Below are 71,430 nucleotides of genomic sequence, written 5' to 3'. Positions count from 1 at the left end.
ACAAGGCCATCCTCTCAGACCTAGCGCCCGCGCGGGATGGCCTCCGTCCTCAAGCTCGCTGTCGTAGTGCATGCGGAGGACGACGACCACGAGCGAAGCCACTTCCCGCCGACCCTCAGGTATGCTACCTTTTTTCGAACCATACCCTTGTTCTATTGCCCCCATCTGCCATGTCGCTGCATGTGGATCTTTTTCCACTCCACCATCTTCCCAATTTGCTATCCTCTGCTCTGCTGGTCACGCAGACGAAAACCTTAATTTGCACTATTAAAGGAAACCCTACTTCATGCAGACTAATCCATGTCTAGGTTGAATAAGGAAAGGAGGGAGACTGTATTGTCCGAGAGAGTAGGCATCGAACCCGCATCTAGGTTGAAAAGGGGAAAATCAGTAGCTAAGGAACGAGTCTCGTGTCTCTTGGTTGAAGAAGGGTAGAAAGGCATGACAACACAATAGAGAATGACCAGGTCGATCGGTTTGTTGTCCTCACATAGGAAAAAGGCGGCTAAACATAAAAAAAATGGGACGTAATCCACATATGCTGCCTGGATATTTGTTGCTCGGGGCAACCATACCTCCCTCACCACTCATGCGTCCGTGGAGGTACATCGTACTGGTGCGCCCACTGTCCGAATGGGCCTCTTATGCTCTTAGTGTCACTTTTTTACTGTTAGTATAATGCCAGCAGTCAAGTCAAGCAATGCTACTGCTAAAGTGATGCCACATTTAACTAATGCCGCACTCAGTCTAGTGCCACCAATAAATTTAAGCAATGCCATTTAATGTCACTGGATTATTTTAGGGTTAGCTATTGATTGTGGATGTATTAAAGATTTTTCAGCTAAGGCATTCTAATGCTGTTGCACAGCCAGTATACCAACTTGAAACTTGTTACTACCTTCAGATTTTTGCACTGTTAATGCTTATAGCTTACATACCTCACTTTCATGAGATAAGGTAATTTTTTTGTATAGTGTCACCAAAATGCCAAGGCGCTGACGTCATTTTATTTTGGTTAAACTGCACAAAAAATTATGAAGACAAGAGGAAAGGTCAAGAGTGGGCACCTCCTCCTCCGGCTGTTCTCTTGATTCGTTCGATCAAGTTTTTATTCGATTATCAAGATTGGGATATCAATTTTTAAGGTCCCCCCGAGTTCGAAATGATATTTACCTTGGAGGTACATGGTTTGCAATTTTTTATACTGTCATTAGTTAATAATGCTAGTTACCTTTGAAGGAAATATGCCCTAGAGGCAATAATAAAGTTATTATTTATTTCCTTATATCATGATAAATGTTTATTATTCATGCTAGAATTGTATTAACCGGAAACATAATACATGTGTGAATACATAGACAAACAGAGTGTCACTAGTATGCCTCTACTTGACTAGCTCGTTGATCAAAGATGGTTATGTTTCCTAGCCATAGACATGAGTTGTCATTTGATTAACGGGATCACATCATTAGGAGAATGATGTGATTGACTTGACCCATTCCGTTAGCTTAGCACTCGATCGTTTAGTATGTTGCTATTGCTTTCTTCATGACTTATACATGTTCCTATGACTATGAGATTATGCAACTCCCGTTTACCGGAGGAACACTTTGTGTGCTACCAAACGTCACAATGTAACTGGGTGATTATAAAGGTGCTCTACAGGTGTCTCCAAAGGTACTTGTTGGGTTGGCGTATTTCGAGATTAGGATTTGTCACTCCGATTGTCGGAGAGGTATCTCTGGGCCCACTCAGTAATACCCATCACTATAAGCCTTGCAAGCATTGTGACTAATGAGTTAGTTGCGGGATGATGTATTACAGAACGAGTAAAGAGACTTGCCGGTAACAAGATTGAACTAGGTATCGAGATACCGATGATCGAATCTCGGGCAAGTAACATACCGATGACAAAGGGAACAACGTATGTTGTTATGCGGTCTGACCGATAAAGATCTTCGTAGAATATGTGGGAACCAATATGAGCATCCAGGTTCCGTTATTGGTTATTGACCGGAGAGGTGTCTCGGTCATGTCTACATAGTTCTCGAACCCGTAGGGTCCGCACGCTTAACGTTACGATGACAGTTATATTATGAGTTTATATGTTTTGATGTACCGAAGGTTGTTCGGAGTCCCGGATGTGATCACGGACATGACGAGGAGTCTCGAAATGGTCGAGACATAAAGATTGATATATTGGAAACCTATGTTTGGACATCGGAAGTGTTCCGGGTGAAATCGGGATTTTTTCGGAGTATCGGGAGGTTACCGGAACCCCCCGGTAACTTAATGGGCCTTAGTGGGCCTAGGTGGAAGAGAGGAGAGGAGGCCAGGGCAGGGCCGCACGCCCCTTCCCCCCCCCCCCAATCCGAATAGGACAAGGAGAGGGGGGTGACGCCCCCCTTTCCTTCCTCCCCTCCACCTCTTCCCCCTCTCTCTCCTAGTCCAACATGGAAAAGGGGGGAGTCCTACTCCCGGTAGGAGTAGGACTCCTCCTGGCGCGCCTCTCCCCTTGGCCGGCCGAACCCCCCCTTGCTCCTTTATATACGGGGGTAGGGGGCACCTCTAGACACACAATTGATCATTGATCTCTTAGCCGTGTGTGGTGCCCCCCTCCACCATATTACACCTCAATAATATCGTAGCGGTGCTTAGGCGAAGCCCTGCGTCGGTAGAACATCAACATTGTCACCACGCCGTCGTGCTGGCGAAACTCTCCCTCAACACTCGGCTGGATCGGAGTTCGAGGGACGTCATCGAGCTGAACGTGTGCTGAACTCGGAGGTGTCGTGCGTTCGGTACTTGATCGGTCGGATCGTGAAGACGTACGACTACATCAACCGCGTTGTGTTAACACTTCCGCTTTCGGTCTACGAGGGTACGTGGACAACACTCTCCCCTCTCGTTGCTATGCATCACCATGATCTTGCGTGTGCGTAGAATTTTTTTTGAAATTACTACGTTCCCCAACAACCTTCAAACTTTTGTATTTGGTTTAATGCTCATGCATAGCTAGTATACCAATGTTGAAACGTGTTACCTTTACATTTTGTATTGTTAATTCTTATAGAAATCTTCCAGTGCCAGAGTTTATTGAAATATGTTTAGTAAAACCATTGCACTGTACCCTGTAATAAAATAACTACTCTACTGTTGCACTAGCCACTGGATTAGTGTATATTTGTAGTATTCGAAATTTCGAATGGTGTTGCATTAGCGTATGGACATACATAAAGTGTGGCAAGCTTTCCCAGATATGTGCTCAAGAAAACTACTACCTGTTTTTCTTAATACTAGTAGACGTTTGGGTACTTTAAACTGAACCGCGAAAACGTCTTATATTAAGGAACAGAGGGTGTAGAGTTCACTCAAATTATCCCGGTAAAGCTAGTCACACCTTTGTTAAAATTAATGTTCATTATGTTATCGGAGGAGGTCTGTAAGTTTGTCTCTAATGCCTGTCGACTACATACCTGACATCATGATGTAATGTTAAGTCATTTCCTTTTGTACAGTGTCACTGAATTGTCAAGGCGGTGATGGCATTTTATTTTAGTTGAACTGCACAAAATATGCTTAAAAGAAGAGGAAAGGTCAGGAATCGATCATTCTTTCAGAAAGAACTATATATGCCTTTCTGACATCAGCCTCTGTTGCCTTATTTATTCCTTCAAACAGGTGGTTAGAAACAGTCTTGCTACCTTTTCCCATTAAGAAATTGGAATGCTTATATTTGTGAGTCTATGCTTCAACTAGTGCCACTTTTACAGTAATCACACTTTCAATATCTATGCAAACAGGGATGCTCGATTTTAGTGGAACTGCAAAAAAAGTCCAGCTGGTTCAACATGAGGAGCATGTTTTCTTCCAAACCTTTATATCCAATTGGTGGCACTATGAGTTGTTCATTAAGAAGGTACATGGTTTGCTACTATCTTGCTACTCTTTTCGTACTGTCATTAGATAGTAATACTAGTGGTTTGCATGTGAATTTATTGGCAGGGTGGACCTACATTGGAGGTGCAGGACATGATTCAATGATTGGATGCTCAATTTCGGTTGTATCGATTTCACCTCTTCCATCACTGCGAACATGGATATCCTTGGTCTGATGAAGAATAGGCGCTATATTTCTGCTCTGAACAAGCAAATCGATTCAGTATGAAATTGTCCAGGGCAAAACATGATTGTATCAAATTGTCCAGTGCAAAACATGACAGATGCTAAGCGGAAGATACATGTTTAAACCAAAAATACAAGGTGGGGTATATGTTTACTAGCTTCTTGATATTTGTGCAGACAGAGATGTCTACCCGTTGCTATTTGGCAAACACACAAATTGACCGCAATTTTGGTTGAACTGCACAAGAGAATAGTATAGTCACTGCATGCAGCGCCATTTGAAAATAGACACAGAAAGATTGGATAGTCACTTCATGGACTGTAGAAAAGTAGTATTGTAGTATTTATTGGCCAACACTAGGTGCTTCATTGCTTTGGTCTGATTATATAATGGGCATCATTTTGCCTAAGTTAAAGTTTGTATTCCGGAAATAGTCTCGCCACGTGATCAAGAGAAGACCAAATCATATTGCAGTGGATGTTCCTCCATCATGTGTGGTTCATTCACATGGTTCCAGCTGTTGGTGAAACCACTTACGTTTGCAAGAGGAATTGTAGACTTCACAAACAAATTTGTCTTTCAGTCTGTACTGAATGTTGGCCAAGAGAAGCATCCATGTTAATAGGAAGAACATATGTTTTTTCTAGATCTTTGCTTTTGGAGCTACATATTTGTATATGATCTGTGAATCATTGAGATGCATTAACATGTTGATCTTATGTATGGGAATCGTACTAGTTGGTTTTAGTTATGGCTGATCTTTGCTTTTGGAGCTACATATTTGTATATGATCTGTGAATCATTGAGATGCATTAATAGTTCCTTATATCTGTTCGCTCTGTGTTTACAAGTTACTGATCGATCACTAGCTAGCCTACTAATGCGCTCCTGGCTGTTTTAGTTGCGACGCAAGATCTGAAGTGGCAGTTTTTTGAATAAAAATGCCTACCTCTGAAGAAACTGACAAGCTACTCTGAAGAAAATGCCATGCGAATCTGAAGAAACTGCCAGCAAAAACGTTCGCAAATGCCTTATCTCCCAGCTAAAGTTCATCAACTAATGCCCTCGACTGCGACTCGTTGCATGCTGCTTCGCGTACTGATTGCGAGCGATTTTGAGTGCCTGCATGCAACCGGCCGTAATTAAGGCAGCTAACTGATGCGAAAAAAGATGCGCTTTAATTGTTGCGGGCCTTTTAAATCCGTGGAATCATTATTGACAAGGAGGGAGATGATTCGAGTGCACTCGTTTGACCGTCATGCTGGCGTGCGACCCAGCACGGACGGGACGGGATGGCACAGTCAGAATTTCAGTTTCTCTAGTTTTCCACGGCAAGCTGGCGCGCTAAGCCATGCTTGCTTAATTATGCATTGAATTCCGATGACCGTCGCGCTACCTTCCGCCTATAAGTACTGTTTCCCGGCCTTCTATGGTGGCACCGTGACCCAACTCGCCCTATCCTCATAAGCCCCCACCATCCCGACGTCGCTCGCCACTTATCCTCGCTCTCGCCACGTCCGCCATGCCCCCGCCCATCCGCGATAGGCGAGGCCGGAGGCGGTCACCGCCGGAACTAGTGTTCGGTTTTTCACCGGAAAGCAGATGGAGGGAGGAGGCATTATATCGGTCTTTAGATGGAAATGCGGAGATCGAGGACTTGTTGGAGCGCGACCACCTGGTGGAGGAGCAGGAGTTGTTGGAGCGCGACCGCTTGGCGGAGGAGCACCGTATCGCCGATTTGCGCCGCCAGTGGGACATGGAGCAGTAGCGCACCGACGCTCTGAGTCGCGAGCAGAGCGCCCGCACCTGGGCCGACTACGTGGAGGCCGGCGCCCGGCAAATAGCCCTGGAGGCTGTCGGGCACGCACGTGTTCGCGACGCCGATTTTTACTACCAGCTCGTCAAGTGGGTTTCCCGCTTAGAAGCCGAAGCTTCGGTGGACCACGCCGGCATGGAAAGGGCCAACGCGCGCGAGCAACGCGCCCTATCACACCTCTGGCAAGTCTGAGGCGAGGCGGAGGACGCCGGTGCCGGCGTTTAGCGTGTACCGCAGATGGCGGCGGGCATCGTCTAGTTAGCTAAGAGTAAATTAGTGCTTGTACGCTACTAGAGTATTGGTGGGAGTAGATAGTTAACTTGGCTATGATGGTTGTCAACGTGGAAGTTCAGTACTCTATATGTGGATCAGACCTGTTACTTTGCTCTAAATGTTGAACTTTCCGTTTTAACGTATGGAATGGGTTGTTATGTTTTTAAATGGGTTGTATTTGTCCTCCACGGGTTTAGAGGCTGACTTGTGGGCCTACCAAGTTGACGCGTACACAATCAGGAGATGATTGTACGTGGAGAGGATGACAGCAGGGACCCGCCAAGGTCATGGCAGTACGCAAGCAAGTGCCTCCTTATTTCAATCCAATAAAAAAATGGATCCTCCTAATGGATTTCTGACATCTGGGTCCCATGCCATTGTCAACATAGTCAATAAACGAGAGAGTTGCACAACGAGCGGCTGACACCAGGGACCCAGCAACTCGCCCAGTTATTTTTGTTTTGGGTTAATTTGATAAATTCCACTCCAAATCTGGTGTTTCTGAGAAATGCCACTGCAATTTCCAAACTTAGAAAAATGCCATTTGCAGTGGCATTTTTTGAAGTCTGGAGTGGCGTTTTTCAAACTTTGCAAATTGCAGTGGCGTTTTCCAAAGTTTGCAAAAATTGCAGTGGCATTTTTCAAAGTTTGGAAATTGCAGTGGCATTTTTATGAATTGCCATATTTGTTGTGGCATTTATCTAATTTGTTTTTGAGACGGAAGCAGGGTGTCAACTGGGCTGTGCGGGGCACTCTGGCGTGTCTAGACAGCCTTCTCTTTTATGTTTACCACAGACTAGCCCAGTAGTTTTTTTTCTTTCTGAAAATGGCTAGCTCAGTTTTTTGTGATTTGCCAAGTAAGTCACTTTGTCAGGCCTGTTGGGCTGCAAATCTTTCAAGACGAGGAGATCTTCATTTGGCTGGACGAGAAAATGGCCTATCAGTAATGAGAAATGGGTTGTACATTTTTAACACACATCAAACCGGTAATTACTTTCAAATTTCTTTCTTTCATTTCAAGATTTTAAATTGCATTAATTTTTATGCATGGACAATTTGTTGGATTTTATATTGATATACATTTATTTTTAAAATCAGTTTGAATATGACTCGAAATTTCGGGATTAAAAACAGTTCAGACCGCACCGAAATATGCAACATTTCCTATAATTTTTTAACCATGGCCACAATATGGGCTGTAATGCTAACAAAAAGAATATGGGCTCCAAAAAAACCTTAAGAATTAGCAAATGGGTTGTAAATTATTAGAAATAATGGTAGATGGGTTGTATGTTGTTTTCCACAGATTTGAGGCTTTCCTAAAAAAAGGTTGACGCACAAGCAGTGACTGTTGGATGTCCATCCAACGGCCATCGTGCTTCTTCAATCTCTGCTCTTCCTGCTCCAACCACTCAAACAAGCGCCGGCGGGACTGCCTGCTCCCTCCTCCCTGCGGCCGGCTATGCTGCCGCGCAGGCCTCACCGCCACACCGTACTCCCATCGCTGGCCTAGCCATCCCTCTACTCACCCACACCTGCTGTTATTCTCCGGCGACGGTAGACGAACCAGTAAACCCTCGTACAGTCGTACTCCCCTCCGTGTGGGAAACAACTGCCGAGTCTTCCTTGCCTCCGTGTCGTTCCCTTCCTAGGCCTCGCCGTCGTCCACCGCCCTGGTGCTCTCGACGCGGCCTGGTCAACGTGGTCAACGACCGACATGCATCTGAAGTGGACTGTACATGGATGCTGACAGCTGGGTCCACGGCCGCACGCAAGGAAATGCCTCCTTATTACGCGCAAAATAATATTACTCCACCTGACATCTGGGACCCACCGAAAGGGCCTCTGTATTTTGCAAAAAAAACGTTACCGCCGCTAACAGCTCGGGCCCACCAGCTATATCTTCGCACGCAAGGAAGTGCGTCCTTATTACACATAAAAAAAATGGATACCCCCTGCTAGCTGGGACCTAGTATAGTGCAAGGCTGACTTGTGGGCCTACTAAGTTGACGGGGACGGAGGGCTTTGTCAACTTAGTCAATATGCACGATTCTAGCTCCAGTGACCGTACGATGTCCATCCAACGGTCGTAGTGCTTCTTCAACCTCTGGTCTTCTTGCTCCAGCCGCCCAATCCAGCGCCGGTCGTGCCTCGTGCTCCTGCCTCCCGTGGCCGGCTGCGATGCGGCGGAGGCCTCACCGCCCCCTACTACTCCCACCGCTGGCCAGGCCATCCCTGTACTCACCCACGCCCCCTGTTATTCTATGGCGACGGCAGCCTCACACCACAGTGAACCAGTGAACCCTCATACTCCTCTACGCGTGGGCATCCACTGCCGCATCTTCCCCGGCTCCGCGCCGTCCCCTTCCTAGGCCTCGCCGTCGTCCACCGCCCTGGTGCTCTCGGCGCGGCGTGGTCAACGTGGTCAAGGAACGACTTCTATCGGAAGAGTACTGTACGTGGAGAGGCTGACAGCTGGGTCCACGGCAGCCGCAAGGAAGTGCCTCCTTATTACGCGGAAAATAATTATTCCTCCACCTGACAGCAGGGACCCACCGGACGGACCACCGTATTTGGCGAAAAAATGTTTCCCCCTGACTGCTGGGACCCACCGGACGGGCCACCGTATTTCGCGAAAAAAACGTTCCCCCCGCTGTCAGCTCGGACCCACCGAAAGTGTCGCCTTATTACGCACAAAAAAAATGAATACTCCCCCTGCTAGTTGGGACCCACCTTGGTGGGTGGCTGACTTGTGGGCCTACTAAGTTGACAGGGAGGAGTGCTTTGTCAACTTAGTCAATATGAACGATTCTAGCTCCAGTGACCGTACGATGTCCATCCAACGGCCGTTGTGCTTCTTCAACCTCTGGTCTTCTTGCTCCAGCGCCCAAAGCAGCGCCGGTGGTGTCGCATGCTCCTGCCTCCCGTGGCCGGTTGTGCTGCCGAGGAGGCCTCACCGCCCCCTACTATTCCCACCGTTGGCCAGGCCCTGCGGCAACGGCAGCCTCACACCGTAGCCGAACCAGTGAACCCTCGTACTCCTCTCCGCGCGGGCTTCCACAGCCGCGTCCTCCCTGGCTCCGTGTCGTCCCCTTCCTAGGCCTCGCCGTCGTCCACCGCCTTGGTGCTCTCGGCGCGGCGTGGTCAATGTGGTCAACGGCCGACTTCCATCGGAAGAGTACTGTACGTGGAGAGGCTGACAGCTGGGTCCACGGCCACAGCAAGGAAGTGCCTCCTTATTACGTGCAAAATAAATATTCCTCCACCTGACAGCGGGGACCCACCGGACGGACCACCGTATTTCGCGAAAAAAACGTTTCCCCCTGACTGCTGGGACCTACCAGCTACATCTTCGCACGCAAGGAAGTGCGTCCGGGCAAAAAAAACGATTCGCCCCCCTGACTGCTGGGACCCACCAGCTACATCTTCGCAGGCAAGGAAGTGCCTGACAGTCCGGACCCACCTGGTCGAAGCGTACATAGCGTTGACATTCTGGTCGCGAACGTGCACGTACATACTGGTCGATGTAGAGGTGTGCACGTGTCGTAGTAGAGGCGTGCACGTAGCATGTACACGTACGTATAGCGGCCAATGAGCAAGAAAGAAAATACGGCCACGTACGTACATACGGGCAGGGTCTCGAACGCCTACTCGCGCATACGTACGGCCGGGGCTCGTATACATGGATGGGTCGGAACGGAGAAACAACGTCGTCGTCGTGTTCATGGGGAGCCAACCGGCTGGGTCAGAACGGAATGCGTCGTCGTGTTCATCGGGAGGGCTTGGACGGAATAGCCGATGGAAATGAGGCCCGGCGTACCGCAGAACGGAGGAAACGGCCTTGTGTTTGACCGGCCACGTTCAAAACGGGATCCTGTTCATCGGGAGGGGTCTGGCGTACCGCAAAACGGAGGAAATGGACCTCCTACGGTCGAAACAGGGGTCCTATTGATCGGGAGGGTGTGGCGTACCGCAAAACGGAGGAAACGGACTTGGGTTGGAGCGCTACGGTCGAAACGGGGGTCCTGTTCATCGGGAGGGGTGTGGCGTACCGCAAAACGGGACTCCACGGGATACTGTTCTTCTCCACCGTCGACCCCCTCCAGCCTCCACGGGCTACTGTTCATCCACCGTCGACCTCCTCCAGCCTCCACCTGCGACTGTTCATCCACGGGCTCCTGTTCATCCAGCCTCCACCGCGCGCTACTCCACCGGCTACTGTTCAACCAGCCCTCTCCACGGGCTCCTGTTCAACCACCCCTTGATGGGCTACTGTTCATCCAGCCCTCCACCATCTACTGTTCATCTTGCCCTCCACGGGGTGGTCCTGTTCATCCAACCCCAACCGGCTCGATCGATCGGGGTCCTGTTCATCCAGAGGCAACACCACGGGGTCCTGTTCATCCACCCCCACCGGGAACTGTTCATCCAACCCCCCCCCCCAGCAACGCTCACTGTTCATCCAGAGGCAGCATCAATCGGCTTCAGTTAGCAGCAGTAGCGAAGGAATCGCTCGATCGGGTTCAGTTAACAGCCATCGATCGATCGCTCGGGTTCAGTAACGCGTAGCCTGCAGTGCAATCGCTCGGGTTCAGTTAGAGCCCAACGCCTCGCACCCACGCGCGTGCGTGTACGAGAGAAACGTGCATCGCTCGGCACCGACCACCCACCGTAACCGGGAACACCCCGATATTTTCCTCGACCTTGCTTCTACCACAGTTTTTTCCGTCATGGACGGCCCAAAGAATGTCATGCAGCTGCATCTCCGGCCCGCCCAGGACGAAAAGCCCATTTTGTGTCATGATTTTTTGTCATAGAAGTAGGACCCCACCACATCTATGATGATACCGGTTTTTGTCACAATTATCGTCATAGAAGTGTCATAAGTATGACAGAAAAGATTTTCGCTCGGCCCAAAATGTCATGGATGTGTCTTTTTTTGTAGTGTATGTACCAGTAGCTATGTGTTTGATCTCTCTCTCTCGTGTTCTTGAGGTGGTACGATCTTGACGTATCGCGAGCTTTGCTATTATAGTTGGATCTTATGATGTTTCTCCCCCTCTACTCTCTTGTAATGGATTGAGTTTTCCCTTTGAAGTTATCTTATCGGATTGAGTCTTTAAGAATTTGAGAACACTTGATGTATGTCTTGTCGTGCTTATCTGTGGTGACAATGGGATATCACGTGATCCACTTGATGTATGTTTTGGTGATCAACTTGCGGGTTCCGCCCATGAACCTATGCATAGGGGTTGGCAGACGTTTTCATCTTGACTCTCCGGTAGAAACTTTGGGGCACTCTTTGAAGTACTTTGTGTTGGTTGAATAGATGAATCTGAGATTGTGTGATGCATATCGTATAATCATACTCACGGATACTTGAGGTGACATTGGAGTATCTAGGTGACATTAGGGTTTTGGTTGATTTGTGTCTTAAGGTGTTATTCTAGTACGAACTCTATGATAGATTGAACGGAAAGAATAGCTTCGTGTTATTTTACTACGGACTCTTGAATAGATCGATGAGAAAGGACAACTTTGAGGTGGTTTCGTACCCTACAATAATCTCTTCGTTTGTTCTCCGCTATTAGTGACTTTGGAGTGACTCTTTGTTGCATGTTGAGGGATATTTATATGATCCAATTAAGTTTATTATTGTTGAGAGAACTTGCACTAGTGAAAGTATGAACCTTAGGCCTTGTTTCAACGCATTGCAATACCGTTTGTGCTCACGTTTATTACTTGTTACCTTGCTGTTTTTATATTTTTAGATTACAAAAACCTATATCTACCATCCATATTGCACTTGTATCACCATCTCTTCGCCAAACTAGTGCACCTATACAATTTACCATTGTATTGGGTGTGTTGGGGACACAAGAGACTCTTTCTTATTTGGTTGCAGGGTTGTTTGAGAGAGACCATCTTCATCCTATGCCTCCCACGGATTGATAAACCTTAGGTCGTCCATTTGAGGGAAATTTGCTACTGTCCTACAAACCTCTGCACTTGGAGGCCCAACAACGTCTACAAGAAGAAGGTTGTGTAGTAGACATCAGCATATAACATCTACGCATAAACCTGGCTCTGATACCACTGTTGGGGAACGTAGTAATTTCAAAAAAAATTCCTACGGACACGCAAGATCAAGGTGATGCATAGCAACGAGAGGGGAGAGTATTGTCCACATACCCTCGTAGACCGTAAGCGGAAGCGTTATGACAACACGGTTGATGTAGTTGTACGTCTTCACGATCGACCGATCCTAGCACCGAAGGTACGACACCTCCGTGATCTGCACACGTTCGGCTCGGTGACGTCCCATGAACTCACGATCCAGTAGAGTGTTGGGGAAGAGCTTCATCAGCACGACGACGTGATGACGGTAATGATGAAGCTACCGGCGCAGGGCTTCGCCTAAGCACTACGACGATATGACCGAGGTGGATTATGGTGGAGGGGGGCATCACACATGGCTAAAAGATCAATGATCAACTTGTGTGTCTATGGGGTGCCCCTGTCGGCGTTCTGGGAACGGGGGTCCCTAGACTTGCCTGCCTGCGGCCCACTGCGTGGCTGTGCTAGCAGGCCCGTACGGCCCATCTTCATCAACAAGGCATTTGATACCCTCGTGAGGGGCCAAGCCTCGCGAGGGGGGTGACACAAGACCTCCTCAGGAGCGGCCTCACCAGGTTGGCTCGCGAGGAGCGGAGAGATCAAGGCAGGGCAAACCTCGCGAGGTTCTCGTGACGTGAGCCGTGATGATCGTGACCAGGCGAGCGCCAGCGCGCGCAGTGTCCTTGTTTTTTTTTTGGTGCTAAGGAAGCAAGCGCAGTCGCGGAGTACCGAGGCATCAAGGAAAGGTTTCCATATCAGTGCAACGAGACCAAGACCAGCATGACGGCAAGACGGAGGTCACCATGGAGCCCAAGGCAGCGTCACCACCAGAGCCTTTCGCAGGCGAAGACTGCTTTTGTCAGGATAAGCTGTACTAGCTGTCCCCTTTCAAATTGGCCGTTGTTGGCTCCCTTCCCGCTCAATATTTGGGGAGAGGACCAGGGCCTATATAAGTAGAACTAGCCACCACCGTAGAGGGGACACCTGACCTAGATCCGAACTGATAGGAGGCAGCTGATCCAGTGGCATCTCGCCTAATCCTTAGCCACACACCAAGCACAAGAACACCTCAACCTCAGGAGGCTGTTCTTCCCCTTGTACTGTTCATCATCAGCCCAAGAGGCAATCCACCACCACACTGGAGTAGGGTATTACACCACAAAGGTGGCCCGAACCAGTATAAATCTTGTGTCTTTTGTGTTGTGAGTTCGTCGAGTTCGTCCGCGAAATCTTAGCTGGTTAGGGCGCGGATCGGTAGGAGGGAAAGAACTTCGCACGCACCCCAGAGTTGGAACCTTAAGGGTTTTGTCGAAACCCGTGATCCGACATTTGGCGCGCCAGGTAGGGGTGCGCCGGAGCTTCCCTTTCGTCGCTCCGCATCGCCTAGCTCCGTCGTCTCCATGGCGGACGCTCGCCGTGCTCGTGCTGAGCGCCGGGCTGCCCTCGCCACCAGCGCCGCTCAGACGGCTCCCATCAGTGGGCCACCTCATCGTTCTCCGTCGCCTGCCGCCGGCCCGGTGGGGAACGAGCAGCAAGCGTCCTCGCTGCACCCCTCGGTGCGGCGGGATGGACGCACCGCCACTCCATCGCCGATTCCCGCTGGTTTGTCGTCCCACGCTCGTCACGCTCCCATGGACGCACGGGCCGCGCTCCTCATGGCGCACGAGCTCCTGCGCTACCGCCCGGTCGACGACCTCTACGAGGACTGGCTCGACCGCATCACCGAGCTTGTCCGCGCCAAAGGGGGCTCCCCTGCGTCGTCCCTCTCTCCGCCTCGCCCTCCGCCAGCTACAGGCGACGTAGCTCACGGAGCGCCTCCGCCACCTCTCCCCCAAGACGGCGCCCTGGAGCCAAGGCGTGTGGCTCCGCGGCGCGACCCACTGCGTCCGGCGCCCGCGCGTGAAGAAAGAAGCTGTCAAGAAGTCCCTCGACCGCAAGAGAACGCTCCGCCACTCCTCGCACCACCGCGCCAAGATCGTTTGCCGCGGCAAGGCCCTGCGCCGCTTGCCGTAGCGGCGCGCGGGCATCAAGACCAGGCTCCTCCTCCAAGACGGGCCCCGGTGACCATAGCCGGTTGTCGCGCCTTCACCCCGGAGCCGCGTAGCGTCGCCTGGCCGGGCAAGTTCAAGCGAGATCTGCCTTCTCGCTACGACGGCACCCCCGACCCCGCGGAGTTCCTGCAGCTCTACGAGCTGAGCATCAAGGCGGCCAACGGCGACGAGAAAGTCATGGCGAACTGGTTCCCCATGGCTCTCAAAGATGGCACCCGCTCCTGGCTCCTGAACCTGCCTCCGGGCTCAATCTCCTCCTGGGACGAGATGCGCAACCACTTCGTCGCCAACTTCCAGGGCACTCGCGACCGCCCGCCGACCGCGGGTAACCTGCGCCGCGTCAAGTAAAACCAGGAGAGACCCTCTAGAAGTACATCCAGCGCTTCAACAACGTTCGCCTCAAGATCCCCAAGGTGACAGACGAGGCCATCATCTCCGCTTTCTCTGATGGCCTCCATGATGTCAAGATGAAGGAGGAGCTCACTATCCACGAGGAGCTGTGCACATCCCTGGAGCTGTTCAACCTGGCGACCAAGTGCGCAAGAGCTGAGGAAGGGCGCCTCTCCCTCCTCGAGCTCCCGGCTGCGGACCCGGAGGAGAAGAAAGCCAAGGCCAAGGACGTGAAGCACAAGGGAGCAGCCGTGCTCGTAGTGGAACCAGACACCAAGCGCGGCAGAGACCAGCCCGAGTCATCCAAGAGCAGCCGACCGTTCTGCGCCTTCCATAACCTGCATACCCACAACACTAGCGACTGTCAATAGCTCAGAGCCATTCGAGAAGGACGCTTCGGTCGACGCCCCGAGCGCAACGACCGGGGCTACGGCCGAGGAGGAGGACGTGGTGGCGGACGCTGGGACGACCGTGGCCCGCGCCAGGAGTGGCGCGACAGGCCTCGTAAGGACCGCTGGCAGGATCAGCCTCGCGAGGGCGCCTGGAGGGACCAGCCTCGTGAGGATCGTCCTCAGGGCAACGCCGGTCTTCCCCCACTACCGCCACCGCCGAGAAGGAATGACGACCACCATCAAAACGAGGGGGCTGGGGGCTTCCAGGAGCCGCGTGCTATCGCCTGCATCTTGGGCGGAGCTCAGGCCCCAGCCTCGCAGCGTATCTTCAAACAGTTTGCTCGTGAAGTGAATGCAGTCCTCCCCAAGCTCGAGGCCACACGCCCGCTCGGGTGGTCCAAGTGCGCCATCACCTTCAGTTCGGCGGATCAGCTCAAGTGCGCAGCTACCGCTAGCACCCTCCCGATGCTCTGCTCCCCAGTCATCAGCAACGTGCAAGTCACCAAGACACTCATCGACGGCGGCGCAGGGCTCAACGTCCTTTCCGTCGACACGTTCAACAACCTCCAAGTGCCATATGACCAGCTTCAGCCTACCAAGCCTTTCTCAGGAGTAACCGATGGCTCCACCATACCGATAGGGCAGGTCCGCCTCCCTGTCACCTTCGGAGAACGCAAGAACTACCGCACCGAGCTCATCGACTTCGACGTCGCGCACATCCACCTGCCGTACAAATGCCATCCTTGGATATCCAGCCCTGGCCAAGTTCATGGCGGTGACCCATCACGGCTACAATGTCCTCAAGATGCCGGGAAGCGGCGGAATCATCACGGTCCCATGCGAAGAAAGAGATGCGGTGTGCTCCCTTGAACGTGCCTTTCAGGCTGCAGCAATCGATGACCCCGACACCAAGGGCGAGTGCCTTCCTGAGGCCACCCCCAAGAAGAAGAAGCAGCTGCGTCGTGCCGGACCTCAGGAGGGTGGCAGCGCAGCTGGAACCTCGTCAGGATCAGTGCCCGCGCCAGGGGCGCCTCCCTCCATCGCATAGGAAGGCGCGCCCGGCGCCCTCCTCGGGCATGGCTCGGGGGCTCTCTTCTGGAGGGCCTCCGACCTTGCCAACATCATGAAGGAGGCGGTCGGGCACCACTTAGAGGCGTGCTTCGCAGCACGTTTCCCTCAGGAGAACACAGGGCGAGGAGCGCCCACCGCTCAGGAGTTCCTCACCAGGACCACTCAGGAACTACAAGACGCGAAGGCCATGTGCGGCGGCCGCCACTCACCAGGCGCAGCTCCCCATCCAGGCGAGGATGCCGGGCTGCGCGTCTGCATCGACGTCCCAGGGCTCAACAGGGCCACATCTCAGGAGCTCTTCTGGCCTTCGCGCGTGGGCCGCTGCGAGGGTCCACCGCAAAGCTACGTTCGCATGCCTTTTGGCCTGCCGAGCATGTCGTCCGCCTATCAGCGCAACTTGCGGCGTGTCCTGGCAGCTCAAGAGGCCAGGCATCACGCCGTCCTGACGGAGATGGAGACAGTCCTCAGGGAACCACCTGGACCCCCAGAGCCTCCCAAGGCTCAGGGCCCCGGTGGCTCGTGAGGAGCAGTTCCTTCGCCGCGTACCCTCAGCTGCCCCAACTCTCCTTCGTCAACAGAACCAGGTGACATTTTCCAAGTTCATTTAGCTAGGAGCGCCCCTCGGGCTGCATCATTCCCAGGTCGCGTGGGTCCGTCCCCGTGGCATGTATCCCTTTTTATGTCTTTAGCTTACCTGGTTGGGGGCGCCCCTCGGGCTGCATCATCCCCAAGCCGCTCGGGCCTGGCCTGGTGGCATGTATCTTCCCTGCATTTACCTAAGCCAGTTTGCTTTCCATGCTTAATCTGCCTATGACTACTACTTCTCCGATCGTCACCTCCCACGGGGGCTACTCACGCCGTCACGGCGCTGGTGCATGGGTCCGTCCCTGCCACGTCGACAAACCTGAGCGGTCGAGCTCTGGCTCGCGGCACGCCCCGCGCACGTCACCTCACCAGGCCCTTAGCACCTTCGTCTCCTCGCGGAGCAGCTGGCGGCGGACTGGCAACCATAATGGCAAACTGTGTTTCTCCTTGTGCTGGCTCGCAGGAACCTCATGAGAATGACAGCAGGTGGCACCGCGAGATCCCTCTTCTCCCATGCAATCTGCTTGCGCGTTAAAAGGGGGGCTCCTGAGCATCGCGACTCAGGAGCTCCTACTGGCTCTCCAGCCCTCACCCCCTGGCCTTGACCACGGCACGCGACCTGGCATACCAGCGGCTGCTGAGCTCACTCGAGGGCTGGGACCTGAGGACGTAGAGCATAAAGGAGAGCGTGGAGAAGAGGGGGAGGCTCGCACGGGCCTGGCCTAGCTACGCATTAACGTGGCGCATCGCAAGGAATCGACCCCAAACCACCAAGATAAGTCTCGCGCTCAGATTGGCTAATCGTTGGAGCTCAAGGGTCACGCACGCTGCAGCCCTATTGCGGCAATGTCGCCTCCCTTTCTTACCTTACCACGGCTGCTTGAGTGCTAAAGGGGACCTCCTGAGCATCGCGCCTCAGGGGCTCTTACTGGACCTCGGGCCGCTCACCTCCTGGCCTTGACCACGGCACGCGACCTGGCATACCAGCAACGGCTGCAGCTTGCCTGGGGACCAGGACCTGTCAGCGTAGAGCAACAAGTCGTCGCGAGGTTGGAAAGGGGAGACCGAGCCTAAACAGAGCAGGCATTCACAAATTTTCATAGCAAGGATAGTATCAACAAAAGACATTACAGGCCCTTTACACACCCCCGCGTGGTACTTCTTGATTCCTTGCAGGGAACATGAGACGAGAACCTAGGAGAATCCTATCTACACCCTCCCGCGGCCGACGCCATCATCAACAGTGGGCCGCGCGAGGCCGGCGCCAACCCCATCCAGATCAGCGGCGGCGGCTGGACGCCGCAGCCCTGTTCCGGGCGCGGCCAGAGCTCGGGGGCACGTAGCTGTCGCCGCTAGTCTCCGGAGTCTCGTAGAGCTCGGGAGAACGCTGGACACCCAAGAGTCGCTGCTGCTGCAGGTGCCGCAGGCCGGGCGCGCGTCGTCCTGGTGCACCCTCCAAGGCAGCACTCCAGGCGGCGGCCCTCAGCATCGAAGATCTTGAAGAACAGCGTGGAAGCGTCGTCATAGTCAAAGTGGATCGCGAGGGTGCCCTCAGCACGGCAAACTCGCGCAACCTCACCCCAGCCGCGGGTCATGAAGATCTTGCCGGAGGAGACCACTTCAACCTCTGCTCCGGTCGCCGGGGTGTCGCAGTCAGCATGCTGCAACCAGAGCTCGAGGGGTCCCCTCGGCGGCATCACGTCGGAAAAGAACCGCGGGAATCGGATCCATGTGCTTGGGGGCATCGCCGCCCACAGCACGAGCTCGCGGGAGGAGTCCGCAGCATGGGTTCCAGGAGCGACGGCGCGTATAGCCATCGCACGGCGGCCGCAGTCGCGCCGCAGGCGGCGCCGCTCGTCGCTCCTTCCTCCTGAGCCCCCGGCCTGGGCGTACAGGGGTAGCGGATACCCAGGAGGAGGCCACTCGCACCAAGGCCTCGTCATCACCTGCATCGCCGCTGCGTCGCAGCGGTGAACCGACCTCTTCTTCGGCGGAAGCGGCCCCGGCTCATCGCGGGGGGCCTTTCCTTTCTCCTCGACGGAGAACCTTCGGATCGGTGCCATTGTTGCTAGCTGAGGAGCAAGGAGGAAGAAGCAAGCGGACTGGGAAGAGATGGGCGCGGAGGGCTCTGCCCCCCTCCCCATCTATAGCAGGAGAAGGCCAACCAGCGCCCCCCATGATCACAGGTAATGATGGTTTTCCCTTGCATGCCGCGGGGACTTGTCAAGTCGGGCAGTTGCCGAGGCAGCATGGGGAAGCGGAGACGCCCACGTCCAATCAACAGCCACGCGTCAACCAAGGACGCGGGCTTTTGGGGCCCGCGGCGATCCGTACTTGACCCTTGGCTTCGCCTCGAAGCCAAGCCCGAGCGCGCCTTGGGCCCGGGGGACTCTGTCGGCGTTCTGGGAACGGGGGTCCCCAAACTTGCCCGCCTGAGGCCCACGGCGTGGCTGTGCTAGCAGGCCCGTACGACCCATATTCATCAACAAGGCATTCGAGACCCTCGCGAGGGGTCTGGCGTACCGCAAAACGGAGGAAACGGACCTCCTACGGTCGAAACGGGGGTCCTATTGATCTGGAGGGGTGTGGCGTACCGCAAAACGGAGAAAACAGACTTGTGTTGGAGCGCTACGGTCGAAACGGGGGTCCTGTTCATCGGGAGGGGTGTGGCGTACCACAAAATGGGACTCCACGGGATACTGTTCTTCTCCACCGTCGACCCCCTCCAGCCTCCACGGGCTACTGTTCATCCACCGTCGACCTCCTCCAGCCTCCACCTGCGACTGTTCATCCACAGGCTCCTATTCATCCAGCCTCCACCGCGCGCTACTCCACCGGCTACTGTTCAACCAGCCCTCTCCACGGCCTCCTGTTCAACCACCCCTCCACGGGTTACTGTTCATCCAGCCCTCCATCGTCTACTGTTCATCCTGCCCTCCACGGGGTGGTCCTGTTCATCCTGCCCTCCACGGGGTCCTGTTCATCCAACCCCAACCGGCTTGATTGATCAGGGTCCTGTTCATCCAGAGGCAACACCACGGGATCCTGTTCATCCACCCCCACCGGGAACTGTTCATCCAACCCCCCCAGCAATGCTCACTGTTCATCCAGAGGCAGCATCGATCGGCTTCAGTTAGCAGCAGTAGCGAAGGAATCGCTCGATCAGGTTCAGTTAACAGCCATCGATCGATCGCTCGGGTTCAGTAACGCGTAGCCTGCAGTGCAATCGCTCGGGTTCAGTTACAGCCCAACGCCTCGCACCCACGCGTGTGCATGTACAAGAGAAACGCGCATCGCTCGGCCCTGACCACCCACCGTAACCGGGAACACCCCGATATTTTCCTCGCCCTCACTTCTACCACGGTTTTTTCCGTCATGGACGGCCCAAAGAATGTCATGCAGCTGTGTCTCCGGCCCGCCCAGGACGAAAAGCCCATTTTGTGTCATGATTTTTTGTCATAGAAGTAGGATCCCACCACATCTATGATGATACCGGGTTTTGTCACAATTATCGTCATAGAAGTGTCATAAGTATGACAGAAAAGATTTTTGTTCGGCCCAAAATGTCACGGATGTGTCTTTTTTTGTAGTGTGTGTACCAGTAGCTATATGTTTGATCTCTCTCTCTCTCTCTCGTGTTCTTGAGGTGATACGATCTTGATGTATCACGAGCTTTGCTATTATAGTTGGATCTTATGATGTTTCTCCCCCTCTACTCTCTTGTAATGGATTGAGTTTTCCCTTTGAAATCATCTTATCGGATTGAGTCTTTAAGGATTTGAGAACACTTGATGTATGTCTTGCCGTGCTTATCTATGGTGACAATGGGATATCACATGATCCACTTGATGTATGTTTTGGTGATCAACTTGCGGGTTCCGCCCATGAACCTATGCATAGGGGTTGGCACATGTTTTCGTCTTGACTCTCCGGTAGAAACTTTGGGGCACTCTTTGAAGTACTTTGTGTTGGTTGAATAGATGAATCTGAGATTGTGTGATGCATATCGTATAATCATACCCACGGATACTTGAGGTGACATTGGAGTATCTAGGTGACATTAGGGTTTTGGTTGATTTGTGTCTTAAGGTGTTATTCTAGTACGAACTCTATGATAGATTGAACGGAAAGAATAGCTTCGTGTTATTTTACTACGGACTCTTCAATAGATCGATCAGAAAGGATAACTTTGAGGTGGTTTCGTACCCTACAATAATCTCTTCGTTTGTTCTCCGCTATTAGTGACTTTGGAGTGACTCTTTGTTGCATGTTGAGGGATATTTATATGATCCAATTATGTTATTATTGTTGAGAGAACTTGCACTAGTGAAAGTATGAACCTTAGGCCTTGTTTCAACGCATTGCAATACCGTTTGTGCTCACTTTTATTACTTGTTACCTTGCTGTTTTTATATTTTTAGATTTCAAAAACCTATATCTACCATCCATATTGCACTTGTATCACCATCTCTTCGCCGAACTAGTGCACCTATACAATTTACCATTGTATTGGGTGTGTTGGGGACACAAGAGACTCTTTCTTATTCGGTTGCAGGGTTGTTTGAGAGAGACCATCTTCATCCTACGCCTCCCACGGATTGATAAACCTTAGGTCATCCACTTGAGGGAAATTTGCTACTGTCCTACAAACCTCTGCACTTGGAGGCCCAACAATGTCTACAGGAAGAAGGTTGTGTAGTAGACATCAGCATATAACATCTACGCATAAACCTGGCTCTGATACCACTGTTGGGGAACGTAATTTCAAAAAAAAACCTACGCACACGCAAGATCAAGGTGATGCATAGAAACAAGAGGGGAGAGTATTGTCCACGTACCCTCGTAGACCGTAAGCGGAAGCGTTATGACAACACGGTTGATGTAGTCGTACGTCTTCACGATCGACCGATCCTAGCACCGAAGGTACGACACCTCCGCGATCTGCACACGTTCGGCTCGGTGACGTCCCACGAACTCACGATCCAGTAGAGTGTCGGGGAAGAGCTTCGTCAGCACGACGACGTGATGACGGTAATGATGAAGCTACCGGCGCAGGGCTTCGCCTAAGCACTACGACGATATGACCGAGGTGGATTATGGTGGAGGGGGGCATCGCACATGGCTAAAAGATCAATGATCAACTTGTGTGTCTATGGGGTGCCCCTGTTGGCGTTCTGGGAACGGGGGTCCCTAGACTTGCCTGCCTGCGGCCCACAGCGTGGCTGTGCTAGCAGGCCCGTACGGCCCATCTTCATCAACAAGGCATTCGAGACCCTCGCGAGGGGCCAAGCCTCGCGAGGGGGACGACACAAGACCTCCTCAGGAGCGGCCTCACCAGGTTGGCTCGCGAGGAGCGGAGAGATCAAGGCAGGGCAAACCTCGCGAGGTTCTCGTGACGTGAGCCGTGACGATCGAGACCAGGCGGGCGCCAGCGCGCGCAGTGTCCTTGTTTCCTTTTTGGTGCTAAGGAAGCAAGCGCAGTCGCGGAGTACCGAGGCATCAAGGAAAGGTTTCCATATCAGTGCAACAAGACCAAGACCAGCAGGACGGCAAGACGGAGGTCACCATGGAGCCCAAGGCAGCGTCACCACCAGAGCCTTTTGCAGGCGAAGACCGCTTTTGTCAGGATAAGCTGTACTAGCTGTCCCCTTTCAAATTGGCCGTTGTTGGCTCCCTTCCCGCTCAATATTTGGGGAGAGGACCAGGGCCTATATAAGTAGAACTAGCCACCACCGTAGAGGGGACACCTGACCTAGATCCGAACTGATAGGAGGCATCTGATCCAGTGGCATCTTGCCTGATCCTTAGCCACACACCAAGCACAAGAACACCTCAACCTCAGGAGGCTGTTCTTCCCCTTGTACTGTTCATCATCAGCCCAAGAGGCAATCCACCACCACCACACTGGAGTAGGGTATTACACCACAAAGGTGGCCCGAACCAGTATGAATCTTGTGTCTTTTGTGTTGTGAGTTCGTCGAGTTCGTCCGCGAGATCTTAGCTGGTTAGGGCGTGGATCGGTAGGAGGGAAAGAACTTCGCGCGCACCCCAGAGTTCGAACCTTAAGGGTTTTGCCGGAACCCATGATCCGACAGCCCCCTCCCCCGTATATAAAGGAGTGGAGGAGGGGGAGGGGGCCGGCCTCCTAGGCGCGCCCCAAGGGGAGTCCTACTCCCACCGGGAGTAGGATCCCCCCTTCCCTAGTTGGATTAGGAGAGAAGGAAGGGGAAGGAAGGAGGAAGGAAAGGGGGGCCGACCCCCCTCCCAATTTGGATTGGGCTTGGGGGGGCTCCTTTGCTCCCTTCTCCTCTCTCCCACTATGGCCCAATAAGGCACATATACCTCCCGGGGGTTTCGGTAACCTCCCGGTACACCGGTAAATGCCCGATCTCACCCGGAACCATTCTGATGTCCAAATATAGTCGTCCAATATATCGATCTTTATGTCTCGACCATTTCGAGACTCCTCGTCATGTCCGTGATCATATCCGGGACTCCGAACTACCTTTGGTACATCAAAACACATAAACTCATAATACAATCATCACGGAACGTTAAGCGTGCGGACCCTACGGGTTCGAGAACTATGTAGACATGACCGAGACACGTCTCCAGTCAATAACCAATAGCGGAACCTGGATGCTCATATTGGCTCCTACATATTCTACGAAGATCTTTATCGGTCAAACCGCATAACAACATACGTTCTTCCCTTTGTCATCGTATGTTACTTGCCCGAGATTCCATCATCGGTATCTCAATACCTAGTTCAATCTCGTTACCGGCAAGTCTCTTTACTCGTTCCGTAATGCATCATCCCGCAACTAACTCATTAGTGACATTGCTTGCAAGGCTTATAGTGATGGGCATTACCGGGAGGGCCCAGAGATACCTCTCCGACAATCGAAGTGACAAATCCTAATCTTGATCTATGCCAACTCAACAAGTACCATCAGAGACACCTGTAGAGCACCTTTATAATCACCCTGTTATGTTGTGACGTTTGGTAGCACACAAAGTGTTCCTCCGGTATTCGGAAGTTGCATAATCTCATAGTCATAGGAACATGTATAAGTCATGAAGAAAGCAATAACAATATACTAAACGATCAAGTGCTAAGCTAACGGAATGGGTCAAGTCAATCACATCATTCTCTAATGATGTGAGCCCGTTAATCAAATGACAACTCATGTCTATGGCTAGAAAACTTAACCATCTTTAAATCAACGAGCTAGTCAAGTAGAGGCATACTAGTGACACTCTGTTTGTCTATGTATTCACACATGTACTAAGTTTCCGGTTAATACAATTCTAGCATGAATAATAAACGTTTATCATGGTATAAGGAAATATAAATAACAACTTTATTATTGTCTCTAGGGCATATTTCCTTCAGTAGCATCCGCCGGTAGCATATCCACCGGTGGCTTCACCTGCGGACAACAGGCACCGCCCGACAACTCCGAGAGAGGCTCATGTGTCACCCGCTGAGCCGCATCGGACCCGGTCTGTTGATGGAAGGGACGTCCCATACCGCCACCAGCCTCAGAAGGCCGTCACCATCTCGAGATCCGGACTCCGAGTCGCCCACACGACCCCGGAGTCCGCCGACGTTGATGAAGAGGGGCCACCACCCCGATTCCGGATGCTACAGGGAGCACCCACCATCGCGCCAGCCGCTGTCGTCGCCCATACAACGCCAACCGCATCAAGCGTCAGCGACACTGGAGGAAGCTCCGACCGCCACGCGCATCCTGCGACGAGCCCGGACACGGGATCCCAAGATCCCCCACCACCGGCGCTGCCACAAGGACCCACTACCTGGCCCTTCATCCCCGGCGGAGGGGACGCCGCCACCACCATGGTCGAATCTGGGCCAGCCGTCGCCATCGCCACCACCAAGACCGGATCCGGGCTAGACGCCGTCGCCGCCACCGGCCACACCCAGCCCCATCTCCATCTTCTAGCCAAGCCCAGCCGACCGGCACGCCACGCCCAACCGATCCACCCGCGCTGCCAAGCGCTACCGCCAAGATCCGCCGCGCCATGGATTCGCAAGACGTCGTCGCTGAAGCCGTTGTCCCGCACCGCCCGGCATCATGCGAGCAGAAGGGGATCCCCGCCACCACTTACGCCGACCGAATCGGCGGCGGCGAGGGAGGGAGCTAGAGGCGGCGGACTAGGAGCGGCGGCTAAGGTTCACCCCCTCAGTCGCTCGCGGGAGCGACGCGAGGGGGTTACTCAATGATGCGTCCTGGTTATCCCTGCCCCGAGGAGCTGGCAGGGAATCTATGCGGGAGCTCCATCTAATCCATCGCGCCTGACGAGCTTGAGGAAGATCGAAGTCCGAAAGATTAACTTGAAGAAGTTCCCATTCGTCCGAGCACCACCCTTCGAGGCGTAAAACCCTAGCATGTCAACTAGTCGGAGTCAAGGCACAAATATTTCCTTCCCCGCCACCAGCCGCCGGAGCGGCAAACGGAGGAGAGGTGAGTCCACGGGCTTGCTGGCGGAGATTGAGAGGAGGAAGGCTTTACCCTAGTCGCCTTGTGAGAGGGGAAGGAAAGTCTCTTCTTAATGTTCGTGCCAACTTAAATCATATACAAAGGTTGTTTGATTGCTAAAAGAGAAAATACACAAATCTTCCTCAGAAGTTAATAACTTAAGTAAACGTAAAATACTGTGAATCAATCCTTACAAACAAAATTCCATATATTGCAATCCTACAAACCAAATTCAAAGAGGTGATGTAGGAGAAAAAAAGTCCCGAGGATTATAAAAATCCTTTGGAACTTCGAGACCCTGAGAAAGTGATAACAGGTACAAGATTGTTTGGTACATATAGCTATACTAAAATACGTGATGGCCTGCTGTCCCCTCTTGCTTACAAAACAAAGTATCAAAAGAGGTTAGCACGTATAACCTGTTAGAGCAAAGTGTTACGCTGAGGGGAACCTAACACTTTTTTGTATAACCAAACGGCAGTTTTCTCATCTGAGTCCATCTCGCAGCAATAACACGTTGCCTTGCAAAAGAGAATGTGGTGAGAAGCTGATGTGATGTGAGAAATTATACCAGCCAGCTTGAAAACAAATAGCAACTTAATAGCAACAGTTGTTATGGCAAATACCTTTGACGTGAGCCGGTAACCAGATGCGTAAAGCTCATGTCCACACCTTCTCGCTCACTCCTCTCCTCTCCACCATGCAAACTCAGACCGGCTCAGCCCTTCTGTGGGTGCTACGTGGTTGACGATCACCACCGGAATAAATGTCCATTCAACTAGCTTGGCTGTTTCGTTTGACTGTTGAAAGTTGAAACCGCGACTATTTACTGCATGACCAGACCATTGAGCAATTATCCTGTATTTGAGGCCTCTGCGCCCGCAAGCTCGCCCCTCCTCTTCAGTTCATCATGCATCTCCTCTTAGATATCGCATTGCTCCTCTTCCTGTACATGTCAGCATGTTCTGCCGCGACAACGGAGACCATCTTGGCCGGCCAAGCACTCACCGTCAACGACAAGCTCGTCTCCAGGAACGGCAGGTACGCGCTGGGCTTCTTCGAAACAAGCAGCAAATCCTCCGGAAACACTAACAATTGGTACCTCGGCATATGGTTCAATACGATCCCCAAATTTACTTCTGCATGGGTTGCAAATAGGGATAAGCCAATCAAGAATATCACCTCATTGGAGCTCACAATATACCAGGATGGCAACCTTGTCATCTTGAACCGGTCCACCAAGTCCATAATCTGGAGTACACAAGCAAACATCAAAAGAAATAGTACCACTGCTATGCTGTTGAGTAGTGGAAATCTCGTCCTAACAGACTCTTCAAACACAACAGAAATTTTGTGGCAGAGCTTTGATCACCCCACGGATACATTTTTCCCAGACGCGAAGCTTGGATGGGACAAGCTCACCGGTCTCAACCGCCATATTGTTTCTTGGAAGAACTCAATCGACCCAGCTACTGGTGGGTATCGTTACGAGTTAGACCATAGTGGTGTTAACCAGTTATTCGTTGGACCACTGAGCAGCTCTGCACCATATTGGTACAGTGGTCCATGGAACGGCAAATACTTTGACTTGGTTCCAGAGATGGCACGAGACATTATTTGGAGATCGAAATTTGTCGACATGGGCCATGAGAAGTACTACACATATAGCTTAGTGCAAGCCAAGAGGATTACTCGCCATGTTATTGACGTCTCGGGCCAAGTAAGGGTGTTCGTTTGGTCTGAGCGCTCACAGGACTGGCAGAAGGTCTTCGCCCAGCCAAGAAGTCCATGTGATGTCTATTCAGTTTGTGGACCTTACACAATTTGCAATGATAATGTGGCTCTAAACTGCAACTGTATGAAGGGCTTCACCATCACATCCCCCAAGGATTGGGAATTAGAAGATCGAACTGGTGGGTGCTCGAGAAAGACTTTGTTAGACTGCATTAGCAACAAAAGCACAACACATACCACAGACAACTTCTACCCTGTGCCATGTGTCGGGTTGCCCCGGAATGCTGCAAAAGTAGAAGTTGCTAAAAGTTTGAATGAGTGTGCACAATTTTGCCTGAATAACTGCTCTTGCACCGCGTATTCCTTCAGCAATGGTGGATGTTCTATCTGGCACAATGAACTGCTCAACATACGACAACTACAATGTGATGGCAGCACCAATTCAAATGGAGAAACTCTTTACCTTCGCCTTTCTGCTAAAGATATTCAAAGTTTGGAAAACAACAGAAAACGGATTGTCATTGGAGTTGCAACTGGTATAGGCATTTGTGCTCTAGGCTTATTCGCACTCATCCTCCTAGTAATGATTTGGAGAAACAACAGGAAAAGCTCTGGCCGCATACTGAATGATGCTCTAGGTTGTAATGGAATCATTGCATTTAGACACACCGATTTACACCGTGCAACGAAAAATTTCACAGAGAAGTTAGGGAGAGGCAGCTTTGGTTCTGTATTTAAGGGGCTTATAAATGATTCAGTTTCCATAGCAGTGAAGAGGCTTGATGGTGCTTATCAAGGAGAGAAGCAATTCAGAGCCGAAGTGAGCTCGATTGGAGCTGTTCAGCACATCAATTTAGTTAAGCTTGTTGGTTTCTGTTGTGAGGGTTCTAGGAGATTGCTTGTTTATGAATACATGCCGAACCTCTCTCTTGATGTCCATCTATTTCAAAACAATTCCACTATGTTGAATAGGACTGCTCGTTATCAGATAGCCCTGGGAGTTGCCAGAGGGTTAGCCTACTTGCATGAGAGCTGTCGAGACTGCATCATACACTGTGATATTAAACCAGAAAACATACTGCTTGATGCTTCATTCCTCCCAAAAATTGCAGACTTTGGGATGGCAAAGCTTCTAGGAAGGGATCATAGCCGAGTCTTGACTACAGTCAGAGGAACCGCAGGGTACCTTGCACCTGAATGGATTACTGGTGTTCCTATTACACCAAAAGTTGATGTTTATAGCTACGGGATGGTGTTGCTGGAAATAATATCTGGAAGGAGGAACTCGTGCGGACCATGTACCAGCGATGGCAACCTTGATATTTATTTCCCCGTGCATGCCACACATAAGCTTCTTGAAGGAGACGTCGAGAGTTTGGTAGATCAGAAGTTAGATGGTAATGTCAATCTGGATGAGGCTGAGCTGGTTTGCAAGGTTGCATGTTGGTGCATCCAAGATGAGGAGGTCGGTCGACCAACAATGGGAGAGGTGATCCAGATTCTTGAGGGTCTAGTTGATATCAGAATGCCCCCAATACCAAGACTACTTCAAGCTATTGGTGGAAGCTCGCATTCGACGCGCGTGTAACCTATTTCTCAAGGGAAACTAGCTCAACTGAATGCCTAAATGATACTCCCTCCGTAAAGAAATATAAGAGCGTTTAGATCACTAAAGTAGTGATCTAAACACACTTATATTTCATTACAGAGGGAGTATGATACATATGTTTATATTTAAACAGGAGTTGTATTTACTATGGAAATGTGACGCTTATGGCTGGAGATAAATTTGTGTTACTTGGAAAGGTGTGATGCGTTATAATGTTAGGCATGAAAATTAGTTATGTAACTAATGACTCTGCTATGCTCTGTATATGCTTCAAAAAATTGTTTGTCTCCCGGTGTCGATGTATCTTTTGATAAGAGTTGACAGGTTCCATGAGAAACAAACCAAAATGACTCTGGCCTATGACCTATGAGATCATGACTTTGATAGTGCGACAGCCGACGAGGCAAGCGGCTGGTGGCTTGGGGGTGTAAGAAATGGAACCGCAGCGCATGCATGTGTGACGATGTGGGTTGCCTTGACACTCATACCAAGTAATGGTGGTGTGCTGGTGTCGTTGCAAGGCGAAGCCAAAGGCGGCAGCAATCCTTGCTCGGTAGTAGCAAAACGGGGCGCACCCGAACGGCAATGTGGTTCACAGGGGAGCACATAAAGTCAAGGCGATGATACTGGAGGGAAGACGCTGTACACAGACTCACCGGAGCACGGGAGATGCGGTTGCAGGCAGTTTTTCACGGCAGTGAGGAAGACGGCGACGATCTCGAACTCCATCTCGGGTGCCTGGAAAATTAAATGAGGGGAAAATTAGATACGAGCCCAATGGCGCGCTGTGACGCGAACGGAGATGGGGGAGGATTTCCATCGGTCAGGGAAAATCGGGGACGAGCGACGCAGCGGCGTGTCGGGGGAGTCGAATCGGGCCTCGCCTCCGGGGCATCCGGGAGCGGATGGAAGTTGGGAAAGTGAGCGAGGGGAGCGAGGCGAACTCGCCGGGGGTTGCTCGGCCTCTGCTTTTGTGAAGGGGGGCGGTCACGGGCGAGGCGAGTGGGCAGGTGCTCGGCTGCGGGCACTCGGCGGGAGCGCGCGTGCAGGCAACGAGATGTCGAGATCACGCGGGCAGGTGAGAGGAAGGCTTGGGTGGCGCCGCTAGGTCAAGCAGGCGGCGGGGGCACCGGAGCGCGCGGGAAGCTAAGGTCGATGCGACGCGAGCGGGAGTCGGACCGGTACGGGTTTGAGCGACGGAAGGCGGAGGAGAGCGCGGTTTCTCTTCGCGCGGCGACGCAGGCGAGAGCGGCGCGGCAGCGCCGGCAGGGATGCAGGCCCGGAGAGGCGGAGCCAGAGGTTAGGGAAAGGTCTGATCAGCGGGACCCGGTGGCAGCGGTGTGTAGATAAAATGATTTGTTTTATTATCTTCATTTCAAAAAACTTGTCTTAAATACGAATGTCTGAATAAAACTAAAAAGAAGCTTTTTGCGAAGGGAGTACATTGCTATTTTGACTTTTGACCATACATCATTTTCAAATTTTATTGTTGTTTCCAAAATAATTTAGTCTACATTTGCATGCAAAATGACTTCCTGCCTCGACATATTTTGCAAATTGAATAAGATTTTGACCAACGCTAGGCGTCAACCAGTTGATAATTTTCCCAAACAGAGTCACAAGGGGTCCACACGCCACGGTGGCGTGCCCTACCCCCCCCCCCCCCCCCCCCCTCCCCCTCCGGGCTCATCCTCTGCCTTTTGGCCACCTCATGAGTCTTCTGGTCTTCCTCTAAAGCTTCCAGAGTCTCTTATTATCTAGAAAAGTTTGTTAAAAGTTTTGTTGTGTTTGGACTTACTTAGGTAAGGATTTTCTAGAAAATTAAAAACATGAAAAAAAAAAAAGAACTGTCACTAGGCACTGAGTTAATAGGTTACTTCATAAAAACAATATAAAATAACATATAAAAACATGCAAAAAAAGGAACTGTCACTGGTCACTGAGTTAATAGGTTACTTCATAAAAACAATATAAAATAACATATAAAAGCATGCAAAAATGATAATATGATAGCATGAAACAATAAAAAATTATAGATACTTTGAAGACATATCACATACTCAATCGAGAATTAATGTATCAGGTACTTGAGAGAAGTAGCAAAGTTCCTTCAAGAAGGGAATTTAGCAATTATGCACCTTGTGACAAACTTGCCGGTAACTCAGAGTTCAGGAGCTTGAGCTCCTTAGTGATGCATTGTATCTCATGATCCTAGTCCAATATAGAACGGCTATCAACCATCATGTCATCATGGAACTACTTCATAGTATACAGCTCGCTTTCGACATCTGTTGCATTGAACTTAGTTTCGAGCGCATCCCACAAGTTCTTGGCAACCCGCATATGCAGATATGCTTCAGCAAACTTGTCTTCGATCACACTCATAGTGGCTCCCACAAAGAGAGTTGTGGCCTCCCTAGACACCTTCTCCTATTGAGGAGCAATCCTTCCATCGGGAGTGTCACAAACGACTTAGAACACGTTCATCGTTGTGAGCCACAAGGTAGTCCTGGTCTACCAACACTTAAAATGTGTACTTGTAAACGGGCCCGTTTCAATGTATCAAGAAAGCCTCGATTCAAAAAATACCTACAAAAAATAAGGTTTTGGATTGCTGGGTATTTTTCTATTGATTCAATCCATAAATAAATCATGAATATGGCATAATAGTACGAAGCTCATACCGAAATCTAAAAATGTGAGAACATACCAAAACATCTATGAAAACAATAAGTAGAAATAGCACATGAATAACTAAATAGGGGATGAATAAATCATACCCTATAGTAGGCCATGCTAAAGCTACGGCAATGGCAGCGACTGCGGCTTCCTCTGTAGCCTTCTACCTAGCGGCTTCATCAACCATGGCGTCAATGTGGAGGAGGGAATCAAAGCAGAGGACAGAGAAGAGGTCGAGCAATGAGCAGTCGCGTAGAGACACTCTCCAAAAACCTTACCGCCCTCCTCCCAGTGCAGGATCGCAAAGGGCGGGGTTCTGGAGGCCTGCTCTCCCGAACGGCCATGCACGCAGTCGGCGGGATGGGGATGCTTAAAGCAACAACAGTGAGTGGAACGGTAGTGGCTGCTACGATTGTGCGCGAGGAGGCAGAGAGAGTTTGTTAGATAGGATGACCAGTGCCTCCAATATATAGGTCGTCGAGTAGGGACTCATGGATCTGGGTTCAGGCCCACAACTGAGTCAACAACGTCCCACAATCCAATATTTTCGGATTAGTGACTCGTCCACTAGCGACTCATAATTAATCTCAAATTAATTATCCGTTCGTGACAAGCAAACATTTAGCGCACGCATGACATAGTCTGAGCTCGGCTCGTTCACGAAACGTGTGTGAGGCGTGGCGGCGGCGGTGGCGGAGGAGGAGCGTCCATGAACACTCCTCTTCTCATGCTCTAATAGCATATAGAAGAGAATCCATTATAAATAAATCTTAACTCAACCTCACTAGCACTATGGTATACTAAAACTTGGCACCATGTAATGAATTATTGTTTATATGGGCCCAAGGCCAATCTATAATTCAACATGATCATTACCAAGGCTGCATCTGCTCCCTGCATATCGGCATGGTGTTTCCTCTTTGACGTTTCATATGCCCGTCTGTATACACTTTGCAAACAAACGTATACAGTCCTCAGGGCCGTCCTAACTCCCCTTTTGTTATCTGGTTTTTGAAAACGCAAAAAGTGCGCCCCGTGGAGTGAATCGAACCAGGGACCTCCACATCGAGTTACGCTACACTAACCACAAAGCCACTTAGCCCAATGTGATAAGTTACATATCTTTCCTTTTTCCCTTTCACCTTTCCCCTTTTTCATTCTCAGTTTTTCCTTTTTTTCCTTCTTCCTCATTCGATGAAAAAAAATTAAATTCATGTACTTTTTTCAAATTGATGAACTTTTATCATTTTGAGGAACTCTTTTGAAATCGATAGACTTTTTTCAAAATCGATGAACTTTTTCCTTCAAATCGATGAACTTTTTTTTAGATTTGATGAAAAAGATCAAATTCGATGAAATTCTATTCAGAATTAATAAACTTTTTTCAAAATCTATGATTTTTTTAAAATTGATGAACTTTATTCCAAATTGGATGATTTTTTTCAAAACCAATGAACTTTTTTCCAAAAATCTATGTACTTTTTTAAAATTCCATGAACTTTACTCCAAATTTTAAACTTTTATTCCATACTAGTGAACTTTTTACTGCAAATCTATGAACTTTTTTTCAAATCCAAGTTTTTTTGGCACAAAGTGAAAGAGCCAGTGTTTTTTTTTTTTTTGAGAAATGCTAACAAGCCAGTTGGTTGAAAAAAGGGATTAACGCTACAGGCGAGCTGCAAACAAATAAAACGATACAGGCGAGCGATGCTACAGAGTACAGACGCAACGTGTCAGCGATGCTACATCGAACTGTGCAGCAAACTAAGCGGTAAGCTAGGAGGATTTTAGCGTGTTTGTTGAGCTGGCCCAACTGACTGGCTACCTGAAGAGCGGATTACGAGCACCCTCTATACCTCGCTTATAGCGAGACAACCTTCCGACTCGCTGAAGCGCAATGCAGACACGTGAGCGTATGGATCCACCCAGTGCACGGGAGGCCACTGCCTCGCTTTTGTTTTGTTTTCTCACATTTGTGTTTACTTTTCTCTTTCATTTTTTAAATCAGTTTATACATGCAAGTATTTTAAATAAATATATTACGAAAAACACTTTGCATAATTTTTCTTAAAATGTTAACTAAGCATTTGAAAATGTTAAATGTACATAGAGAAAATGTTTCTCATGTATATGAAAAATGTATACAAAAAATATATAATGTGTGTGGAAGAAAATGATCATGTATTTATAAAATGTTAATCTAAGCATTTGGAAATTTTTAAACAAGTATTTGAAAAACAAAGTTAATTAAACATTTGAAAAATGTTAATTGTGTATAGAAAAATGTTGACCATGTATTAAAAAATGTTATACTTCTATTTTTAAAATATTAATCAAGCATTTGAAAATTTTAAATGTGTAGAAAATTCGGAAAAATGTTAACTAAGCATTTGAAAATTGTTAAATGTACATAGAGAAATGTTTCTCATGTATACAAAAAATATCTAATGTGTGAAAAAGTTGATCATGTATTTATAAAATGTGAATCCAAGCATTTGAAACAAAAAGTTGAAAAAAATATTAATCAAGCATTTAAAAAATGTTAAATGTGTATAGAAAAATGCTGATCATGTATTTTAAAAATGTTGGTCAAGCATTTTAAAAATGTTAAATGTGTACATGAAAAATGTTGACCTTGTATTCAAGAAATGATTTTTTATTCGAAAAATGTTAATCAAGCATTTGAAAAAAAAATGGTAAGTTTGTGTAGAAAAAATGATGACCATGCGTTGAAAAAATGTTAATCTAGTAGCATTTGACAAGTGTTAATCAAGCATTTGAGAAAAAGGTTAAATGTGTATAGCAAAAAAAGTTAACCATGTATAAATAAATGTGAAACTTGTATTTGAAACATTTGAAAAAAAATGTAAAATATGTATAGAATAACTATTGACCATGTTTAAAAAAAATGTTAATCTGATATTTGAAAAATGTTATTCAAGCATTTGAAAAATGTTCAATGTATATAGAGAAAATGTTGACCATGTATTCATTAATGTAAATCTTATATTTAAAAAAAATGAAATGTGTATTAGATATATACCAAAGATGTTCATAGAAAAACAATAAAAACCCGAGAGAAAACAAAAGAAAACCAATGAAAAACAAGAAAAAAATAAATGAAGAGTAAAGGAAAGAAAAGAAAAAAGATGGTGAAAACGAGAAGAAACAAAGAAGCCAAAATAAAAATAAATAGAAACAATAAAAATAGAGAAAGAAACTAAGTAGAACCGAGGAAAAAAACTAGAAAAAACAAAAACCAGTGATAAACCGACTCTTTTTTGTTTAACATGGTCGCAGCCTGCTAAGTTGACACGGACCGGGTGTTGGCCGAGTAGCTAGCAGCGCTATGCTGCAATCTGGAGGTGGTTGGTCTCCACTACTGCAACACAGGTCTTGTTGTAGAATTTTTTTTGCAACCGAGGTTTTGTTGCAATTTTTTTTTGCAACTGAAGTCTTGTTGCAGAAAAATTAACAAGAAATTTTTTGTTGCAAAACGTATATCTGTCGTAGAGCATTGTAACACCGCATATGTTTCAGAAGCAAGCATAGCTCCCGTTGTAGAACCGAGTTCAATAAAGGATCCTATGCGGGACCTCACTTGGACACGTGTCACGCAAGTGAGGTGACGGCCGCGGCCGCTGTGATCTGCCAGGTGATGGTAAGTGTTTCCCTTAATATATTGTCTAATGTTTCGGGGCCATAAAACCTTGAGGACGTCCAGCTTCAGCCGGTCTCTATCCTGCGCGGCAAACGTCCCAGCGGCCATGAGACACGCCACGTCGCCGTAATGGGTGGCTTACCATCTGACAACGAGTTTTGGGCCCTAACTTGTGTTCGCCGATCAGTAACAACGCCACTGCGCGCGAGCTTAACCATAAGCAGTCGGAGGCGGACTGTGGACATGTCCTGTAGATGATCGGCGCCGTCGCTGTCCCCCGGCAGCCGATGCGACGACGCGATTTAGATCCGCGCCTATAAGTTATGGCCGCGGAAGCTGCGTGGTACTTACAGCAGCTAAACGGAACTAATTAGCCAGACATGGGGAAGACGCCGGAGAAGGAGAATCCAGAGGAGAAGAAGAAGCTGGAGAAGCTGCGGAGCGCGGCGCAGCGGCAGAAGGCGAAGCTGTACATCATCGCCGCCTGCATCGCCCTGCTCGTCTGCGGCTGCCGCAGCGACAGCAAGCAACCAAAGCGTACGTGTGTGCATTATAGTATACTCGTACTTATCCAGCCTGACAGTGTATAATGAAGAGCCATGCATACGTACGCACTACGCACGTACAGCACACGAACATCACATCAGAACTCCACGAGCATCACTGTCATAATAGCTTTAATTTCCAGCCTGAAAGTACATTTTTCTTCAGTCCAGAGATTTAATTATTTGGTGACAACAGTTCATGAGCTTCAATCAGTTAGGGCCTTAGGGGTCTAGTGATCTGCTGTATCTTAGTATCCAGCAAGGCCAGTTGCTCAGTTCATCCCGCATTTCGGTTTTGTTACCGACATTTCAGTTGTAAACTCGTCCGACTCCTGCGATTATGAAATGTGCTCGAAAGCTGCTATCATGCATCTGCATAGCGGTTACGGACTGATCGATTCAGTTTAATCATGGAGCTACAGCCTTTACTTATTACTACATTACATGATTGCAGGTCAGAAACGGGATGGGAAGAAGTAGCGGGCAGAAAACCGCAAATCGGCAAAAAAAAAAAAAAATACCACCATCATAGTATATCTACTGAACTTGATTGGTATGCAACAGTTTGAAGTTTGAACACGCCAATACAGTTGGTACTTGCCGATTTGCTCCGCTCCCTGTCTCCGGGTCGCCCGTGACTCGTGAGCCGTGATACAAAACGAAGAACTCAAGCCAGGGAGTGAGGAAAGAGAACAAGAACGAGAGCAAAAGTCAGATGATTCAGGTCATCTCTGTTTCTGTTTCTTCATCTCTTTTTGCGGGAATTCAGGTCATCTCTTGTCGCCGCTCCGTTTCGAAGTGACGAACAATGGAACAAGAACGAGAAGAAGAAAAACATGACGAAATTTGGAGCTAGGCTGGAAGGCCCAAGAGCCCAAGACACACACAATCCAGAATAAGACCATAATTTGTAAATAAAGACCATGAATCACAAAAAGATTATGTACTGCCCACTATTATTGGACTGTGAAACGAGTCGACCATTGTAGATTCGCCATGATGTCGATGGGCTATATAGGCATGTAGAAGCCGCCACGTGTCTTTTGGAATCTCAAAGCAGTTCTTCCCCACAGCCACAAGACAGACTTGATCCTTTTCTTTATCGATTTTCACTTGACGACTGAGCCTTCGGGGGAATGGAAATGGGCGAGGCCTCGCACCCGGGGCATCCGAGAGCGGATGGGAGTTGGCAAAGTGATAAGAGAGGGCCGACGCGAACTCATTGGGGATTTGAGGTGCTCGGCCGGCCTGTACGCTTGTCTAGCAGCGGGGTCGAGCGCGCCGGAAGCTAGGCCAATACGATGCCTGAGGGAGGAGGGCCACGGCAGATCTGGGCGACGGAACAAGGAGGGCAAGGAGTCGACGCTGGCGGCGGCGGCGGCGGGACTGTACAAGGACTGGCGAAATATCATTGCAACATGGACTATACAAGTGAACAGTATCTAAATCTTGCACTAAATGACTTTTCAAAAATGTGGAGCTTTGACATATAAATATCATACATTATTTAGCACTGCCACAAAAAGTTTGAGGATTACTTGAATTCATTTTAATTTTGTTTAATACTGCGCCCAAAGAAAAGCCTGGCTAGTGGGACCCGGTCTGTAAGAACCGCTGAGTATGGGCTTGTGCTATCTGAAAACAATCTGGACCCGGTCTGGAAGGAGTAGCATACAAGGACTCGCGAAATATCATTGCAGCATTGCAACCGGGAGGCTAATTATATGGCGCAGAATTTAGATAGACATGTTTTTTTGCTTTGAACTCTTCTATATTTTGGGACGATGACCCCCTAGTTTCATCGTTCCGGATGTTACAAACGATCTATCTCTATTTAAGTTGCAATAAGGAAGCAGAAGCATTTTTTTTCCACATGTAAATGGGCTGCTACAGTAGCTGCCCTATGAACAAAACTGAACTGAAAACTAGTAAACCTGCTGCTGCTGAGGTCCTCAACTTCTTCCTTCAGGACTTTGCAACTTCCGATATGTCATCACCATCATTGGTCCATAAGTTGAAAGGGACATGGGCATCACTCTCTAGCATTACTTTGGTCATTTTTACATCAACCTCTATCTGAACATCACATCGCAAAGACATTGGCAGCAGTCTTCAGTCTTCCATTTCCATCCGTCATCAGACACCCTGTAGTAGCCTCATAGGCAACCTGTTGAAAACTAGCATCAACATTGATTTTCATGATGTCCGCAGCAAGAGGCCTCCAAACTACACAAATACACCAATCTTTCTCTGTGTCTTATATATTCTCGACTCCGGCGACCTGTATCTGTTATTTTCCCGAATTTATGAGCGGCACACCTCCAGTGAAAAGACACAAAGTGAGTAGGTGACGCATTCCCGTCTGGTTATTCTCTTGTTCTCACAAGGATTTATCATCTTGTGAAGTTTTAGGTCCAGATTCAGAGCGCAGCTCATGAAACAAAACAGCAAATTCAGTTGCGATAGTTTTATCCACAACCTGGTTTGAATTAACTACTATCCATACTATGTTTTGCAACTTCTTTTCTATATCAAGATGGGGTTTTAAATGGCATCTGAATTTCTGTGACATGACAAAAAATCGCGACCATGTCTAAAGAAACAGATTTTCAGAGTGAGGCCACAACGGTAGCACCACCACACTGAGTGAGGCCACAAGATAGTCTTCTATGCCTACAGGGATGCATTCAGTCAAAGCACGGAAAGAAAAACATATACTCCCTCCGTCCGAAAAAACTTGTCTCTCAAATGGATGTATCTAGCACCAAATTAGTGCTAGATGCATCCATTTGAGAAACAAGCTTGGGACAAGCTTTTTCGGACGGAGGGAGTATTTCTAGTATTATGTCACTTTAATTTAAATCCCTTTAAAATTCAACAGTATTGAAAAGATATTTCATTAGTCAAATAAAAAGTAAAGGAATATTCCAAAGTGGTTGCACTCAATGCACAAAGCAATAGTGCAAACTAACTGTGCAAATGGATTCGTACGAAAATAATTCTATAGACTGCAAAACAAAACAAAAAAGTTCATTCATATAGAAAAAATTAATAGATTTCTTTGGACAGAGAGACATGACTGACAATAGGTATAAGGCTTTCTTTTTCCCAAATGATAAGTGCCAATACAGGAAAGGAAATAACAGAAGTTCGTGAGATTACATAGTGAAGTGCATATACAGAAGTAAAAGCAATCAGATCAGCTACAGAGTTGTAGCCTCGTGAGAGGTACAAGATTATTTCTAGTAAATAAACTGAAATATGTCATGGTTGTTGCCCTCTTTAATACACAAAAGAATACCAACAGTGTGATCAAAAGAACACTTTACAGCAGTGTATAATACCAACAAAAGACTTAACATGACTTGTATTAACTGGCGTTTATTTTTCCTTAAAAATATGGCACCTTAAGACCAAGCTAGCGCCTGAAGTGTCCACATACTTGTCATGTTGTGATAGACAATACTTTGATCATGCCCACGCATGTCTCTTTCCTCTCCATTCTAGAGTCTCCACCACGCAAACCCAGTCCAAAGCAAGTTTTTCACTGCTGTCAAAGCAAGGAGTCCAGAATAAGACCATTGATGCTTCACAGTTTTCCACCGGTTTGTATGGTTGTCATGAACTCTTGACTTTTGGCTCCACCGTGCCTTTTACTGCTATGACCAGACAATTGAAGCTTGAGCACTTATATCTGTAGTATCTGGCATCCTCAGGTTTGCCATCCTCTTCAGTTCATCATGCATCTCCTCATAGATTTCACCTTGCTCCTCTTCCTGTGCACCCAAGCAAATTCTGCCTCGATGGACACCATCTTGGCCGGCCAAGCACTTGCTGTCAACGCAAAGCTCGTCTCCAAAAATGGCAGGTATGCGCTTGGCTTCTTCAACAAAAGCAGCAGCAAACCCTCCCAAGACACTACCAACTGGTACCTTGGCATATGGTTCAATACAGTACCCAAATTTACTTCTGCGTGGGTTGCAAATAGGGATACACCAATCAAGAACACCACCTCACCGGAGCTCACAATCTCCCACGATGGCAACCTTGTCATCTTAAACCGGTTCACCAAGTCCATAATCTGGAGTACACAAGAAAACATCACAAGAAATAGCACCACTGCTATGCTCTTGAGTAATGGAAATTTCATCCTAACAGACTCTTCAAACTCATCAGAGGTTCTGTGGCAGAGCTTTGATCACCCCACAGATACACTTTTCCCTGGGGCGAAGTTAGGATGGGACAAGGTCACTGGCCTGAATCGCCGCCTTGTTCCTTGGAAGAACTTGAACAATCCAGCTACCGGTGTCTATTGTTATGCGTTAGACCCCAGTGGTCTCAATCAGTTCATGCTTACACCGTTGAACTCCTCCATACCATATTGGTCGACAGGTGTATGGAACGGCGAATATTTTCCCTCAATACCAGAGATGAAAGTCAGCAACCCAGTTTTCAACACAACATTTGTCATCAATGACCAAGAGAGGTATTTGACAGTTAACTTAGTCAATAAATCTATGGTTACTCGTAATGTAATGGACATCTCAGGTCAAAGAAAAGCGTTCATTTGGCTGGAGGACTCACAGGATTGGACAATGATCTATGCCCAACCGAAACTTCAGTGTGATGTCTTTGCAATCTGTGGATCTTTCACAATTTGCAATGATAATGCGCTTCCACATTGCAACTGCATGGAGGGCTTCACCATAACATCCCCAATGGATTGGGAGCTAGAAGATCGAACAGGTGGGTGCTCAAGAAATACTCCGTTAGACTGCATTAGCAACAAAAGCACAACTCATACAACAGACAAGTTCTACTCTGTGTCATGTGTTGAGTTTCCGGAGAATGCCCCAAAACTAGAAGCTGCTGCAAGTGCGAGCGAGTGTGCACAAGTTTGTCTGAGGGATTGCTCTTGCACCGCATATTCCTTCAATGATGGAAGATGTTCTATCTGGCATAATGAATTGCTCAATATACGAGCGCTAGAATGTAGTGGTACTTCAAGTCCAACTGGAGAAACTCTTTACCTTCGCGTTTCTGCTAAAGATTTCCACGGAGTGAAAAACAACAGAAAGGGGATTGTTATTGGAGTTGCAACTGGTACATGTGTTTCTGCTCTAGTTTTATTTGCACTTGTTGTCCTGGTAATGATTTGGAGAAACAAAAGCAAGAGCTCTAGCCATATACTCGATGGTGTTCAAGGTTGCAATAGAATCATTGCATTTAGATACACTGGTTTACAACAAGCCACAACAAAATTCACAGATAAGTTGGGGGCAGGCAGTTTTGGTTCTGTATTCAAGGGTTTTTTAAATGGCTCGGTAGCTATAGCAGTGAAAAGGCTTGACGGTGCTTATCAAGGAGAGAAGCAATTCAGAGCTGAAGTGAGCTCAATTGGAGCTGTCCAACACGTCAATTTAGTTAAGCTTGTCGGTTTTTGTTGTGAGGGTTCCAAGAGGTTGCTTGTTTATGAACACCTATCAAATCGCTCTCTTGATGTCCATCTATTTCGAAACAATTCTATGATATTGAGTTGGACTATTAGATATCAGATAGCCCTGGGGGTTGCTAGAGGTTTAGCCTACTTGCATGAGAGCTGTCGAGACTGCATCATACACTGTGATATTAAGCCAGAAAACATACTTCTTGATGATTCACTAATTCCCAAAGTTGCAGACTTTGGGATGGCAAAGCTATTGGGAAGGGAATTTAGCCGAGTACTGACTACAACGAGAGGAACTTCCGGGTACCTTGCACCTGAATGGATTAGTGGCGTTGCCATCACACCAAAAGTTGATGTGTATAGCTACGGGATGATGTTGCTGGAAATAATATCTGGAAAGAGAAACTCATGGGCACCATGTACTAGCAGTGGCAACCTTGACGTGTATTTCCCTGTGCATGCCGCACAAAAGCTTCTTGAAGGAGATGTCGGGAGTTTGGTAGATGACAAGCTACATGGTGATGTCAATTTGGATGAAGTTGAACTGGCTTGCAAGGTTGCATGTTGGTGCATCCAAGATGAGGAGCTTGATCGGCCAACAATGGAACGGGTGCTTCAGATTCTTGAAGGACTAGTTAAGATTACGATGCCTCCTATACCAAGACTGCTCCAAGCTATAGCTTGAATCTCATTCAACATGATCCTAATCCTTTTGTATAAGGAAAACTAGATGGGTTGTACCTGGAGATGTTATAATACAGATGTGCATATTTAAAAGAGATTCAGATGTTATATAATACAGATATATGTACTATACAAATGTAGTGCTTGTGATTGCAGATGCGGTTGTATTCCATATATTGAATTTGTAGTTATTTGAATGTACTCAGTATTGTCGTACTTTAACTGTCTGGATCGATATCGAAATAAGCGCCATAGGGAAACTAGATGGATTTCATGTTCAGATGTTACAAGACAGATGTGTATATTCAAAACTATAACATAGTCTAGGGATATGTGTATGTTACTCTCCATTGTGGCTAGTCTCACATTTTCTCCGCTTACAACAGTAACACCAAATCTGGTAGTTTCACCCTTGCTCGGTGATGGCAAGCAAGACTGCAGCGAGAGGTTGCACAGAAACTCACCTGAGCACGTGAGACGCGGTAGCAGGCAACTTTTGCCGGCGGTGGGGAAGACGGCGACGATCTTGATCTCCGGCGCGGGAAGCTGCACAATTAAATGAGGGGAAAATTAGATAAGAGTCCAGTGGCGCACTATGAGACCGGTCTGGAAAATCTGCGGCGGGGGACCCGATCCCAACCTCACCTCCGGGGCATCCAAGAGGTCCATGGGCAAACTCGCTGGGGGTTGCCCGGCATATGCTTTTGTAGAGGGAGGTGTTCGCGGGCAAGGAAAGTCGGCGGGTGCTCGATTCGAGCGGGCGCCGGCGCGGCGAGGGCGGACGAGGCAGGGGCGGAGGCCCTCGAGGGCGCGCTGGACGGAGTAGGGCCGCGGCTGGTCTGGGCGACGCGACGCGACGCATAAGAAGCCGCGGGATCTCATTGCGCGGTGACGCTGGCGGTTACGGCGGCGCTGATTCGGTGGGGCGGCGGAGGTCAGGGGAAGGCCTGACGAGCAGGACCCGGTGGGCGTAGGGATGGCAATGGATATCCATTATCTGCGTACCCTGTGGGTAAAAACCCTATTAGGGTAGGGGTGTGGGAAAAAAATTACCCATGAGTACTTAAATGGGAAATATCATACCCATCGGGTAGAGAGGGTACGGGTATGGGATCGTATAACCCATGCCCGCGTACCCATGTACCATCTAAAATGTTGACAGGTGGGTTTCCGTTAATATTCCAATGTATTCATTTCCCTTCTAATCATGCTAGGTAAAAACTCTAATGTGTATTCAAATTATCTCTATAATTTATCATGATTTCGTGAACTAAAAGTGTATGCATATGTGTTGTTATTTATGATTATGTGTTGTTGTTTAACATTTTTATATGTCACTTTATAGGCAAGTATTTTTCTTTATGAGAATATGTTGTTGTACATTGCTGTTTAAAATGTGTTGCTATTAATAATTTATGATTATATGTTGCTTTTTACAACTATTTTCTACTCAATTGATGTGTTGTAAACGCGGTTATTTGTATCCGCGGGTACCCATATACCCTGGCGGGTGACAGGTATGGGAAAAAATTGTACTCTTGACGGATATGGGCATGGGTGATGGGTAAACTCAGGGCGGACGGGTAAGGGTATGGGGTAGCTCCACCCGTACCCATACCCTGCGGGTGCCATCCCTAGGTGGGCGGGGGCATCTTCCAACGGCATTTTGTTTCAACGGGAAACAGTCAAACAGCAGTATCACAATCAGGCTGAAGGCAATTAAAGGAAACCTTTTCTTTCACACTATTAGAGCATTTCTAGCAATTGTTTTTGGTCAGTATACTTGGTGTTATGTTTATCCAACCTCACCCTCTGATGATGATATTAGATTGCTCAAATAAAAAGCATATGAATACTCCGTAAAGGTTACAGTCAATGCACAGAGCGATAATGTAAACTACTCAAGCATAGGAGCATTGTGCAAATGGATCCCTACGGAGAAAGTAATTCTGTAGACTGCGAGCCTACAAAACAAAAATGTTCGGACGAAGGGAGTACGCATTGGAGATGCCCTTGGGCTGGTCACACCGGGGGCACTGAGTTATTTCTCGCGTTGCACGCTGGGCAGTCGATCGTCACCAACCGAATAAGGCAATTCGATTATTAGTTTAGAGCCTTTGTTTGAGTACCAACTCTACCGTACCACCGAGGAGAGCTTATTACAATGTTTTAAATAGCGGGCTATGGAAAATAGCGGCAGGGCTCCAAATCAGCTATAGCGGGCTAAAGCAGGTTATAGCGGGCTATTTGTGAAGGCGACCATTTAGCAGCACCCTGCTGAAAAGGCTATAGCGGAGCTATAGCCGGCTATTTAAAACTATGTGAAAGGGCATGTAGCCCCTAAGTGTGGTTTTGGTAATTGAATGACAATCTCTATGGACTAATGTTTTCAGTGAGATATATTTGAAGGTTTTGTCCATAGATGGTGCCTCAAGGATATTGGATGGAATCAAGGATGAAGTCCATATATATGAAGATAATGCCTCAAGGATATTGGATGGAATCAAGGATGAAGTCCATATAGATGAAGTTATATTTGCTCTAAGCTTTGGTATTAAATGACAATTCCTATGGAGCATCAAGTGCATTGGATCTTATATGAAGATATGTTCCATAGTGATGCTTGAAGTTCTTTGGGTTGTTATGTGAAGATTGCCATCAAAGCATCCGAAGAAGTCCTCATGGTATCCCTCTCTGGATACCCCATGCACACGGGCTTATACCGTGCGCACGGGGTCGAGTGTCAACTCTCTGGATACCCCGTGCTCACGGGGCCTAGGTGTTGGCTCTCGAGATTCCATATCCAGCGAGGTTTCAAGTTGGTCTTCTGAGGATCAAGGCTTGAGAGAATAATCAAAGAGAAGAATTCGAGTTATGGTTTCAAGACAAGATCATGGTGAGCTCATGTGTTGGGTTTCGGTTGATCAAGCCTTGAAGAAAGCAACTAGAGTGAAGAATTCATTATGCCTCTCAAGACAAGATCATGTTGATCAAGTCTTGAAGCAAGCAACTAGAGTGACGAATTCATTATGCCTCTCAAGAGTTTGGGATGGAGTTTTTAGAAGGGCAAGTGGTGACCAAGATGATATTCATAGTGGAACTTGATATGGTAATGAAAGAGTCTTTGGTGATATTGTCTTGAAGCAATGAAGTGAAATGAAGAGTTCATTGTGGCTTTCAAGAAACCAAGATGGAGCGTGAAGTAAAGATGTTGGTTGACCAAGATGAAGCTCGAAGAGTATATCTAAGTGGTCAACTCACAAAGCACAAACAATGTACCACGTGAGATCAAGTGATCTAGTGGTATGGTAAGTAATTGTGAATTGTGCTTTGTTACCTAACCCGTGCTATATGTTTGTTATGTCTATGTGGGTTAGGTGTTTCTCATAGGCTTGCATCAAAAGGAAAGATCTCGTGTAGCCTATGTGTGGATGACATCAAGTGGTGATGGTCATCGGATTCGAGGAGTCCAAGTGCAAGATGAGATGACATCAAGTGGTGATGGCCATCGAGTTCGGGGAGTCCAGGTGCAAGATGAGAAGCCGGAGGTTATATGCTTTGAAGCTTGTGGTCCACATCATGATAATGTGCATGTGAAGATGGGCTTGAGATAAGGCTTCCCTCATTGCATCATGAGGAAGCAATTCGAGTATCTTCACCAAGTGGTCGTGGACAAGAAAGGGACTTGAGGCAAGCATTAAAGTCATCATCAAGCTCAAGTTGAATGTGCAAGGCAAAGGTATACCTTAGCTAGGTTTTCCTAGTTTTGCCGGTCTCATAGTGCTTGGTGGGAGACCGGATTATAGGTTTGATAGCCGTACTATCAAGAGGGACTCTCGGGCAAGTAGCTTGATCACGTCGCATGTAGAGAGCTCAAACCTTTGCATTACTTGCATCATTCTTTCTTGTTGATCTTGGGTGGTTCTCTATCTGAGGACCTTGGGCTTTTCCATAGCTTCAAAACGAGCCCAAGATCATCGAATTTGGAGTCCGTATGCCAAAGTTATCAACGTTTTAGTGGGCTGTTGCTGGCTGTCCTGGGGACTCCGTGTGCACGGGGTATTTGACCCCCGTGGGCACGGGGCCCCATGTGCACGGGGCTTGTACCGTGCGCACGGGACCCCATGGGTACGGGGTCTAAACCCCCGTGCACACGGGGTGCCCAGGAAATGCCCGTTGGAGCCCCAACGGCTAGTTTCTGAGTTTGGCTATTTAAGGGCCCTTTCCTCCCACCGGTTGGGGGTTGGTTCTTACACTTCCAAAACACCATTTTGAGCCTCTCTACACCTCTCCCAAAGCCCTTTCTCCCCTCTATGTGAAGGGGAATTTGTGGATGGATTTGTGAGCCATTTGTTGATCATATCCATTGCATCCCCTCTCCTCAATCTCCTACTTTCAAAAGTGCATCTTGTGAGATTGAGAGAGTGTGTTGAGCATTTGTTGCTTGGCATTGCATTGCATTTGTTGCATTGGTTTGAGCTCCCCACATCGATTAGTTTGAGTGAGAGTCCGTGAGTTTATTACTCTTGGAGGTTTCGGCCTCCTAGACGGTTTGGTGATATTCATTGTGAAGATTGTGAAGAGGCCTATGTGGCCAAGGTTCCCCCGGGAGCTTCCTTTTGTGGTGTGATCCAGGGAAGGGTGTGAAGTGGCCTAAGTGGTCAAGGTTCCTCCGGAAGCTTCCTTGTTTGTGGTGTGCTCCGGAGAAGTTTGTAAAGGTGTGGTGGTCGCCTTCAAGACCAACCCCGAGTGAATCGAGGCTCATCCGTTGGGGGTGACTCGAAAAGGAGAATACGGTGAGTCACTTGGTGACGCCCCGGAGCTTTGGCTTCGGCACCGCTCTAACGGAGATTAGCACTCTCACGAGTGTGAACTTCGGGATAAATCCGCGTCTCCGACTCACTTGTGGTTATCTCTTACCCACACCCTTTACTTACCGCAATTCATACTTGCTCATATTGATATATCTTGTGCTAGTTGAATTGCTTAGTTGTTCCTACATTTCCATATCTTGTGATATAGTTTGTGCTTGCTAGTTTCCTTAAGTGCCTATCTTGTTTAGCATAGGTTGTTGGTGCACTTAGTTGAGCCTAGCATATTTAGGATTTGTGCTTGAAAGGTATCCGTTTAGTTTAATTCCGCATTAGGATAAAGCCAAATCCGTAACAGTTTTAAAACGCCTATTCACCCCCCCTCTAGTCGTCATCTAGATCCTTTCAATTGGTATCAGAGCTTTGGTCTCTCCTTGCTAGGCTTCACCGCCTAGAGAGTAAAGATGTCGACTAGTGGTATAGTGCACGATGACACTTTCTGTTTTAGTGGCACAAACTATCACCTGTGGAAAATTCGCATGCTTTGTCATTTCTGGGCCATGGGTCCAAATTTTGTGCGAATTGTTCTTGTAGGGGCTTCTCCATGGAAGGATGAACTTTTTCCATCTATTAAGGAAAATGATGATATGCTTTGTGGGTATGGTGCAAAGAATGCCTTAATCCGGTCTATATCCCTCGAAGTGTTTGAGTCAATTATGACGTGTGCGTCGGCTCATGAGATGTGGACAAAACTTGAAGAAATATATGGTGGGTCCAATCTTGATGAGGTCAATCATATTTCGGAGGTGTCTCTTGAGGAGTTCTCCACATCTTCATATCATGAAGAACTCCATATTGCTTCTTCCTCCGTGTGCTTGGACATTTCAACTTCTTCCACCTCACCATCATATGACATGTCCCAAGGTAATGACATGGTGAGTGGAAATATAATTTGTGATGATGATGTTGTGCTCAACATTGATGATCTTTCATGCATAAATGCTAATTTTGTAGCTTCTTTGGACTTGAACACATCTAGCAAAAATGACATACATTCTTGTGTTGATAGTCCTTACATATCATATAGAGATTCCCTGAATACTTGTTGTGATGATATGCTTGATTCTCCTTGTTGCCATGATATCTATGCTTCTATTTCCTCTAGTTGTTGTTTGACTAACCATGTAGAGGAAATAAGAGAAAATGGTGCACACATCACTAATGGAGAATTTGCTAGAAGAGCAAAGAAGGAAATCACTATGTTGGAGAGGAAATGCTATGAGTGTCAAGAGGATGGACATGGATATCCTACTCTTGATGATGAAGAATCTCCCTCTCCAAAAGAATCATCATCAACCTCCGATGTTCACATGTGCCTCATGGCAAGAGGTACTACCGAGGTATCATCTACTCTTAGTAATGATAATGATGAGAGTGATGATGAATGTGATAGGGATATGAGTCAAGAAATATATGAAATTGGTAATTCTCTTCATGGAGTAAATAAGAACACTTATGAGATATTTAAAGATCTTATTACTCATTTTGGAAAGTGTAATGATTTACTTCACGAAGAGCAAGAACAAAATGATAAACTTGATTGTAACCTTCTTGATGCTCTAGAGACTCTTAGAGACTTAGAATCTTCCAAAGAAGAGATTGAAGTTGCTCATGATAAACTTAAAGAGGATTTTGAGCACCTTGACCTTGGCTACAAGAATGTCAAAGGAGAGCTCGCCAAACTCTCTAAGTCTTATGAGGAACTTCAAGCTACTCATGTGAAGTCTCTAGTTTCTTCTAGCTCCTCTCATATTGTCAATGATGCTTGTGCTACTAACTCTACTTCTTGTGAAGCATCTATCTTGAAGGAGAATGTTGAGCTACGGGCTCAACTTGTTTTGCTAACTAGCAATTATGGGAAATTAGAAGAAAGTCATGAAACGCTCTCGGGCTCTCATGATGACCTTCTAATCTCCCATGAAAGGCTAAAGTTAGCTCATGAGGCTATTGTGACTAAGGTAACATCTTGTGAGCCTCATGTGGACATTAGCACTATTTCTACTCAAAATGCTTTATTGACATGTGCTAGTCCTAGTGATTCATCTAGACATATTATTCCCAATTCTTGTGATGAATTTCTCTCCTTGCCTTGTTGCTCTAACAATGAAGTTTCTACTTCCTCTAGTACTTTTGTTGATACTAACCTTGTAGAGGAAAACAAAGAGCTCAAGGCCCAAGTCACTAATTTGAAGAAAGACTTGGAAATGTGTCATGAAGGAAATTCCACTCTCAACACTATCTTGAGTGTTCAAAAATCCCCTCATGATAAGGGTGGACTTGGTTTCATCTCCAACAACAAGAAGTCCAAGAAAAAGAAGAAGGGACAAGACCAAGTCAAGAATGATGCCAACATTACATGCTTCAAGTGCAAGAATGTTGGACACCATGTGAGAGATTGTCCATTGAAGAAGAAGGCTTCAAATGTGAAGCAACAAGGGAAGCGGCCTCAAGTTCAATCTCAAGGTCAACCTCAACTTGAAGAAAGGCCACTACCAATGATGAACCAAGATAATGCTCCCCAAGTTGAGAAAATAAAGAAGAAGAGAAGGGGGAGCACATGTTGCTATAATTGTCGTGAGAAGGGACACATATCCTCATCTTGTCCCAACGGTAACATCCCTAAGCCTCCTCTAGTCAATGATCATTATTCACTTAGGAAGGATGTTGTTGGCAATTTGTTTGCCAAGTTTGTTGGCGCCCAAAGTGGCTTGGAAATGGAAAAGGCCATTTGGGTTGCCAAGCCTATTGTGACTAACTTCTTAGGACCCAACTTGGTTGGGTACCATCAAGCTCAAACTTGATCAATAGGTGTGTGGAGGACATTGGAGATTTGGCTAGTTCATAAAGAAAAGGATATCCACTATTTATTTGTTCGAGCCAAGTCATGTGGATTATCTTCATATTATCTATCCAATGTTCCTCTTTGCGGTAACTTGTATTTATATTGCTTACATTGAAAGTTGCTCGCCCCGTGCATGCTTAGGTTTTGTATCTAGCATGTGCATCTATATGTTGTGTTTCTTAGTATGCTTGATTTGTGTTATCTAGCATGTGTAGGTTGCATTGCACATTATATAGTGGTGTTTGCTGTTTTGAGCCTGTATTGTATCATGATTGGCTCTTGCAAGATATTAGTGGATCATCACATTATGGGGGAGTGTTTTGTTGTGTGCACATCACAAACCCAAAATGTGAATATGAGAAATGCCACATAGTATTGATATTCAATCTTATCTAGTCACTATGTGGTATGTCAAGCTCATTTGAAATTCAAATTCTCAGAGTATCCACTAATTATGTCTTGTTGGTTGTTATTTACCTTTGTTGCGTGCTTCGTCGCGGTGTCCTGTGAGGTTCTTCAGTAAGTTTCTGGACACCCCGTGTGCACGGGGTACCACGAAACTTACTGGACACCCCGTGCGCACGGGGTCCTGGACCCCCGTGCGCACGGGGTGGGTGAAAATCACTGGACACCCCGTGCACACGGGGTCCTAGACCCCCGTGCGCACGGGGTGGTGTTTTTTCTCTGGACACACCGTGCGCACGGGGCTGACCTAGCCCGTGCGCACGGGGTCCTATGGGCAGAAATGTCCACCCGGCCAAGTACGCTTTATTTATCTTTCTTTGCTTTGGAGTTGTTGATGATCCTGTGCATCTTCGTAATCTACCCCCGAGTGTTAATTCCAAATACCATTTGTATTCTCTTACAATTGGTATTTCCTCATGTGGTAGATCCTTATGATCATCTTCTTCTCGGCTTGTGCTTCAACTTGCCTTATCTCACTGCTTGTGCTATCTATTATCTACTTGAGTAAGATAAGCCTTTGAGCATGTGTGTATTGTATATCCTATATGCTCTTTGGTTTTTGCTTAGTTCATATGTTGTACTTTGTGTGCGGTCCTGTGTGGATTCGTCACTTTGATATAATTTGGACAACTTGAATACTTTGTGATATTATCGGAGTATTCTTCGGTTAAGTGTTCTTTTGTCCAAATTGTATCTCTCTGGATCTTGGTAGGCATGAGCATGCATATTTATTTATATTCTTCTGCATGCCTTGCTTGCTACTTGATCCTCTATGTAGGGTAAACTCCATAAAATCATTAATGGTTAAAAGTGTGCATGAACTTCAAGTTCATATCCTTTTGCACATATTTAATGTGGAGTTTTCCCTATATATTGTGGTTGTCCTAACTACTTCGGACCCAATATGTTTGGGGACCAAATTGTACCTTAATGTGTTTTAGGTACTGTGGAGAAGCATTGGATGCTTGGCTTATTCACAAGGAAGGTGGAGACACCATGGAAAATTATTAGAGCCAAGCTTGGTTGATTCTTTGATTTGAGGGAGAAGATAAATGAAAACCCGATTCGGTTGTAAGTGTTTCATTCTCATCAATTCAACCCGGTTAACATAATTTGGGTCTTTTTGTTGGATATGCATCAAACTCCCACACTTACTGTATTCTCAATAAATCCACGGGATGTATTGAGGAAATGGTGAATGTGGAGTGTGATGAGAATAACAGCTTCCATGCGGAGCAATTTGTTTCAAGTGTTGTAGGTGATGAGGCTCCTTCCCAAGCTACAAGTACAATGGGGATTGGTCATATTCTTCCACAAGAAACACCCCTTGTCCATGTAGAAGAAGAAGGAGTAAGAGCCCCTCTTGTGGATCCACCACAAGGGAAGTCATCACCCCCAACACAAGAGCAAGATGCTATGGGAGATCATTTACCTATCCAAGAACAAGATCAAGTCCCTCATGTTCATGGGCTAGATCAAGGGCCCCTTGAACCAATGCTCTCTCGGTAACAAGTACTTACTTCATGCATTTGTTTAAATTAGAGTCAACATTGTGTATGTTGCATCATGGCATGTTTAGTACTTGTTGAGTTTGTGTTTCTTGCAACAACTTAAACCTCCTTATTGCATCTATGAGACTTTTGAGAAGAAGCATATCATGGGGATCTATAAAACCATGCTCATGGTTCACTTATCCCAAATATGCCAATTAAGCAATTTATTGCATACCAATTCCTCAAAGTGCTCTTATGTGCAATATTGATAAAATTGCAAGAAACAATCTTTTTGGTTGTGGTATTTGCTCTCATGCTTAGTAATTCATTTTTATGCAAATGAGATCAGTTTGCGCCATGTGCCTTGTGCCATGTGCCATGTGACAAAGCCCTACGCTAAGATCAAGTTTGTATAAATAATGGATTCATTTTTGGATATCATGTTCTTATCTTTTGTACCTTTTTGTGTGTGCAAGTTTCTTTGTGGATGCTCATCTTGATGATTATTGGCCACGTAAGAAACTTATACACATGAGAAAGTGCATATCCCTCTTTGATATCCTTTCGTTTCCTTGCCGGTCCTTGGAATTGTCTCTTTTTATTCTTTGGTGGATCCGGTAAGAGGTTGAGTAGTGAGTGCTTGTATGTATTGCATATATCATTGCACTCATGAGTTGTTGGATATATTTTGGACCCTTGCTTAGTCAAGTGATGATCCTATTTTGTGCACGTTGTATCCAAGTACAAAACTAAATAATGCACAAATCATGGGGAGCTTCTCTATGTTCTTTAGAACACTCCTATGCTCATATCACAATATCTTTTTGGTGCATTTTATGGATCCTCAATATAGTGTGAATTTCTTCATTTGTTCGTAACTGGATATGTGCATTTGATTCCACTCACAATATGAGAAATGCACAAATTAAGGAGGAACTCATACTATATTGGTCTTCTAGATTTTTTCTCCATTTTGGCACTTGTTGCCAATGGGGGAGAAGTTTAGAGGGTTTAGGTGAAGTAGGTTGGTTCATGCATATCAACATTTGTTGTGGTTGTTGCATGGATGTGTATATAGAGGAAACTCCACCAAGTTCTTCCATGCATATATTGTGGGGGAGTTTGCTCTATATAGTGTGGTTCTACTAGCATCAAATTCTTGTGTAGTATTTCGATGGTAGTACAACCGGTTTTGATAACATCAACTATCTTTGTGATATTTGAGGCTATCAAAACCACCTCAAGTATTCAATTTATTCTCAGATAGATTGCATACTTGTTTTAAATTCATTATATAAACCCTCTTGTTGAGATTGTCATCAATTACCAAAATGGGGGAGATTGAAAGGGCATGTAGCCCCTAAGTGTGGTTTTGGTAATTGAATGACAATCTCTATGGACTAATGTTTTCAGTGAGATATATTTGAAGGTTTTGTCCATAGATGGTGCCTCAAGGATATTGGATGGAATCAAGGATGAAGTCCATATATATGAAGATAATGCCTCAAGGATATTGGATGGAATCAAGGATGAAGTCCATATAGATGAAGTTATATTTGCTCTAAGCTTTGGTATTAAATGACAATTCCTATGGAGCATCAAGTGCATTGGATCTTATATGAAGATATGTTCCATAGTGATGCTTGAAGTTCTTTGGGTTGTTATGTGAAGATTGCCATCAAAGCATCCGAAGAAGTCCTCATGGTATCCCTCTCTGGATACCCCATGCACACGGGCTTATACCGTGCGCACGGGGTCGAGTGTCAACTCTCTGGATACCCCGTGCTCACGGGGCCTAGGTGTTGGCTCTCGAGATTCCATATCCAGCAAGGTTTCAAGTTGGTCTTCTGAGGATCAAGGCTTGAGAGAATAATCAAAGAGAAGAATTCGAGTTATGGTTTCAAGACAAGATCATGGTGAGCTCATGTGTTGGGTTTCGGTTGATCAAGCCTTGAAGCAAGCAACTAGAGTGAAGAATTCATTATGCCTCTCAAGACAAGATCATGTTGATCAAGTCTTGAAGCAAGCAACTAGAGTGACGAATTCATTATGCCTCTCAAGAGTTTGGGATGGAGTTTTTAGAAGGGCAAGTGGTGACCAAGATGATATTCATAGTGGAACTTGATATGGTAATGAAAGAGTCTTTGGTGATATTGTCTTGAAGCAATGAAGTGAAATGAAGAGTTCATTGTGGCTTTCAAGAAACCAATATGGAGCTTGAAGTAAAGATGTTGGTTGACCAAGATGAAGCTCGAAGAGTATATCTAAGTGGTCAACTCACAAAGCACAAACAATGTACCACGTGAGATCAAGTGATCTAGTGGTATGGTAAGTAATTGTGAATTGTGCTTTGTTACCTAACCCGTGCTATATGTTTGTTATGTCTATGTGGGTTAGGTGTTTCTCATAGGCTTGCATCAAAAGGAAAGATCTCGTGTAGCCTATGTGTGGATGACATCAAGTGGTGATGGTCATCGGATTCGAGGAGTCCAAGTGCAAGATGAGATGACATCAAGTGGTGATGGTCATCGAGTTCGGGGAGTCCAGGTGCAAGATGAGAAGCCGGAGGTTATATGCTTTGAAGCTTGTGGTCCACATCATGATAATGTGCATGTGAAGATGGGCTTGAGATAAGGCTTCCCTCATTGCATCATGAGGAAGCAATTCGAGTATCTTCACCAAGTGGTCGTGGACAAGAAAGGGATTCCAACTTGAGGCAAGCATTAAAGTCATCATCAAGCTCAAGTTGAATGTGCAAGGCAAAGGTATACCTTAGCTAGGTTTTCCTAGTTTTTCCGGTCTCATAGTGCTTGGTGGGAGACCGGATTATAGGTTTGATAGCCGTACTATCAAGAGGGACTCTTGGGCAAGTAGCTTGATCACGTCGCATGTAGAGAGCTCAAACCTTTGCATTACTTGCATCATTCTTTCTTGTTGATCTTGGGTGGTTCTCTATCTGAGGACCTTGGGCTTTTCCATAGCTTCAAAACGAGCCCAAGATCATCGAATTCGGAGTTCGTATGCCAAAGTTATCAACGTTTTAGTGGGCTGCTGCTGGCTGTCCTGGGGACTCCGTGTGCACGGGGTATTTGACCCCCGTGGGCACGGGGCCCCATGTGCACGGGGCTTGTACCGTGCGCACGGGACCCCGTGGGCACGGGGTCTAAACTCCCGTGCACACGGGGTGCCCAGGAAATGCCCGTTGGAGCCCCAACGGCTAGTTTCTGAGTTTGGCTATTTAAGGGCCCTTTCCTCCCACCGGTTGGGGGTTGGTTCTTACACTTCCAAAACACCATTTTGAGCCTCTCTACACCTCTCCCAAAGCCCTTTCTCCCCTCTATGTGAAGGGGGATTTGTGGATGGATTTGTGAGCCATTTGTTGATCATATCCATTGCATCCCCTCTCCTCAATCTCCTACTTTCAAAAGTGCATCTTGTGAGATTGAGAGAGTGTGTTGAGCATTTGTTGCTTGGCATTGCATTGCATTTGTTGCATTGGTTTGAGCTCCCCACATCGATTAGTTCGAGTGAGAGTCCGTGAGTTTATTACTCTTGGAGGTTTCAGCCTCCTAGACGGTTTGGTGATATTCATTGTGAAGATTGTGAAGAGGCCTATGTGGCCAAGGTTCCCCCGGGAGCTTCCTTTTGTGGTGTGATCCAGGGAAGGGTGTGAAGTGGCCTAAGTGGTCAAGGTTCATCCGGAAGCTTCCTTGTTTGTGGTGTGCTCCGGAGAAGTTTGTAAAGGTGTGGTGGTCGCCTTCAAGACCAACCCCGAGTGAATCGAGGCTCATCCGTTGGGGGTGACTCAAAAAGGAGAATACGGTGAGTCACTTGGTGACGCCCCGGAGCTTTGGCTTCGGCACCGCTCTAACGGAGATTAGCACTCTCACGAGTGTGAACTTCGGGATAAATCCGCGTCTCCGACTCACTTGTGGTTATCTCTTACCCACACCCTTTACTTACCGCAATTCATACTTGCTCATATTGATATATCTTGTGCTAGTTGAATTGCTTAGTTGTTCCTACATTTCCATATCTTGTGATATAGTTTGTGCTTGCTAGTTTCCTTAAGTGCCTATCTTGTTTAGCATAGGTTGTTGGTGCACTTAGTTGAGCCTAGCATATTTAGGATTTGTGCTTGAAAGGTATCCGTTTAGTTTAATTCCGCATTAGGATAAAGCCAAATCCGTAACAGTTTTAAAACGCCTATTCACCCCCCCTAGTCGTCATCTAGATCCTTTCAATTGGTATCAGAGCTTTGGTCTCTCCTTGCTAGGCTTCACCGCCTAGAGAGTAAAGATGTCGACTAGTGGTATAGTGCACGATGACACTTTCTGTTTTAGTGGCAGGTACGCGCTTGGCTTCTTCGAAACAGCCAGCAAATCCTCCAAATGGTACCTCGGCATATGGTTCAATACAGTTCCCAAATTTACTTCAGCATGGGTTGCAAATAGGAATAACCCAATCAAGAACACCACCGCCATGGAGGTCACAATCTCCCAGGATGGCAACCTAGTCATCTTGAACCATTCCACCAAGTCCATAATCTGGTCAACACAAGCAAACATCACAAGAAATAGCACCACTGCTATGCTCTTGAGTAGTGGAAATCTCATCCTAAAAGATTCTTCAAACTTATCAGAAGTTTTATGGCAGAGCTTCGATCACCCCACAAATACATTTTTCCCAGGAGTGAAGCTTGGATGGGACAATCTCACAGGTCTGAACCGCCAGATTGTCTCTTGGAAAAACTTGATGGACCCAGCTACTGGTGCGTACTGTGAGATATTAGACCCCAGTGGTGTTGATCAGTTCTTGTTTACACCATTGAACTCCTCCATACCGTACTGGTCGACTGGTGTATGGAATGGTAAATACTTTGCCTCACTTCCAGAAATGACAGCCAGCAACCCAGTTTTCACCACAACATTTGTCAACAATGACCAAGAGAAGTACATGACATTTAACTTAGTCAACGAGACTATGGTTACTCGTAATGTAATAGACGTCTCGGGTCAAACAAAACAGTTCATTTGGTTAGAGGGTTCTCGGGATTGGACAATGATCTATTGCCAACCGAAGCTTCAGTGTGATGTCTATGCAATCTGTGGACCTTTCACAATTTGCAATGATAATGCGCTTCCACGTTGCACTTGCATGGAGGGCTTCACCATAACATCCCCCGAGGAATGGGAGCTAGAAGATCGAACTGGTGGGTGCTCAAGAAATACCCCATTAGACTGCATTAGCAACAAAAGTACAACTCATACCACAGATAAGTTCTACTCCGTGCCATGTGTTGACTTGCGTCGTAATGCCCCAAAAGTAGAAGCTGCTGCAAGCGCAAGTGAGTGCGCACAAGTTTGCCTGAGTGATTGCTCTTGCACTGCGTATTCCTTCAGCGACAATAGGTGTTCTATTTGGCATAATGAATTGCTCAACATAAGAGCACTGCAATGTAGTGGCAGTACAAGTTCAACTGGAGAAACTCTTTACCTTCGTGTTTCTGCTGAAGATTTCCACAGAATGAAAAACAACAGAAAGGGGATTGTTATGGGAGTTGCAACTGGTACAGGTGTTTCTGCTCTAGGATTATTTGCACTTGTTCTCCTGGTAAAGATTTGGAGAAACAGAAGTAAGAGCTCTACCAATATACTAGGTGGTGTTCAAGGTTGTACCAGAATCATTGCCTTTAGATACACTGATTTACAGCATGCCACAACAAAATTCAGAGATAAATTGGGGGCAGGCAGTTTTGGTTCTATATTCAAGGGGGTTTTAAATGACTCGGTAGCTATACCAGTGAAAAGGCTTGACGGTGCTTATCAAGGAGAGAAGCAATTCAGAGCTGAAGTGAGCTCGATTGGAGCTGTCCAGCACATCAATTTAGTTAAGCTTGTCGGTTTCTGTTGTGAGGGTTCCAATAGGTTGCTTGTTTATGAATACATGTCCAATAGCTCTCTTGATGTCCATTTATTTTGAAACAATCCGATGATATTGAGGTGGACTACTAGATATCAGATAGCCCTGGGGGTTGCTCGAGGTTTAGCCTACTTGCATGACAGATGTCGGGACTGCATCATACACTGCGATATTAAGCCAGAAAACATACTTCTTGATGATTCTTTCATTCCCAAAGTTGCAGACTTTGGGATGGCAAAGCTTTTGGGAAGGGAATTCAGCCGAGTACTGACTACAATGAGAGGAACTGCAGGGTACCTTGCACCTGAATGGATCAGTGGTGTTGCTGTTACACCAAAAGTCGATGTGTATAGCTATGGGATGATGTTGCTGGAAATTATATCTGGAAAAAGGAACTCAAGTGCATCATGTTCTAGTGGTGGCGAGCTTGATGTTTATTTCCCTGTTCATGCCGCACACAAGCTTCTTGAAGGAGACGTTGGGAGTTTGGTCGATCAAAGGCTATGTGGTGACGTCAATCTGGATGAGGCTGAACTAGCTTGCAAGGCTGCATGTTGGTGCATCCAAGACCATGAGCTTGATCGACCAACGATGGGACAGGTAGTTCAGATTCTCGAAGGGCTGGTTGAGATCAGGATTCCCCCGGTGCCAAGTGTGCTCGAAGCTATGGCTGAAAGTTCGCATTCCATGTGATCCTAATCCTTTTGTTTAAGGGAATCTAGATGGATTGCACGGATATGTTATGATACAGATGTTTATATTTGAAACTACAGATAAACTGTCCCCTCCTACATGAGGGACTTGCTCGATTATGATTGTAAGAATGATGTTTGAATTATATAGATAGGTTTGAAACTATAGATATATTTACTATACAAATGTAGTGCCTATGATTGGAGATGCAGCTGTACTCCATATTATAAAGTTGTAATGGTTTGTATGTGCTACCACACTTTCATTGTTTGGATCCATGTTGCGCCATTATCTTATATTCCTTTGTAAAGAAATATAAGAGCATTTATAGATCACTAAAGTACTGATGTAAACACTCTTATATTTCTTGATGGAGGGAGTATTTTTTTCTCCGCTAAGAACGGCAACACCAATTTCGTAGTTTCATCCTCGCTCGGTGTCCGTGATACTACACTGCAGCGAAGAGGTGGCACAGAAACTCACCTGAGCCCTCGAAACGCGGTAGCACACAGTTTTTGCTGGCGGTGGGGAAGACGGCGACGATCTCAATCTCCGATGCGGGGACCTGGAAAATTAAATGAGGGGAAAATTAGATTGAGTCGAATGTGGGGAGTGGAATTGTGCGAGACTCACCAGTGAGGGAAATCGACCCGGCGACGAGTGACACAGCGGCGCGGCGGGGGGCTTGCTCCCGACCTCGCCTCCTGGGCATCCGAGAGTGGAGGGGAGTTGGGAAAGTGGAAGAGGGGAGCGAGACACACTCATTGGGGTGCTCAGCCGGCCTTTGCTTTTGCAAAGGGAGGCGGTCACGGACAAGGCGAGTCGACAAGTGCTCATCTGCGGGCCCTGGGCCGGAGCCCGCTTGCAGGCGGCGAGATCATGCGGGAGAGTGGGAGGATTGTATTCTCGGTTAAGCACGGGTAGGTCATGCGGCGCGGGGACGGGAAGGTGAGGAGAACTGAAGGAGGCCGGTGGATTTTGAGAAAGAAGCTGACAACTGAACAAACCGTAAAAACAGGAATTACATGAGAAACCGTAAAAGTCAATACATAGCTCACGCTCTGAAATAACTGAACAAGCGTTCGGCATGTGACTGAAGAATTCAGGTTGCTGACAAGGAGGGCGCGGGCTCTCATCCCGCTGTGCTGCACGAGGGTAGGGCGACACAGCTTTCTTTTATTAGAGTTGTGTCGAATATTATTGTACAACGTAGGTTACATTTGGACTATGTGTAGATAGGATATGGAGTCGTGTCCAAGTAGGACAGTGGTATCTAGGCCTCTTATATAATGAGAGGGTAGACACACGATGTAGCTCATGCCAACATAATTGCAGGGGCACGCGGGGGAGTCGGCGGCGTGTGCCGGCGCCTGGACGGCCGGGGTGCGGTATTGTGACGGTGTCATGGGGAGGAGCGCACGTAGTCAGGCCCCGAGAATGTAGCCATATCGGTGAATCTAGTTAATAAATCTCGGTGTCGTGCTCATGTGATTGCTCGGTTATCGGATGATCGACGGAGCGTCTCGGATTTATTTTAACATCTTTGGCGCGGCAGGGCAGCAAGCCAAGTCAGGAGAGGCGGAGCGAGAGGTTAGGGGAAGGTCTGACCATAAGCGGACAAACCCAGTTTTTCTGCGCAGAATGCCAAGAGAGAAAATCGATCACACGGACACCTCATTTTACTTCTGGGCCAGTTAAAATGTTCTACTCCCTCTGATTCATAGTAATTGTCGATGATTTACTACGATATATTTTACATTGCTATCTTGAGTTCTTGACCATATGCCATTTCAATTCTACATCGACGTCTTCTCGTGTGAGCCGGAAAAATTTGTAGCCTTCGAAAAGAGAAAGAAATTACATAGTTTGATTGATGTGATATCATAAACTGTATTATATACTCGTACATAAGGCAGCTTAAGAAAAGAGGAGGACGTATCTAGTGCACCGGCCTAATTCATGCACCCAATGCACCGATGCTAGATGAGCCATTGGATTGAAAATAGAGGGAGATGAGCTGGCTAGAGAGATGGATGGTTGGTGCATTTGCAAAATAGTCCTTCTATTGTTTAAAAATCAACCCGCACTCCATATCTCACATTCTCAGTCTTTGATCAATAAAGCTGTTTGTTTATTTATTTTCTGTCCAAATAAAACCAGGTCATATATTTTGAATAAGGTGTCTGATTTTGAAACTGTTTTGACCGACATGTTTGTTTTAGTGATATCTTTGACCATACGTCAAGTTTTGAGTACAGTTTAAAAAGCAACAAAAAATATATATTTTCAAAATATATTCAGCATTGATATTGTTTCAAAGGTCTCGTCAAGACAAATACCACAGTCAAAACCGATCCAAAATCAAACATGCGATTTAAAATATGTCACCTTTTTTTGTTTTTGAGATAAAAAAATCTGAACGTACATGTTTAGAGGAGTGAGAGATGTGGAGTGCGGGTTGATTTTTATAAAGTCAAGGGTGGCCTCTGCAAAAATGCTATAGTCTAATGTGTGACCAAATCTGGGCCATTCCTTTTTCATCTATTGGCTCAAAACCTGCTGGTGCATTGGGTGCATAGATTTGCTCGGTGCATAGAGCACCCGGAGTGTGACATGCCTCTGTTGGTCATACCTTGATGTGAGCCGGTAACCAAATGCCTGGAGCTCATGCTCTCATTCATTCCTCTGCTCCACACAACGCAAACCCAGTCCACAACAAGACCAGCCTGCAGCGTTGCCCCGGCGTGGTGCTACTCATTACCCCCTCCGTTCCTAAATATTTGTCTTTCTAGAGATTTTAATAAATGACTACATGCGAAGCAAAATGAGAATCTACACTCTAAAATATGTCTATATACATCTGTATGTGATAGTCTATTTAAAATCTCTAAGAAGACAAATATTTAGGAACGAATGGAGTAGTTCATTACCACATGATAGTATTCGTCCAGCTACTTTGGCTGTTGCGCTTGACTGTTGACTCCACGGTGCTTATCCACTGCCATGGCCACTGAGCACCCAACTCAATTACATCTGTGGTCTCTTCTGCAGCTGCAAACTCGCCCTCCTCTTCAGAACACCATGCCTCTCCTCCCCCATTGTTTTCACCTTGCTCTTCTTCCTACGCGCCCCAGCAAGTTCTGCCGCAACGGACACCATCTTGGCCGGTCAAGCACTTGGTATCTACGACAAGCCCGTCTCCAAGAATGGCAAGTACACGCTTGGCTTCTTCAACACAAGCAGCAGCAAACCCTTCCAAGACACCACCAACTGGTACCTTGACATATGGTTCAATACAGTCCCCAAATTTACTTCAGCATGGATTGCAAATAGGGATAACCCGATCAAGAACACCACCGCCCTGGAGCTCACAATCTCCCAGGATGGCAACCTAGTCATCTTGAACCGGTCCACCAAGTCCATAATCTGGTCTACACAAGCAAACATCACAAGAAATAGCACCACTGCCATGCTGCTGAGTAGTGGAAATTTCATCCTAATAGACTCTTCAAACTTATCAGAGGTTCTGTGGCAGAGTTTTGATCATATCCCACAAAAACACTTTCCCTGGGGCGAAGCTTGGATGGGACAAGCTCACTGGCCTAAACTGCCGTGAAATTTCTTGGAAGAACTTGAACGACCCAACAAGGGAAGAAACAATTTTGACAATAAGTTTTGGAAGAGAATTTGCAATGTGTGGAAAAGAACTTGCAATGTTGGTTAGTGGTTACGATTTGCGAACCACTTGTCTCTTCCGCAATGTAGTTACGGTTCTTGTGGTGGGACACAACATGATCAGCTACACGTCTAGAGATTCACTAGAGTTGTATATGCATGTATTCAAAGTGCACACATAAAACCAAATTATGTTTAACCAGTGATTACGTTCTAAACTAGAATTAATTACTGTGTCACAACTTTATATTACAGGAAGATGCAACGCAACGTGCATATCTACATATATTTATAGAAAAAAATTTAATTAAAACCAGTGATACTAAAGATCTAACAAGCTGCACGTGTCTAGAGCTCATCATGTTCGTCTTCCTCGGTTGGTGCTCCTCCAGACCTCTGGTACACCGTCGTGAGGATAGGGTTGCACACGTCTTCAAGCTCCTGGAGCTTCTCATCGTAGTCCTCCTTCTCCGCTTCCGCGTTGTCGTCGAGCCACTCGTTCACCTCCCTCACTGCATCCTGAACCTTCTCCTTCTCATCCCTCTCCATTGCGTCGGCCATCTTGCCGTCGACTGTGTTCTTGACGACGTACACATACGTCTCTAGCTTGTTCCGAGCGTCGACCCGCTCCTTGAGCTTGTGATCCGCCTCGGCGAACTCCTCTGCCTCGCGCACCATCCGGTCGATGTCCTCCTGGCTATGCCGACGGTCCTCGTTGGTGATGGTGATCTTCTCCGACTTGCCGGTGCCCTTGTCGGCGGCCTTCACGTGCAGGATGCCGTTGACGTCCACCTCGAACGTCACCTCAATCTGTGGCGTACCCCTCGGAGCCGGCGGGATCCCGGAGAGGTCAAACTTGCCGAGGAGCCTGTTGTCCTTGGTCATGCTCCGCTCGCCCTCGTAGACCTTGATGGACACGGTGGTCTGCTTGTCCTGGTACGTGGTGAACACCTGCGTCTTCTTTGTCGGCACCACCGTGTTCCTCGGGATCAGCTTCGTCATCACCCCGCCGACAGTCTCCATGCCTAGTGTAAGCGGCGCGACGTCGAGCAGGATCATGGTTTTGGTGTTCTCGTCGACGTGTCCGCTCACGATGCTGGCCTGCACGGCGGCGCCGTACGCAACGGCCTCGTCGGGGTTGACCCCCTTGTTGGGTTCCTTGCCGTTGAAGTAGTCCTTGAGGAGCTGCTGCACCTTGGGAATCCTGGTGCTGCCACCGACGAGCACGATCTCGTCGATGTCAGCCTTGCTTAGCCCAGCGTCCGCCATGGCCTTCTTCACCGGCACCATTGTCTTGCGGAAAAGGTCATTGTTGAGCTCCTCGAACCGTACCCTGGTGAGCAGCTCCGAGAAGTCGACGCCGTCGAAGAGCGATTCGATCTCGACGCGCACCTGATGCTGGTTGCTGAGCGCACGCTTTGCGGGCTCGCACTCCCGCCGCAGCTTCCCCAGCGCGCGCAGGTCGCCGGCGATGTCCCGGCCGTGCTTGCGCTTGATGAGCTTGATGAAGTAGTCCATGAGGCGCTGGTCGAAATCCTCACCGCCGAGGTGCGTGTCGCCGTTGGTGGCCAGGACCTCGAAGACGCCATTGTCGATGGAGAGCACGCTGACGTCAAAGGTGCCGCCGCCGAGGTCGAAGACGAGGACGTTCTTCTCGGGGCCCTTCTCGTCGATGCCGTAGGCGATGGCCGTGGCGGTGGGCTCGTTGACGATGCGGATGACGTTGAGCCCGGCGATGACGCCGGCGTCCTTGGTGGCCTGGCGCTGCGCGTCGTTGAAGTAGGCCGGCACGGTGACGACGGCGTGCGTGACCTTCTCGCCGAGGTAGGCCTCGGCGGTCTCCTTCATCCTAGTGAGCACCATGGCGCTGACCTCCTCGGGGCTGAAGACGCGCACGTCGCCGTCCTTGACCTGCACCTGGATGTGCGGCTTGCCCTTGCGGTCGACGACGGAGTAGGGTAGCAGCTTGATGTCCCGCTGCACAACGGCGTCGGTGAAGTCGCGGCCGATGAGGCGCTTGGCGTCGTAGATGGTGCGCTCCGGGTTGGCGGCGGCCTGGTTCTTGGCGGCCTCGCCGATGAGCCGCTCGCCGCCGTCGGTGAAGGCGACCCAGGAGGGGGTGATCCGGTTGCCCTGGTCGTTGGCGATGATCTCGACGCGGCCGTTGCGGTAGACGCCGACGCACGAGTAGGTGGTGCCGAGGTCGATGCCGATGACGGTGCCCGTGTTGCCCTCCGAGGGCGCAGCGGCGGAACCAGCTGGGATCGCGAGAAGGACAAGCAACGCGGCGAGGAGCGTGGCCAACATCCACGTCGACGCGGCACGAGCCATTGTCGACCGGAAGTTGTTTTGCTTCGTCTCTGTTGCTTTGGAGAGGAGCCCGTCGTACGTATTTATTGCGTGCGTCCGTGGTGCAAGGAGGAAGTCGGAGGCGGTCTCCGACTCCAGTTTAAACTTGGACGCGTCACGCTGGTGATCTCCGCCGTGAGTTCTGCCGATCTGACGGTTAACAAGATGCCATGACGTGTCGATGCGAAGGCACACGTACGTAGTATGTCGTTCCCGACTCGATCGATGATAACGTCGATTTTTTTTGAGCAACTATAGGAACGTCAATGTGTTTAGTTTTCAGTTTTCAATTTGTTTATGGGCCTTTCACGGCCTTTTGTATATTCAAGTGTGGGCCTCATGGAAGCTTTTTATTTATTCATCATTCCCCTACAAAATACTAACTGGTTCTGAAAAAGAAAATTATTCATTCATCTGTGAGCCTCATGGAACGTCCATGAGAAATCATCTCTAGCCGATCCTAAAGGTCTTTATAAGTTCTTATATACTTTCTGAAATTAAACCGTACCTAACCGAATGGACTTAACTCTTATAAAACATTTAAGTGCCGGCTCAGTTCGCCGTCAAATATACTCAACCGGGGTCACTTCTCGGGATAAATTTCGGCCATCCCCCGTGACGGCCCTCTCCCCCGCTCACACTGCAACGACGCCGACGTCCACCCGTAGCCTTCACCACCAGACCGCCGACACCAGCAACCTCCATCACCCCTCCTGCCCCACTTCGATCCAGTCGTCGGCCGCCGCCTCAATCCCATGGACGGACAAACCACCGAAGGATCTTCGGTTGTTCCAAAACAAAGCCAGCGGGCGACGGAGATGACGTAGAGCACCCGCCGAGAAGCTAGGCAACGCCTTTATCATGGCAAGACCAACGAGCTTTATCGGCGCCCGGGGAGTTCGGTTTGAGGCCCGCCGTCTACTGCCATCCATTTCACATGCCTGTCATCCATTCCTAGCTTCGGTATTGTCTCAACGCTGTCGGTTGAGGTTCTCACCTCCTCCGCCCTCAAAGTGTTGAGCGAATTTCTTAGGTGCATTTCTTAGCTATTTTCACTATGTTTTGTTGTTTTTGCAATCAATTCAGTCTAGAATATTGCATTTGTAGATGAAGAGGTTGAGGGAGTTGTTCTTCGATGACTCTTTGCCAGACGAGGAGGAAGAAGACGGTGATTATTTTGAAATGGCCATTGTCGTGATCGTTAACGAGGACTTCTGTGATCAAGACTAGCATCATAGTTCGGCCCCATTTGCATCAATCGAGATAGAGTACAGGGCCATGAGAAGCTTATGAAGGACTACCATAACCCCAATCCAACCTATGAGGAGAAGTATTTTCGTCGACAATTTTGGATGCACCGAAGTCTCTTCCTCACCATTGCAAGAGCTGTGGAGAAGCACTAGGAGGAGTGCATCGGGGGAGATAAGAGCGAGACCATTGACGAAGTTTGTCGCGGTTGTTCGAGGGCTTGCCTATGGATGTTCAACCGATACCATTGATGACTATGTCCGCATTGGGGAAGATTAGATCCTGGAGGCTATTCGAAGATACACACAAAGCCGTAATTGAGATATATGGGGTGGAGTACTTGAGGGCACCCAATGATGCTTGGCTCGACTGTCAATCCCCATTTTATGAGGCAGTATAATATTGCAACGATTCAATGCGGTTTCCCCTCTATAGGTCTTTGTAGATACGACGATGCCCAGATTCCTTGATGTTGTCCATACCCAGTGAGAATTGTGGTGGTTTAGCGGCGACAAGTTCAATTGCGGTTTTGGCAAGAAGTGAAGGAAATATGGCCTAGAGGCAATAATAAAGTTGTTATTTATATTTCCTTATATCATGATAAATGTTTATTATTCATGCTAGAATTGTATTAACCGGAAACTTAGTACATGTGTGAATACATAGACAAACAGAGTGTCACTAGTATGCCTCTACTTGACTAGCTCGTTGAATCAAAGATGGTTAAGTTTCCTAGCCATAGACATGAGTTATCATTTGATTAACGGGATCACATCCGTTAGCTTAACATTTGATCGTTTAGTATATTGCTATTACTTTCTTCATGACTTATACATGTTCCTATGACTATGAGATTATGCAACTCCCGAATACCGGAGGAACACTTTGTGTGCTACCAAACGTCACAACGTAACTGGGTGATTATAAAGGTGCTCTCAGGTGTCTCCAATGATACTTGTTGAGTTGGCATAGATCAAGATTAGGATTTGTCACTCCGATTGTCGGAGAGGTATCTCTGTGCCCTCTCGGTAATGCACATCACTATAAGCCTTGCAAGCAATGCAACTAATGAGTTAGTTGCGGGATGATGCATTATGGAACGAGTAAAGAGACTTGCCGGTAACGAGATTGAACTAGGTATTGAGATACCGACGATCGAATCTCGGGCAAGTAACATACCGATGACAAAGGGAACAACGTATGTTGTTATGCGGTTTGACCGATAAAGATCTTCATAGAATATGTGGGAGCCAATATGAGCATCCAGGTTCCGCTATTGGTTATTGACCGGAGACGTGTCTCGGTCATGTCTACATAGTTCTCGAACCCGTAGGGTCCGCACGCTTAACGTTCGGTGACGATCGGTATTATGAGTTTATTTGTTTTGATGTACCTAAGGTAGTACGGTGTCCCGGATATGATCATGGACATGACGAGGAGTCTCGAAATGATCGAGACATAAAGATCGATATATTGTAAGCCTATATTTGGACATCGGAATAGTTCCGGGTGAAATCGGGATTTTACCGGAGTACTGGGAGGTTACCGGAACCCCCTGGTAAGTGTATGGGCCTTATTGGGCCATAGTGGAGAGAGAGGGGGGAGACCAGGGCAGGCCGCGCGCCCCCTCTCCCTCTGGTCCGAATTGGACTAGGAGGGGGGCGGCGCCCCCCTTTCCTTCCTCCCTCTCTCCCCCTTCCTTCTCTCCTAGTCCAACTAGGGAGGGGGGGGGGGAATCCTACTCCCGGTGGGAGTAGGTGTCACGACCGGTTTTTCAATAAAAATATTTATTGAGAGACCAATCCCTTTTACGGACCAGTAAAGAAGAATTTCTTTGCACTGGTAGACAATATCTTGGTCACAGAAGAAAAATACCAGGAGTACTGAATATAATACAAAGTTGAGCGGGGACTGCCCAACAATTTATTACATGCACACCGATAAAACATAACGGCGGATAAGGTGGCATAACTACTAACTCACGATAACGACGGTGGTGGAAGAATCACCGCGAAGTGAGTGACAAGACTCCTGAAAACTAACAACTCTTCAAGCGTCGGAGTGAGGCTCGAGGGGACTTATTGCGGGTGGCGGAAGCGTATATAATACAAGTGACCAATATCGAGGATCGCACGGGACTGACTGGGATTCCTCTAGGCGCGGACTCACTATCAAATTCTTCATCCATGAGATCGCCTTCGTCAACATCTGGCCAAATCAACAAGCCAGGTGAGTACTATGAAAGTACTCGCAAGACAGTTCGGACATAAGATATAACAAATGTAAACATGATGCATATGAACAGATTAACAAGTGCACCCAGACATAGAGATAATAATGCACGGGAGATAAAAGAGAAGTCGGGCGGTAGTCCTCCCGAAATCCCAAAATAAATACTGGGTGCCAAACGAGGGTCTGAATGACTCCTCGAGAGGAAAATGCAAGAATAACAATGCTGCAGTCAGGCGTCAAAGCGACACCACATAAAGGGCTTATAATAGAAAATAAAAGACAGTGCGTGCCACAGTCGGACGTCTGAGCGACATCACATAAAGGGCTTATATTAAAAGTAAATAACATACATGCCACAGTCGGACGTCTGAGCGACATCACATAAAGGGCTTATATTAAAAGTAAATAACAGACATGCCACAGTCGGACGTCTGAGCGACATCACATAAAGGGCTTATATTGAAAGTAAATAATGAACGGGCCACAGTCGGACGTCTGAGCGACATCACATAAAGGGCTTCATAACTTAATATCTCAGTAGCTCAAGAAATTAAATCATAACAAGGGAATAATCAGGTATGAGATAAATAACAGGGGTTAGTCCATCCACAGGAATAATGTTTAACCAAGTTTACCACTCAAGTTTGTTTACCGGGGATAATACCACGAGGACTTGACATAGATATGGGTTCACTGATCACGGTCCTTGACCATGGATACGATGACTCGGAAGGATTTGACTCTGCAGAGTTTGTACTTTAACCACAGCCAACGGATTTCGGTAGTCACGGGACTAGTTCCGTTTACGGTGTTTTGGAAGAACACATCTAACCAATACACACCCATTCAACATTCCGAAGCCAGGAATCACCCTCGGCAACGTTCAAGAAAAACCTTGAGTCGGGGAGGCTACAACCTCGCGTAGCATGGGATCAAATTTATATACGCGCGCTCTAAGGGGTGCCCCCTCTCGGTCCCAACCGGAAACACCCATGCCCCCTGACCGGATGACTGGCTTTAATCCAGGGCCATGGAACCCTCATCCCGTCCCCTCTATTTGGTGTGTACATAGAAAGAGGTTACCAACTTACTAAACCGCATTCTGGCAGAAAACATGTGGTAGCACGGAAGGGGGAAGAACGATAACGTGACTCCATCCACGTTAACGTCGGAATTTATCGGATGACGTAAGGCTGGCATGCTACAACAGTACCACCTTACTGCCCTTCATGTCACCACATGACTAGGCCATCTCTCATCAGAGATCACAGTAACTTCGGAACACACGGGTTGTTGCCTCACATGCAACGAGATACTCACCGATGCTCATATGTCATGCACAACCTTTCACGCAAACATGCAAAACACCTATCATATCAAAGGTTCAAACATGCTTGCCTGGTTCGGAGAAGTCGGAGTCTAGCTCGGCGAAGTTCGCGGCTTCGTCACCTCTTCCGAAACCTACGGTATAGTGAAAATGCATACTAACGTGAAAACCAACGCGTGCATAAAAGTTGTCTCAAAATTTTTCCAAATAAATCCTATAAAAAACTAGACAAAAATATAAGACTGTCAGAAAAAGAATCACTCAAAAATCACTTTTTATTAAAAAGTTATAAGGGTTTTAGTCCAGGGACTAATCTGTGATGAAACAGAAAAGATCCAGGGACTTAACTGAGAAAACAGAAAACGGTTCGAATAGAAACGCGCCAGCCCACAGAGAAAACGTACTTGCCCGAAGGCGCCAACAGAAAACGATTCGCGGGGAAAGAAAGAGAGGCTGACGTGGGGGGTCCACATGTCAGGTTTGAAAACCTCGCCGGCGCCCGAAGGCTGCGGTGGTCGCCGGCGTCGAACCACGGCGAGTCAAGGAGATCGGAGTGTACCAAGAGGTTCAGTGCGTCCTTCCACGTCGGTGGGTGGTGGACTTGGTCGTCGGAGAGCACCACGTCGACGGCGACACTTTCTCCGGCGGACGGCGGCTCGGGCAATGGTGGGGAACTCCGGTGGGTGCTGCAAACTCCGAATTGAAGCGCGGGTCAGAAGTGTGGAGGCATAAGGAAGCTATTGGCAAGAGATGGGAGGCAGAGGTGCACGCACGGGGGCGAATCGAGCTGGATCCCATGGCGGGTCGCGGCGGCCGGAGTTGAGGAAGGAGACTCCCTCGGGGCTCTTCCAGTGGCTAGGCGGGGTCTTGGTGGAGTGCAGAGGTGGTGTGGGTACTAGCTGGAGCTCGGGGCCTCTATTTATAGGCGATTCGAGAGGGTGGCCGTGAACGGAAAATCTCCGGCGAGCGATTACGGCGAGGCAGTGGCTTGGCAGAGGGTTTAGGTGGCCAGGCAGCATTAGTGGGAGTTACTGGTCCCGTTCCACTGCTAAACTCGGTCGGGCATGGCGTAATGGCGCCGGTCTTCGTCGGGGTCGCCGTACTGGCACGGCGGCGGCAGAGAGCACGCTCCGCGCCTAGCGGTTCACGACGAGGGTGGCAGCGCGCACGGGGGAGTGGAAGACCACGCGGCGGCCTCCGGTGGCTTGGGCGGCGCTGGGCGGCGCCGTCTGCGCTGCGCCTCTCTCTGGCGGCCGCAAAGCCGCCGCTGGCGTCGGTCACGGGGCGGCGCACCTCCTCCTGCTCGTCGCCGACGCCCGCAAGCATCCAGGCGCTCGTGCGGTGCAGAGGACAAGGGGGAGGGGACAGGAAACACGGCGACGCCGGGGCACTGGCGAGATCGACAACGGACACTGAAGAAACGGCAGTAGTTCAGACACTGTTAACTGAACTTGACTGAACCTTAGAGAAACAGTGTCCAGCAGGTGTTCGATGAAATGATTTGGTATGAAGAATTTTTTTCTGGAGCTGGGACTTGGTGAGGTGACCTCTCAAAGCTCCCAGAGGCTGCCTGATTTTTCTCAGATTTTTAGGAGAAGGATTTGAATGAATTTCATCAAATTTGGCAAATCTGGTCCAAACTTGCAGCAGGTGTAGTTTGAAAAATTTGAACTGAAGACCAGTGGATCTTCATGGATCTTGGTTGAGGGTTCAAAGGACTAGGAAAGGAAATTGGTTTGGGGGCAAAAATCAAAACAGAAAGGGTAGCTCCTTTGTAAATCTTCAAGAGCTAGATTAGAAGGCAGAAATTGTTTTTGATGAGAAATAAATGGAAAATGAATATATGGAGAGGTTCAGCTTGCTGTAGTTGAGGTACATCATGATCCAAAGGTGGGGAAAGGTTTATGGGAGAGGATTTGCACTTAGGTCATGGCAAGAGAGATTTGTTGAAAGTGGAAAAGGATCATTCCAAAAGCCATAGGGCTTTTCAAAGGAATTTTCAAAAGACATTTTTCCAAGTGAGAAACATTTTGGTTTGAGTCCAAATAAAAAGAAAGAACCTCCAAGACCAAAATCAAGTCTTGGGTGAATCCAAATAAAACTCTTGCCATAAAGAAAATATTTTGAGAGGGAGGGTTCTTTTGAAGAAAAATTTAAATTACCTCCCTCAAGTCAAATAATTTTTTTGAAAAGGCCAAATAAAATTTTGGCTGTCACAGTAGGACTCCTCCAGGGCGCGCCATAGAGGGTCGTCCCTCCCCCCTCCTCCACTCCTTTATATACGTGGCCAGGGGGGCACCGCATAGACAAACAAGTTGATCAGTTGATCTTTTAGCCGTGCGGTGCCCCCCTCCACCATAATCCACCTCGGTCATATCGTAGCGGTGCTTAGGCGAAGCCCTGCGTCGGTAGCATCATCATCACCGTCATCACGCCGTCGTGCTGACGGAACTCTCCCTCGAAGCTCTGCTGGATCATGAGTTCATGGGACGTCACCGAGCTGAACGTGTGCTGAACTCAGAGGTGCCGTGTGTTCGGTACTTGGATCGGTCGGATCGTGAAGACGTACGACTACATCAACCGCGTTGTCATAACGCTTCCTCTTACGGTCTACGAGGGTACGCAGACAA

General features: G+C 47.7%; 4 protein-coding genes and 1 pseudogene across 10 annotated transcripts; 3 read left to right on the top strand and 2 right to left on the bottom strand.

Annotated features, from left to right (window-relative positions):
• The first annotated feature begins 25,526 nt into the window (after nucleotides 1-25,526).
• LOC109782491 (G-type lectin S-receptor-like serine/threonine-protein kinase At2g19130) lies at nucleotides 25,527-28,960 on the top strand. The gene has a single exon (XM_020341111.4). The coding sequence runs from the start codon at nucleotides 26,236-26,238 to the stop codon at nucleotides 28,645-28,647; it is 2,412 nt and encodes an 803-aa protein (XP_020196700.1). The 5' UTR covers nucleotides 25,527-26,235; the 3' UTR covers nucleotides 28,648-28,960.
• An 8,286-nt stretch (nucleotides 28,961-37,246) lies between these two features.
• Nucleotides 37,247-58,795, bottom strand: LOC109782493 (uncharacterized). 7 transcript variants are annotated; one of them, XM_045230923.1, is made up of 4 exons: nucleotides 58,603-58,795; nucleotides 58,453-58,534; nucleotides 42,148-42,229; nucleotides 37,247-37,720 (listed from the first exon to the last, which is right to left on the bottom strand). In XM_045230923.1, the coding sequence occupies exons 1-4, from the start codon at nucleotides 58,732-58,734 to the stop codon at nucleotides 37,690-37,692; spliced, it is 327 nt and encodes a 108-aa protein (XP_045086858.1). In that variant the 5' UTR covers nucleotides 58,735-58,795; the 3' UTR covers nucleotides 37,247-37,689. The 7 variants fall into 7 exon arrangements, with proteins under 7 accessions (XP_045086858.1, XP_020196703.1, XP_020196704.1 ...); XM_045230921.1 differs by lacking the exon at nucleotides 37,247-37,720 and adding an exon at nucleotides 41,607-41,740; XM_020341114.4 differs by lacking the exons at nucleotides 58,453-58,534; nucleotides 58,603-58,795 and adding an exon at nucleotides 42,324-42,683 and having other exon boundaries at nucleotides 37,252-37,720.
• On the top strand, nucleotides 39,294-41,838 carry LOC141027764 (G-type lectin S-receptor-like serine/threonine-protein kinase At2g19130). The gene has a single exon (XM_073505140.1). The coding sequence runs from the start codon at nucleotides 39,294-39,296 to the stop codon at nucleotides 41,682-41,684; it is 2,391 nt and encodes a 796-aa protein (XP_073361241.1). The 3' UTR covers nucleotides 41,685-41,838.
• On the top strand, nucleotides 47,874-58,432 carry LOC120969555 (G-type lectin S-receptor-like serine/threonine-protein kinase At2g19130; annotated as a pseudogene).
• A 2,740-nt stretch (nucleotides 58,796-61,535) lies between the features above and the next one.
• On the bottom strand, nucleotides 61,536-63,980 carry LOC109782483 (heat shock 70 kDa protein BIP5-like). Its single transcript, XM_020341104.3, has one exon. It carries the CDS (start codon nucleotides 63,973-63,975, stop codon nucleotides 61,993-61,995), a length of 1,983 nt encoding a protein of 660 aa, XP_020196693.1. The 5' UTR covers nucleotides 63,976-63,980; the 3' UTR covers nucleotides 61,536-61,992.
• Between the last annotated feature and the right edge of the window lie 7,450 nt (nucleotides 63,981-71,430).

The sequence above is a fragment of the Aegilops tauschii genome, chromosome 7 (genome assembly GCF_002575655.3).
Source record: "Aegilops tauschii subsp. strangulata cultivar AL8/78 chromosome 7, Aet v6.0, whole genome shotgun sequence".
NCBI lineage: Eukaryota > Viridiplantae > Streptophyta > Magnoliopsida > Poales > Poaceae > Aegilops > Aegilops tauschii.
The sequence above is the reverse complement of the archived record's forward strand: the minus strand, read 5'-3'. Positions and strand labels throughout refer to the sequence as shown.

Coding starts and splice junctions, on each gene's coding strand:
- LOC109782491 (XM_020341111.4), top strand. CDS start 26,236: ATGCATCTCCTCTTAGATATCGCATTGCTCCTCTTCCTGTACATGTCA.
- LOC141027764 (XM_073505140.1), top strand. CDS start 39,294: ATGCATCTCCTCATAGATTTCACCTTGCTCCTCTTCCTGTGCACCCAA.
- LOC109782493 (XM_020341114.4), bottom strand. CDS start 42,565: ATGAGATCCCGCGGCTTCTTATGCGTCGCGTCGCGTCGCCCAGACCAG. Junction 42,230..42,323: donor TTGGATGCCCCGGAGGTGAG/GTTGGGATCGGG, acceptor TTAATTGTGCAG/CTTCCCGCGCCGGAGATCAA. Junction 37,721..42,147: donor ACCGCGTCTCACGTGCTCAG/GTGAGTTTCTGT, acceptor AGTTTTCAACAG/GTTGCCTATGAGGCTACTAC.
- LOC109782483 (XM_020341104.3), bottom strand. CDS start 63,975: ATGGCTCGTGCCGCGTCGACGTGGATGTTGGCCACGCTCCTCGCCGCG.